Here is a 72,089-nt window from a genome sequence, read left to right on the forward strand (position 1 = left end):
TGAGAGCCAGTATCTCCTGGGAATCCAGCTGTCCCTTCAGTGGTCCACCAGTATGATAAAGCTCAGAGTTCTGAGACTTAGAGAAGCAAGGGGTATCTCTAATCTTCCAGGCAAATTCCTTAATAGGAAAAGAATCTCACTTGAGATAGGGAAAGTGAAGTCACCCTTTTATAAACACTAGGTTGTAGCTGGTACAAATTGGCAGTTTTCCCTTGGGGGCGGTCTCACATAAAGCAAAATGAAGAGCTTTAGAAAAAAAAATATGAGTGTAAATCTAAATGTAAGCACATGTTTTTATTTCTCTTGAGAAAGTATCGAAGATTGGAAATGTTTGGTCATATCTTAAATTTATATTCAACACTCTTAGAAACTGGCCAATATTTTCTAAAATGGTTATACATCATCAATAATGTCTTGGTTCTGTTTCTTATAAATTTTCTCCAACGTTTGTGTTTTTGATCTTTAATTTCAGCCATTCTAATATCTGAAGAAGTGGCTAAGAAGAATGGTAGCTCTTTGTAGTTTCAATTTGCAGTTCTCTGATGAGGAAATTATATGGGACACCTTTCAAGGGCTTAATGGCCATGTGCATGCATTGTTTATGAAACTGTCATATGAATAAGTACTACTTACGTAGCAGCTAGCAGGCCTGTTTCAGCGAGAGCAAGGAAACCGGGGAGTCTTTGGCAGGGCAGGTTTGCTGTGAATATTGGATATGCAAATAAGGGGCCCAGATCCCTTCTTCCCTGATCTTAACTACTTGGGTGCCCTTCCTGCTCTCAAAAATGCAACACTAATCCACTGACACGGCTAGGGCTGGGAAGGGGCCGTAATGCTGTCCACCTGCACTCATGTTGCAGAAGTGGTGGTTTGATAGTCAGGGAGGACTTGGCTAGATCATCAGGGAGAACACCAAAGCAAATCCCAGCCCAGTAAGGCACAGGGAAGTAAAGGGGAGCAAGAAAGACGGTCATTCTGCCCACCAGCAACGGCACATCCCCATAGCCAACACAGGAATAAATGAGAATGACAAGCACTTCTTATCTGTCTCTTACTGACCTTATATACTGTGACTTTGATAAACCCTCATGCATTCTACCAGATATTTGACACATGCTTAATGTTTTCCATGTAAATTTTCATTAATCTGAGATATTTTATCACTTCCTTTCCAATATCTTTGTCTATTCTTATGTTTCTTACACTATTTTACTACATAGAATCTCAAGTACAGTGTTTGTGTTATGTGGCAAGAGCAAATTTCTTTGCGTTATTCTCACCTTCCACTACTTCCACTTAGAAAATATCCTGTTAGAGGTGATATTAACCTTGAATTTTGATGACAAACTTCGTCAGAGTAAAACGGAATCCTGTTCTGTTTGTCTTGATATTTTAAACCATAAAATGCATTAAATTTTGTCAAATGCATACAAAAATTCAGATCGTAAAGTGTTACCCATTTTATAGTAAAATGAAATGTTAACCTAACCTTGTATTCCTTATAATTTTGAATTAAACCACTTGATAATCCTCCATCTTTTGTGACTATTTCTCAATTTGTTAATTTAAAAGGATCATTTTGGTGCATGTTCAAAGATGTTGATATACAACTTATTTTTTTTCCTCATTGAGTTTATTGGTACATTTTAGGTATACAGTACAGTTACATTTATCATTCAGATCTTGTACCTCTACATGACAGGTCTTGGTTCTCATTTTTTCCCCTTATCCCTGCCCTCCCTTCAACCCTCCTCCCTCCCCTATTTACAAAAATTTCATTTCCCTTTTTTGTTTTCTTATTTTTTTCCTTATTTCCTTTCCCCTACTCTTCCCACTTCCTCTACACCTTTAGCCCTTTTCTTCCTATTTCACTTTCAATTATGCAACTTATTTTTTAAAAAATGTTTTTGTTTTTAATTTAGTTTTTGCTGGTTTCATAAGACTCGCTGAGAAATATTCATGTGTCTATTTTCTCAAAGAATCTGTGTAACTTTGACATTGTTTTATTCTTAAATGCTTGAGAGAACTCAACAATGAAAATCTGTTTGAAATTTTCTTTAAATAGGTTTTTAAAGATATTTTTCAATTTTATCTAAGACTACAAAATTACTGCATACTTTTTTCCATAATATTCTTTGTGATAGTTTTAATATCTGATCATTAGCAATATTATCTTTTTTGTACTTACAAAAATTTTGTTTCTGAGGGTCAACAGCTTTTATCAAAATTGGCCAAAATTTGTTACTAATGATCTTTATCACATAAAATATTTTTTGATTTCATTTTTTCTTTAGGAGTTACAGATTGATACAATTTAGTCTGCTTTCCATCTTCCTAAAAGTCATTGAGGCTGTGCTCAATTTCTCTGGTCTTAGATCAGAAACATTTCAGTGACCTACCTTCCAGATCATTTCCTGTTAAGTTTATAAAGTGAAATTTTTAATGTAGGTACTGTTTTTTTCTGTTCTAAAATTTCCATATATTTTTTATAGTTTTCATTTTCCTGATATTCTCTATTAATACACTCATACGATTTACTTTTCTTTTATGTTTTAATCATATTTACATAAGCTGCATTAAAAATATATTCTGCTAATTCGCGCTCATCCTCGTTTCTATTTTCATTCATTGCTTTTTCTTTAAATTTATGGGTAGAGATTGTCTATTTCTTTACTGATTTAGTGATTTGTATTTTACATAGGACATTAAGGATGACATGTTTACAGGCTCTTTTTATTTTATTTTCCTTTAAATTAAACCTGTTTTTATTCTACCTAATGATTTAATTGACTGGGAGGTTTTTTTGTTTGTTTGTTTTTTTAATGCTTTATCCATAGTTACAAAGTAAACGTCATAGTTTTGAAGCTTCATTTATTCTCCTAAATTGGGACCCAGAGAATTTTAGAGGAAATCCAGAGGTTTACCTGGGTCATCCACTTAGGGTGAATCTCAACTTTAAACTTTGTGTTACGTGCTACGAACAGCAGCTGGAATCTCTGCTACACTCTTTCAGCCTTGCTGCCTACTTGTTGGCAACTCCCCACATAGGTACAGCTTGAACCACAGTCAAACTCCACTGACGAATAGTGGATTAGCTTCTTTTCTGTAGCTCTTATCCAGGATTACCCCAATTTCTAGCCCATCCAGCAGCCCAAAAGTCCATTCTCTTTTACCTCCAAAGAATAAAACTGCAGCTTTCCGCTTGAGTTTTAGCCAAGCTGCACTGTACACATGAAAAAGTGCCCTCGAGGGAGAAACTATATGTCTGCACTTTCCTTTCCTCAGAGTCAGATTCCATTTTCTGGCTGCTTTGGTTTGCTTTCCTGTACCTTTGCTTTATTTGTTTTTCAATATCTTGTCTAGATTTATGGCTGTCATCAAAGAGAATGCCCTGTCATTACTTGAAGCAGAATTTTTCCATAATGATTTGTAAAGTACAGCGCACATCCCTCACCTTCACTCCTTAAAACTTACTACTAACATCTCCTTTTACTTGGAATAAAATCTTAGCACACAGTTTACATTAGGGCTTCTTAACCTTGGCAGCACATTGAATTACACCAAGAACCAACTGATTCTCTCCTTTCATGCACCCAACAGATTTTTTTAAAGCATCCCAGTGACTCTGGGAACCATGGTTTAAAAACACTGTCTTCCATAATTTATCACTGTGAAATTCTCCTCCACAGCCTCCATCACTTTCCTTACCCAATACACTCCCTTACACTGACTTTCTTTCTGTTTCTCACAGAATAATGTATGTGAACCTATTCTTTCCTCTTACGGAAATTCTTTGCCTTTTCATTTTTTGTTTTCATTAGTGTTTTCATTCAAATGCTACCTCCTGATAGTTAATTTTATGTGACAATTTTATGTGTTACAGTGCTCAGGTATTTATCTGGTCAAAATTTTTCTTAATATTTCCATAAGGGTGTTTGGAGATGAGTTTAACATTTCAGTTGGTGGCCCCGGATACAAGCACCATACTTTAAGGTGAACAGGGCTCGTCCACTCACAGGAAGGTCTGAGAGGAACAAAAGGCTGAATTCACAGAGCAAGAAGAAATTGTGCATTCGACAGCCACTGATTTTGAACTGAATCAAGTAGTCTCATGTCTGCCAGCACTCAGGATTGAGCCTCAGCATCGTATCTTTATTTCCTAATGGCCTCTGGAGTTGAGTTACAACACGAACTCTTCCCTGGGTCTCCAGCCTGCTGGCATACCCTGAGGATTTTGGATTTGCCAGCCTCTATATTTGCTCAAACCAATATTTCAAACCTGTTGTCTTTTATGCCTATTACATTTAGCAGTTGCATGCAAATAATTGTAAAGTAAAATATAAAATAAAAATGGCTGACAATATGTACTATGAATGAGGACCAGAGAATCATAATAGGGGATCCTATTCTTAAGCCAACTTATCCAGGCCGTAACAAGCCATCCTTGTCAAAGGATCTCTTTGTCATACCTTTACTATTGTCCGTACATATAAATGAAGGTCCTGAAATTGAGTGAAGTTGCTATAACTCTGTATTATGTATTTCACGTTACTAGGTGCTGTGTCGTATTTGAGGTAAATGTTCCACTGGATCATCACAGTGTCAGTGTTTCCAATGGGACTCTGAGAAAATTCTGTGTTTTTAATTCATCCATTTCCCCAAAATCCTTTCTTGAAAGAGACTCGTTTAGATCAACAAGTTTAGATTTCACCTCATGATACCCGATTCAGGCTCCAGCACAAATGGAACAAATCAGATGTCTAAATTCAGAGATGATAGTAAAACGCTGTTTTTCAATGCTGGAAAGTACCAAAGAAATCTTTGAAAGATCTTTGTAAATGAAATAAAGGTCAGTAATTTCATATTCTCAGCAACAGTTATATCTCCAGGCTGCAAGCGATCCCTCTGGCACGTTGATGTAAAAATCACTTCTTCTTAACCTTCACTCATCAGTGAGTATGGGCTGCAAAGATGGAAAATCTTCATGCATGTGTTCATTTCTTAGTAATATGATGCCAACAAACGTGTAGTATGTAAGTGGTTTTCTCTTTCCCTACAGAAACTTTCTCAAGATTATTCAAGAGATCTGAATAATATATAGATTCCAGATTCTTCACATTCATGGCTGCTCCTTCTGCATTCAGTGCGAAGACTGAAACACATATAACATGGCTGCCCCACAACTCTCCCTGAAGCCTGCCCTCAGATCTGAGCACGTGTGTACTCCAGCTGATTGTTAAGGCCACTGCCACCCTCCTTGCTAGAGAATAGTGGCTTTTCTTCACATTCAACACAAATCAGTAACCACATAATTTTACTGTTTAACTCATTAGGCCTGTGCCTTGCAGTCTAACTTGTCCTTCATTTTATAATCCATTAGAAAGCAAATATCCCTAAATAGACAGAACACAAAGCATGAGCTGCCTGTTGCACTGATGGGCCCCTGGTATTCTGTTATCTAAAGGTGAATATTTAAAATGATGGCTAAAAGTAAAGCAACCGTGGTTTTCAAACTGCTTACATAGAAAAAAATGTAGCCATTCCTTAAGGTCTTTTAATGTATATTTATTTTACTATTTTTTTGAATAGGGACTTGGGGACAAATCGATGTTTCCATCAGAAATAAAGTGCCTTTTAAGTGGAAGGCATTTTTTAGAAAGAGATCACCAGAAGAAGGATTGTTTAACCAAAGGGGATCATTATCTGTCATTGGGATTTCTTGTCATTGAACAAGCAATTAGTCTGCCAAGGATGGAATAGTTTTTAAAACGAATGTCTAAAAGATGCTTACAACTTCTCTTGATGTTCCCAACCAACAAAAAGATTGGTTTTTATGTAATAGCAAAGTTTTGGCTGCTTCTTTCCAGGAAGAACAATAACTAGTCTTTAGAGAACCTTTCATATACATTTGATTTATCTTCAGTATGTTTTTTAATATTTAAGCCAAAACTATACATATTTATTTTCCCCAATAACTGATGTTTTGAGGCAGAATTGCAATAGATATACTAATTCCATCTCTGTCTAAGGAGATAACAAATAAATATATAAGGAGACATGACCTACTCTACAATCGAGATTCTGACCATTCTTACCATTAATTTTAAGATCAGTTCCATTAAACTGATTACACTGGCCTCTGAACTTCCAAGGAATGACTGAAGGAAGATAAATTTAAAACAGAGAGGTACAGTTCAGCCTGCTCAGTTAGAAGCAAAGGTTGTCTCCATTAGAATTGAATTGAACTCTGGGTGGAACTAATCAGATTTTTCTCAGATTAACAGTTCACTGGATAAACAGACAAAGGTTTCAGTCAAGACAAATGTTCTTAATATTAACTCTGTAACATGATAAACGTGATCTACTGCATTCACCCTCCCTATGACCACCACAAACTACCCATGGAGTTTTTAAAGGAAAAAATGAGGCATTTACAAGTTTAGTACATGTGAACTTTCCTTTTAAATATTTTGAAAGCACTTTAGATTCATTTTTACTATAATGATGAAAACTGGTGCTGTAATATTATACATGAATACAGCAATTATTTTATATATTTACTTGACTCAGCACAAAATTCAGAAAAATTATAAAGGAGTGTTTCAAATTTTTACTAGAAATAAATATAGAGGGCCGGGGATTTAGCTCAGTGGTTCTAGTGCCTGCTTTGCAAGCACAAGGGCCTGAGTTCAATCCCTGGTACCAAAAAAAAAAAAAAAAAAAAAAAAAAAAAAAAAAAAGAAATAAATATAGAGTTCCAACAGGCAGTTTCATGGGTTTTCCTTTTTTGAAATATTTAAATTAAAATGATAGCTTTACATGTAAGTTTAAATTAGTTTTGATTACTTTGGAATTTTTCAGTTTTTTCTACATTCCTGGTCTTATAAAAACAAACTAGTAAACCTAAGTGTGTGTGAATATATATGAAAGACACATGCACAGATACTATGTGCAGCATTATTAGCGTTATTTGGTCCACTTTTAGACTTTTTTGTGTAAAGAATAAAGCATAGATCCCCTGCAGTAATTTCTTTTTTTCATTTTAATGCATTTTTGAGGTTTCTAAATTTTCATGTCCAAATGTCAAAATAGATAAGATTCCAAGTTGAAACCCAACAAAATTTATCAATCCACTCCCATATTGATACATAGTTTTAAGATTTTTTATTTTATTTTAAATAATTTTCTAGTAATATCCTTATACGTGTTGCACATATGTAGGGCTTTGGATTTTTTGGGGGGCACTATACACCTAACTGATCTGTGGGAATCTGGGGACCTTGAGGTCTGTCAAGAGATCTGCAAGATTAATATCTTTTGGGTGGGAATCCTGCTGTGACTTTATCTCTTCACTTTTATGCCCTTCGATGAACATAATGGGGATTTCTGAAGACTATTGGCATGTTATGACTTTATTAAACCCATGGCTAATAGAATGTGTGTTTGGGTATTGCATTTCCAAGACTTTTCATTTTAATTTTGAATACAGTAATTATCAGTATATAAAGCTAACATATTAAACTGGTGCTCTCAGTGAGTTTCTCAGAGTTCAAAGTCATCCGAGCTGGATGCACTGGGTGAGGGCTGAGGCAGGAAGATTGTCGTGAGTTCTAGGCCAGTCTGAGCTAAATAGTGAGTTCAAGGCCAACCTCAATTAAATAGCAAGACCCTGTTTCAAAAATCAATCAAATAGAAAATAAAATAAAAAACAGAAAATAATATATCGATATATCTATGCCCATAGCTTTCCATAGTTATTTTCTGATAAACTTCAAAACATTTAAAGCAGATAAAAGTAGGTTTTGAAAAAGATTTGCTCTCTTTCCAACCATACTTTTCTTTAACAGTTAAAAAGAATAAATAAAATCTCCTATAAGGTCTGAAATATTCTTGATTGCTTCCTGGTGCCTATATTTGAAGCAGGCATAAGCAATGTGAATTCTTCAGCATGTCTCCTTTCACATCAATTCCTTTTTTTTTTTTTTGTACCAGGGATCGAACTCGGGTCCTTGCGTTTGCAAGGCAGGCGGTAGAACCGCTGAGCTAAATCCCCAGCCCATCATATCAATTCTTAATGGATAAATGCGGGAATTTGAATTCCAATACTATTTCTTCAAAAGACCTCTAGATGTGGGTAGAAATAGGAGGGTTGTTTGTAGCCAACAATAGACAATTGAATATACCAAGCATTTGTCTCCAGGGATGAAATAAATAATAAATGTTCTATAACGAAATTACATACTATAAAATGTACATTTCTCCATTTTTCTGAAGCTGCTATTTCTGCTTTAAATTAAACATGATAATGATACACTAATAATAATAATAAAAGTGATATTTTTAAAATCTACTAACAAAGATTAAAATCAAAATGAATTTAAAAAGAAAAACCTTATACTCCACAAACATTTATTGGATTTCAGTGACAGTTCTGAAAAATGGTGGGTTGTTGAATTTTTATACACTTACAAAGCAAGAATAACTGATGTGTTACAAACATAACTGAAAAGGACATATTCTAGCCTATCAAATTCTCAGACTTATAAAATACCTTTGCCAAACAAATAGAAACAAAAATAAACTTTCTCCAATTTATTATTTTCACTTAATATATGGTCATTCTCTCTCGAATAATTTCTCTGCATGTTCCTCAAATGGTGTTGAACTCCTTTTTTAATATTATCTCCTTTCCTAGTTTCTTTTATTCACTCTTCAACTAGCCCCTACTTATTTTCATGTTTACTACTTTCTGAGTATTTTATTTTCCTAAATGCTGCCTTGAACTTCTCTCTGAGACCTAAAAAAAAAGTATTTCCAGAAAGAATTCAAATTAGAATGCCATCAAATTGACCTCTGTCTTTATTCTTTTGCCAATACACTTAATCAGAGTAACAAAAGTTAAATTCATAAAAGAGACTCTACAGTGTAAGTCTAACACTAAGAAATGGTCCTCTTCAATGAAAAATAAACTTTGTGATCATATTTTTCTAAATGATGGGAGAAATGCCTTTCTGACATATCCTGTCCTATCCACTTCTTCTAAGGGAAAATATAAATCACAATAATTTCACTGAAGCCAGAGCCATTTCCTGGGTAAGAGAGAGAGAATACATTAAAAATTATGTAGCTGGCTAATTTATAGATGAATTAATTTTTTCTATTCTCATTGCATGGGAACTTTAATGAAAAGAGGGGAAAATGCCTCTATTTTCCAACTAGAAGGGTAGCCATCATCTGATGTTTGAAACTTGAGTTTCTTTATATCAGCATCTTTTTAAAGGAATTGAGCTGCAACACACTTCTAAGGTCATGAATGAGGCTTCTGCTCTGTTTAGAAGGGAGAAGTAATGCGATACAGGGAAAGATGACTCTCTAAAGACAAGAAATGTGACATTTTTAAAGCAAGCGATTCCTGAAGTAGAGGATATGTTCACACTGAGAAGAATCAGAAAACTGGAGTTTTAGTGCTGCAAATTAGAAGTCTTGATTAAAACTTTTGGATCCAAAGTTAGCAAAGAAACAATTAAACTAAATTACTTTAATAGACAGTAATGATTTTGAATTAGAAGCAGTAAGAAAAATAATCAAAGAACAAATATCCTTTCCAAAATATTTGGCTTGCTAAATTAAAGATGTATCCAAATGAAATGACTTGATATGTTTTTGTTTTTCTAATATTTCCTTTATCTATTCAGTGAAGAGCAAATACCTATCTTCTCACCTGGCTCTAAAGGATGATGTTGTCAGCTGCTAAGTGAATCAGGAAAGGGCAAATGCAGTCTTATATGAAACTTGGAAGCCATCATTTCCCATGACATGGCCTGAGCGGTACTCTTTAGATAATTATCCTTTCCTCCCTAGCTTGAACTGTGAAAAGCATGACTGGTGGCCAGCTACTGATATATCCTCAGTACAATCCTTCCAAATGCCCTGCTTCCATTTTGTGGATTCATCATGACCAAACTAGTCTTAACATTCCTTTTGGGTTCACCGAACATTAAATAGATTTCTTCTGGACTATAAACCTCTGCACTTCTTTTTCTTAGACTGTGGCTGCAGCAAACCTACAATTGCATATTCTTTCTCTGTATCTTTGTGAAATGTGAAAAACGGGAAACTTCAAAAGGAAGACTCCTGCTGGTTTCAGAACGTCTTTCTCAAGGGCCAAGGAGCATCCATTAAAATTTTTTAATCATTTTAGTCATTATGAAAAAATAGAGTTCCTGTCCGTCAATCTCCCTAGGAGGGAAGGATCCTACCTCTACAAGTGCCATTTAGCAATACAGAAGATCTCATCCCATTGACCAACTTCTCTTCTACCTATTCTCTAGTGTTTTTCTGTTAGCTCACCCCAACACTTACCTCTTTACACACCTTTTATTTCACAAGCGTTGAATTCTACCTCCCTCATGTACTGCAACAGTCTTGAATGAAGTCTTCTTTGTCTGTTGCCACTCGATTTCTCTGAAAATAAGACCTAAATAGAAAATAAACTTCAGCTGTAAGTAATAGCCGTTGTGGTGGCAAAAGATTATACCTCACTGTTCTCTTGCTCAGGGACTTCTCCATTATGGCAGGTAAGGCAAGGATGGGCTGATTGAGGCTGGCATTTTTTAAAATTTCTTGTTAGGTCTTATTTGCGGGGAAGAAAAATGCTCCTAACTTTCAGTTCACACAGCCTGGGTTGAGCTAATTTAAAGGGCACTGAGAAGTGGCAGTACAGATTGCAGGTCCTGGTAATAGTATTGAACCCTTTCCATCAAGCTATGATCAAAGCAAGAATTACTCTTGGACTTCTCATAAGCAAAAAGCAATCCATCTTATCTTTTGTTGAATCCATTTATTGTTAAGGGGTTTTGTATTTTCTTACATCTTGCTTGCTTTTTATTTCACATATGAAACATATGCATCCAAATTGTTATAGTTAGCCAATAAGTAAGGAAAACTGTAGTTCACACTTTTAGAAAGAATAAAAATTAAAATGTGTTCAAGGGGAGTCCATATGTTACCGATCATTCACAGTTCTTTCGCTTAAGTCAGACAGAAATCATGAATTGGCAAAGTGTAGTACTGCCAAGAGGCCTGATGCTATCACATTGCACCAGATAATTAGGATAATAACAGTCTACACACCCAGCTTCTGATCATTGTTGCTACCAGCTGCTTCCATCCAGTGGTGACTTGAGCCAGACACCATGTCAGTTCTGTTGGGTGTTAGTCACTGTTGCTGATAATTGTTAACTACCAATCCATCTCTGGAACTCTTCAGCAGATAGCCCCTGGAGTTCATTGTTCCTTCTTTTGAGAAAACCACTCCATATACACTACTCAGGATAGGTATTCTGACAAGATTTACAGGACTTTTAGAGTCCACACTATGAGAGAGATCAATCTGGAGCAGCTTTACAGAACTACCAAAGCAAGTCTTTATTTTAACAGGGCCTGAGTTGTAGATCAGTACACTGGAGGGCATCCTCTAAGACTAATCCAAGAAGTAAGTGGGGAGTGCTGCTTTTATAGAAGCTGCAGGCCTCTGACTGGCTCAAACATAGGTCTGTGTTTGGCTCCAATGGTACAGCCTCAGTTTTTGGGGCAACAACTTAGTAAGGGGCAGGGCTAAAACCAAGGAATCTTCTAGAAGACAAACTATGAGGAGCAAAGGATGTTGACTATGGGCCCAGATCCCCGCCTCCCTGGTATTAGCCAAGCCAGAGTGTCTCCTTTCCCCTTCTTCAAAGGGGCAGCAGCTGAGCCTGACGTGAGGAAGGGGAACTTGGGTGAGCCCAGCTGCACACAATTTGGAGAGGAGCGCAGGAGAGTGGGCCCTAGGAAATTAGGGAGAACACTAAAGAAGTTATCCCACTCCACTGGGGAAAGCAGGGAGCACAGAGAGGAGAAGGCAGGGGCCCAATAGCTAAGTCCCTCTCTGGCAACAATGGACCAACAGGGCCCAGGTTTATGTGTGCATGCGCACGCAGCCTGTTCTCGGCCATTTCCCAGCAGAATCCTCTGCAGTTTACTAGAAGAACAAGCAAAAAGGAACTTTAACTCTATCTGAATGATGCTCAGACATTTCTCGAGCCCAATCTTGAAGGAATTCAGAGTGAAAACAATTCCCAAGGTAAGGGAAAGAATTTTACACAGAGAGGGACTGATTTTTAGGCTATGAGCCTTGAAGAACAGTGTGCTTAAAAGAGATGGGTAGCTAATTAGATGGGTCAAAGGCCTTCCAAAAGGTCCCTCTCTTAGTGTCTTCATACTTTAGATGTCTCGTCATGTACATTCAAGAAAAAGGTCATATTCTCCTTTTATGTGATATCCCTAAATCTCTCATAAGAAATCTGCACAATTTTTATGGCTTGCACAATTTTGCATGTTGATTTCTAGAAAAAAGGGAGAAAAGGTGGGCCATCTGTCTGATATCATGGCCCCATGATGGTAAAAGGAGGCTAGATAAAGGAGTCTAGAGCTCATAGTACTGAAAGAATAACACAATTCTTTATGATAGGGAAGCCCATAAGAATTCAGAAAATATCCAAAGGTTTATGAACGTACAGCAGGGCCCTGGGGAGAAGATCAATGTGACAACAGAATCAAGTCTTCTGATATTTCTGAGTTAAGAAATGGCTGATTTGGAGAGGGGCCTGCCCTTGCTCCTGGATTGTATCTATATGAGTTTTAAGACCAGCACAAACAAAGACAGTGTGAAATTATCTTAACTATGCAATTTGGGCCTGATACATATGTTGAATACAATATCCAGAGAAAAATGAAATATTTTTATAATCTTCATAAAATGAATTATTTTGTTTCACATTGTCTCATCCAAATAATATGCCTTGAAAATGGAGAATTTATAGAGGAATTTTGTGTGAGATTTCCTAGCATTCTAGTTAGACTGTGATTTACAAGGCTAGCTATACACCAGTTTCTTGCACCCTATAAAAACAAATTTAGCATAATCTAATGTAATTGCCTGTGTGTCTGCTGATTCTCTCTTAGCCCTTAAATGCAATGTAGGCTTTTGAAGGGAGAAAGAAAAAAAATTGGTATAAAAAAGACTAAAGACATAAAGGCCATCTACTACTCTACCTTCTTCAAAAAGCTCCTCCTACAACTTTTTAAAACATAGCTTTAATTTAGCAAACAGCAAAACATGTCACTGACGTTGAAACTAAAATTTTAAAAAGCAGTCCAAAGAATGTTCGTATTTAATTATGGCTCCATGTAATTAAGTGTGGCAATCTGGTGATAAAACCTTTAAGTAATGACTCATAAGGAGATAAAAATGGAGCATGTGTTTAATCAGTTCACAGCCTTTCTCAGAAGCTGGCACCGCTCAGGTGCTAATGAGACACCTGTTGCTGGGGACACCAGAGAGAGCATGCAAATCAGCCAGGGGACAGAGGAGAGGAGCACTCACTGCTGGCACAGGCAGGTGGCTGCGCCAAGATGACTGTCAGGAGGCCTGAGCGCCGATAAGACATTTGAATAAAAGCATACCAGCTATTCATTATTTTTGTGAGGGGGAAAATTAGAGAGAAGAAATCTATATCTTCCTCCATTTTACTTATTCACTGTGGAACAAGCTTTTTTTCTTTTTTTTGTACTGGGGATCAAACTCAGGACCAAGACACGCATGGCACCACAGAGTTAAATCCCTGGCCCAATCCTTTAATTTTTAAATCATAAGAGAAACTCATGTCCTCAATTGCCGACATATGCAATGTATTCTTCTCTTCATAGTTTTTCAAGCAACTGTGTTATGTGCATTGAAATATATTATTTTATAATGTACATTTTTATTTTACTTTTTTCTGCAATGTTAAGTTATTTGTCTGTAGTCTTCAAAAATGAGTATTGAATTATTAGGATGTGGTACGATGAAAGAAAACAAAACTTGCCTTCATGTGAGTGTTGTGCACCCCTTACAGACCAAGTCATCTGTTATCTAGAGTGTTAGACATGAGATTGTATATTTCTCCCATTCCAGCGGGAGAAAGGCAATGCTATTGTCTGGTTTCCTATGGAAACGACAGTGTCTTACAGTTTTACAAACCTAATGGCTAATGGTGAAAATGTGGACAGGACCCACACCTACCCACAGGCGAAAGCTCTATTTGCTAGCACTTCCTTCTCTGGAGGATCTGGTCACAGAGCAAACTCCTCCACTCTTAGAAATACTCTCTATGGCCTATTTAACCTTCCCCTATGAGCAGAAACCACCACCAGGGAGCTGTTTGGCACTGAGTTTAAATAAATACATGCTATATTAAAACAGTCTTTAATATCTCAGAAGTCTGACTAGCTATTTCTGAAAATATTTCTTGGTTCATCACACTTTTAGTACTTCAAGCTTTTGGAAGTTTCAAGTTAAAGTTAAATATACAGACTTGTATTAAACATAGGCAGAGGCCAAACTAAATAACAAGCCAAAAAAATATGAATGATGCTTTTTGAGACAAGACATATACTAATATATTTTGAAGGTCGAATAGTGATTGAAAGGTTAGACTAGCTAAATGCTAACTGGAGTAGTGACAATACTGATAATAATTCCATTCTGACCTTTTGCCATGCAAACTTGGCTAGCACAAACAGGCTTGTGTCACGTCCAAGCATGGGAACTCCAGCAGTTTCAACAAAGAGCACTTGTTCTCAAAGCAGCAAATCTGTGGCCAAAATAAATGCAGATCTCAAATGCCACGTCTGACACCCAACACTTCAAAAAGCCAGGACAGAGCATTCAGGCAATGAGGTGAATTATTGTCTTATAAGTGACATATGATTGATAAATCCACCAGATAATTATTCAAGCTTCCATTTAATTTTGACTTTTTGGGTGTGTTGTTTTATTTGAAAATATTTTGATTGCTACATTTTGGATTATTAAATGAATAATGTTTTTAATATTTGCATAAGCAATGAAGAGCCTTAAATTCAGAAAATATTTTCATATACAAAACAATTTAATTTCATACTTCATGTGAGAAATAATTTATGCTTATGTAAAATGTTTATGTATTTGTGAAATTTACACTGAACAGTTTACTTAAAAATTTTCAAGAAAATATTAATTCTATAAAATAATATTGACTTTACTAGGCATTATAAATGATATATATATATATTTACATTTATATATATATCTAACGTTTGTCTGTGAATTTTATGGTTTGCATTAATTATTGTCCCATTATTTTAATGTTTCAATTTCTACAGAAGAATCCAATAACATGCTTTTAGCAGCTGTTTTCTGGCAATTTCACTTTCTTTTAATTGAAATGACAGTATATAAACCGTAACTATTAGCAGACCTTTGCGGAAAGGCTGGAGGAAAGAAAGTGAAAACACGAAACTGATGTTAGAGGGAGAGGAAGGTGGAGCACTTAATCTATTTTCTAGAAACCAATTTTGCAGCTTGCAGGGGATTTACATGTACATTTGTCAGAGTTGAGAATTCTGGAAGGAAAGAAAAAAAACAAAACCAATATTTTCATTTTTAAAAATATAAACTAAACAGTGTGTGTGTTTCAAATTGGAATCACATCTCCGGGGTAACTGAGCAAACGGCCTTGCCTTCATTAGGGGCCACAGACTTGCTTTGCCAGCGGTTGGTCTACACAGGGAGAAGAGTTAGCCTTTCTGTGGGCCCTTCCACGCCTTGCTAACTCTGCTGGACCGATTGCCACCTCTGGTAAAAAGAGCACCTGCGGAGAGAAGACATGCTCTTCTTTGGGTTTGTTGGGCAAACAGGAGGTTGGTTGTTGAAAGGTCTGCTTTCACTGAATTTCTTTTTTTGATTACATTTCAGATTTTTACCATCTAAACTGTGATTTGTACCTTTCCAAAGGTGGATTACATAATCACTCATTTTTCTGTTGCAGTTGTAGATTCTTGCTCAGGCTCTCTCTCTCTCCCTCTCTCTCCTCTCTCTCTCTCTCTCTCTCTCTCTCTCTCTCTCTCTCTCTCTCTTCCTCCCCCTCTCTCCATAGGGTGAATTTATATTTTAATTATCTTTTAAACAACACTTAAACGATAACCATTCGTACTTTCTCAATAAAAAGTAAGCGCTGTTAACTAATATCACATTTTCTTCACATTCATTGTATTGTGTTGTGTATTCTTGCTTCACAGTAGGTGACATTAAGTAATGAATTTCTAAGTATACTGTAAGCATGAACTATAACCAAAAGCTATTGTCTCTCAACATTAATTTTACTCTTCCTATTAAAGGTATTTGCTCAGTTTTCTCCTTTTTCCATCTATTCTCAAGAAAGCTATACCATTTTTTCTGAACCTTCATAGTTTATGTAGATATAGGAAAAATTCTGCTTCTTTTTGAAATCAAAACATAACAAAGCAAAATAACCACTCATCAATGTAAGTGTAAAGAGAAAATTAAAAGTGGAGAATACTCTCTGAAATTTTAGAAAAACTTTCAAATATTACCTCTGATACATGCTAGGAAGCAAAATGACATTTTAAAATAAGTACCCACTTTAAAAGCTGAATTTTTTCTAGGAATTAACCCTCCAATGATTATTGCAGTACATTATGTTGGACAGAATGCTGAAGTGTTTATAATTTTTAATTCATCTATTTCATTTGATACTTAGGAAACCAAATAATTGTCAAAATGCACTTCATTGGAGTTTTTAGTTATTCCTTTGGGGTCACCCATATATATAGTTATAGGAAGACGCTATCCATATTTTGTAAATATTCCTAGAGCTTGTGGAAATAGAGCCATGGCAGTGAACCCTGAGTTATTTCTATTATTGTTTTTTTGTTTGTTTGTTTGTTTCTCTCTTTCCTTTGTCTTTACTAAAGTCACATTGACCAAATATGTGATTGAGAATACACTTTCAATACTTTATTGAATTCTTTTATAATTCAAAAAAGTGTTTTATTCATGCCTACTCTGTGAATAGCTTTTGTATTTTTTTTAGTATACTCTATAAATGAAAATCATTGTTTAGTATTGTAATGCTGATATAATTAAGTGTCTCTTCTTCAAGAATCCTGCTTCACAAAATTAAGTGCTTAATCAACTACTATTTTGACTACATTTAAGCAGCAAACTGAAGAAATGATTTAGAACTTCATTTGCCACATGAATGGGTTTCCTTTCTGTAGTAACAATCACTTCTCTGCAATCATTCCCCTGAGCTTGCACAAGCTTCAATCTAGGTCAATCTGCCACATAGTCAGATTTGTTAACTTATGTGTTTAATTTGCCATACGACTGAATTGCCTGTGTGTTTATATCAAAGATAGTCACTGCTTTATAGTCCTTTACAACATCTTTAGATGACTACAGTAGCACTCAACTGAAAAGCCCATTTTCTTTCTTAATAATTTTATAATTCTGTTACAGTCTTTACATTCTATAAATACTTAAATTACTTCTAAATAAGGATGTATGAGAATATTTTTTAATCCGTGTGTACTCACACATATCAATGACAATACCTTGTAGATTTACTGGAATTCCAAAACTATTAGTGAACTAATTCATTTTGAATGATGAGATACAGCATGATATTTTGAATTTTCTGGTGACAGAGTTGTTCACTTTCCAGGACAAGACTAGGATCCTTTTTGTGTGGTGATAGATAATGATTTTTGAACCACAGAAATTTGCTGTCTTAATTTAAGTGCAGGATAGGAGAAAGAATATGAAATTGTATCTTTGTCATTTCTGGATCTGTGCTTTTTATGTGAAGGCACAGAAAGACAGGAGGGTTAAGGAAATCACTGTAAGATTGAATATTTATATAACTTTGAAAAGTAGGACATAACTAAAATTATGCTCATTTGCTTCCAAAAGCAATTTGGAGAGACTGAGTATTTGTTCTCAATGAACATGAATATTACCCTATCTGGAACCACTTATACATTGAGTGTACAAAACAACTTCCTGCTTAAATCTTTAATGAGCAAGGAAGAGAAAACCACTTCTAGATAAGAAAATAAGAAAGTGAGAGAAAATAAGGAAAGGCTTGGGTGTTACGGAACAGTGACTAATTCTACTTGATTCATCTATGGAAAGAGAAGGCAGTGAGTGCGGAATGGTAAAACACCTAGAGCAGTAAGTATGTGCAGTCCAGACCCTGAGCAGCTCTTTCTGCAAGCTAAGCAGATACAGCTAACATACCAAGAAAAAAAAAATGACTCCTTCCAAATTTAAGAAAGGAACAAAACAAAGTTTGAAAAAAAAATAGGAAATTAAACTCTTAACTGTACATATGAATTTTTTCTGCTTTATTTTAAACTCCTTTCCTCTACATGTCTTTTTCCTTCATTTTTATTTTGTCCTTTTACCTCTCTTCTTTCCAAATGAATTTTTTAAAAATGTCTTGCACTTGCATACTTTGGAATCACTGCCCCAGGCAGTTGAATCTTTGCATGAAACATTGACTAAAGAAAACTGAAAGGGAAGGAGGGAAGAATTCCAGTCACATCCCTCACTTCCAGCGCACGTCTCTTCAGTCTCTTTCTCTCTTCCCCAAAGCTCATTCTTCTCTCCACCAACCACTCGTCCTTTACTACGCTCTTCACAGTTACTCACCCAACAGCCTCAGCTGAAAACTCAATGCCTGGCCTCCCTCCCCAGGCTTCTACTACTTATGCCAACATAAGCAATACCTTGCTAAGCCCTTCAACTGCCCCTCTAGTGACTCTGTTCCTTCTATGGCCATCTCTATTTCTCCATCATAAAAATCCAGAAACTACTCTGGCAAGGATCAGATGATGCTTCATGCCTGGGGAAATTGACAAGAAAGAACATTCTCAATGTATGGGTTTTGGAGGTGGAGAGCTGAGAATATTTATACAAAATTAGGTTTGAGGTCATTGTGGTTTAGTTAAAAAATAAATTTCTTAATTCTCCTAAGACTTACTTGTATATTTACAGCTCATTTTTTTCTGGCTTATATAATACCAGTCTGGAAAATACTGATATTTGCTTTTTTGCCAAGATATGGAAGAGTTAGGATACAATTATGTTTTTTTTAAAAAAAAAAAAACTTAATCTGAGTGACTATTTGTATTATTGCTCAATTAGGTACATTTAATGTGTAGAAAGATTATTTGGTGACTGTATATGAAATTGAAGAGCTCAAAATGGTGTTAATATGAACATCCATACCCATTAGTTTGATTTTCTTAGAGAGCTGAGAGAAGTTGAGCCTTATGAGTAATTGAATGAGACTCCAGAGACTTCTACAGAAGATGGCTTCATCAAATAGTTCGGATGATGGCTCAGGTGGAAGCCCGCCTTCAATTTCAGGCCTATTATGGCACCAGGGCAATGATAATGTGCACATAAAAACCACAGATTGGTCCAGAATGGGTACTATAAAGGAAACCTTTTCCTAATCATCTCACCATTTTGTGTCTGCTGGCTTGGATTACAGCCTGGATGTTCAACGGCAAGACTGTAAATGGAAAAAACATCAAAAAGTATGTCACCATAAGCCAGAGAGATCTATTAAAAATGGTAATCAGATCACCTCTCTCCCCAGTGTAAAGACTTTCAATGGCTTCCTAGGTGTTAAAGAAAATACCTTTCAAACTGAATTAAAAGGGCGTACATGACTTGGTTCCTGTCTGCTTCTACAGAACTATCTTCTACAGGACCCTGTGGGCACCCACCAGAGCCTCATGGTCTTTTCTCTGACTAATAACTGTCAGATTCCTTCCTGTTGCATGACCTTGCAAGGCATTTCTTCTGTGTGGAATATTTTCCACAATGGTCCCCCACTGGGGAAGGGGTATCATTAACAACTCTACTATTCCTACTACCTTCTTAGCCATTAAAATTGTAAAGCATTTTCTTCTCTTTTACTCTCTGTGTCTGGCTGTCTCTCTGCTTCCCTCTCTCCTATTCCCACAACTCATCTCCATAGCCCCCGATCCATGAACCTGTCTCTCCTTCCATCCCTCAAACTATCTTATTCAAAAAGTATCAAAAAACAAAAAATAGTAACAGTCTTCCAGGAATAGATGGCCTTTTCCTTCATTGTATGAGAGTGAAAGCTTAAAAACTGATCAAACAAGGCATTTTAATGTTTTAATATGCTCTCAACTCTAAGTAGGATTTCTGAGTAGTACACTTTTGTTCTCCCCGGAGAAGTACAACAAAGTTGTGCCAACAATGAATTCCCTGGACTGACCCTGACATTTCCTCCTAAACCTCTGTTTTGTCAATGTGTCAAAGGCACTCTGCACAGGAGCCCTGACCAGAGACATCCCTGCAAAGCCTTGGTCCTGCCTCAGGAACCTGTCCAGGAATGGATTAATTCTTACATGCCCCTGCAGGTGTTTTGTTTTTCACATCTCTGTGATGACTACGGCAGCTTGTTTTCCCCACTGAGGAAGCATCTGGCTATTTTGTCTAAGAGAAGATGCTAAAGAAATTGTTGTCAAATCTTCCTTCATCTGAATTTGAAGGGAAATCATGCCTATGAGCAGAGTGAAAACAGTGAGAATCAAACTCATCAAACTCAGGATAAAATCATGAATATTTCAGGGTAAGAGTCAGTTTGATGTTATGGTTGCTCCTCGTTTTGCTCTGTTAATTAATATGTGTTTTGTATTATGCAATAAATTTGGCATAGGATGTAACACACACATACACACACACACACACACACACACAAAAAAATAAATTTGGCATAGGATGTAATACACACATACACACACACACACACACACACACACATACAAACACATTTTAATTGATAGAATTATAACACAGAAGGTCATTCCATTCTTAGCATTTTTTTTAGCCTGTGTATTTTTTCAGTGCTGAAGGTCAAACCCAGGGCCACGCTCCTGCTAAGCATGCACTTTAACACGAGCAACACCCACCTCTGCCACTAGTATTTTCATCTCTGCATGCACCTGTGTGTGTGTGCGTGTATTTCTATGCTAAGTCATTTTAAGAAAATAACTGCCTTCATACTTCAAATATCTTTTAGCATTTTGGATTTTCATTTGCTATCAGATATTTTTATCTTATAATTTGTGTAAGAGTTTTGCTTACTGTCATTTTTAAGGACTTCAGGATTTCATCAAGGGAGTAAGTGAAATTTGCTTAATCACCCCTCTATTAATGTTGTTGATCCACATTTCAATTCTCAATGTATCTACTAGACAGCTTTTTTTCCAACCTGCATAACTAATTACATTTAAATATATTGGAAATATTAGCTCATAAAACATATACATGTGTGGAACAGAAATTAAATTATGAAATTTTAGGAAATGCAATGGTGAATTCATTTTGAGTAGTGACAATTTTATTATCAAGTTATAGAGAATTATTTTGATATCAAAAAGCTATATGCAGACCTAGATACAGATGAAAAGGGACTAATTTTCAAAAAATATTATTATTCCTACCTTTTTGGAAAAAGAACATGTTTCACATTAAATGTCTTTTCTTATGTTTAAGAAATCTTGAGGAATTTAATGAATCATAATATCAAAATCAGTTTTGGTTAAGAAAGACAGAATCACCAACAGCAGTGAAATGATTTAGCTTAATGGTAAACTTGAAGCAAGAGCACTCTGGAGTTCACACCCCACCACCATGTGCTTAGATGCCAGAAACACAGCCACAGGGCCTAATGCTTGCCCTCCTGGGTTTTGACCTTACTTTGGACTTATTCTTTTCTACTCCTTCAAATGGCTATGTTTATCCTGTGCCATTGTGTCTTGAAATTAAAGCAATATTTTCTTTTTTTACAGACTTCACAGACAAGAGTTTGCTGTAAATCTCAGAGGAGACTTGGACTTGGACATGTCGGCATTGCTGGGCCTGTGGAGATTGGGAAAGGGCTTATTGGTTTTCGGTTGTGCATGAAATAATTGTATCAAGTTAGACAAAATTGTTATCAAGTTTTCATTTTAGATTAAGTATGGCCTAAGGAGATGTGTTTGGGTTTCAAGTTGACAAGGGGTGAGATGTGACAGTTAAGTTAGTTGTCAAATTGATTGGCTTCAGAGTCACCCAAGGGATCAGTAAAGCACACTTGTTTTGTCGGCGTGTGAGGGTAGGTCATGGAAGTGTGCTCTTGCGTTGTATATCTGATTCCTCACCCACTTCTTCTCAGTCACTGTTTTCCTAATCTGTTTCCTGTTCCACCATTAACAAAGCATCTTTGTTCCCCCAGACCATTTTCTCCCCTCTCTCTCCTTGACATATGTGCTTTGGAGCCAGCCAACCATGGACTGAATTTCCTGAAGCCATGAGCCAAATTAAACCTCTCCTCCTTGAAATTGTAGGTGTCAGGTATGTTTCCGTATTGGGAGAACTAACTAATACAGGTAGAATATTGCTAGTATTAACCCAGCCTAAAGAATTTTTTAAAATGTGAAACCCCATATCATTTCTAATGGTACTTAGAATTTCTTAATTGAATTCACTGTGAACTTTTCTTGTGGGTTTTAATGAAAAAAATCTACTGTTTCAGTTTTCTAGAAATACTACAGCCTGAAGTAGTGTTGGCTGTGTATTTTCTTTATAATAGATTCCTTGTGCTGAGTGGCACTACGTGGAGTCTCCCTCCAGACTTCCTATTTGTTATAATCCACACGTTCCACATATTTTTCTCGTTTACCTTTGAGCTTTATAATTAATAAATTACCATAGCTTCTATAATGTAGAACACTGAAACACAGAACAATTAATGATTTGACTGCTCAAAACTTTAGCCCCTGTCTGACCCAAACTAAATTTTAAACTCAAGAATCCCCTGCTTTAAATATCTATACAATTAAAACGTTATTGTTCCTATATAAAATCCCTTATTTTAAATGAGCGCTTTTTGAGAATGTATTATGGATCAGAATCTGTTTTGGGTGTGCAATGGACAACGGTAATCGAGACAATAATCCCTGCTTTTTTGCAGCTTATAAGGCCTAATGTACGAGTGTCAAATAATACACATGCCAGTGCTTCAGGGCAATGGGGAATTGATGCCTACTCCACCTCAAAAAGGTGAATGTGCTGAAAGAGGAGGGTAAAACATGCCTTAGACGTGATGCTGGGAGTGAGAGTGATAACGTACAGAGGCAGGAAAGTCCAAAACTTTTCTTCACTACTCAGGAGTCATCAGCAGCGTTCTTAACCAAAGTCAGGTTAATAAAGGAGAAAGCACAACAGCTTTATTTAAAGGTTCACATGACATGGGCACCTTCAGAAAGGAAGCTCCAAAGACCTGGAGAAAAAACTCCATTTTAGTGCTTAGCTTTGATGTAATATGCAGTCGATAGAAATGTGGTTGGATAAAAAGGGTCAAATTGTTGTTAATTAAGTAAAAGGGGAAACTCAACAAAGCCTGTCTGCTGGGATTCTACTTGGCCTCTCTGTGTCACTTTTGTCCCTTCTGGCTACAGAACAGGACTTCTAGAATGAGGATCTTATGATATGCTGCCAGACAAGGTGTGTCATAGAACTTCTGTATTGTGAGCTCCTCCATGGATGCGAATGGGAGCTGCTGGAGTAATATTTACAGATTTTATGGCTGGTTCTATCACCCATTTTGGTATAAGAAAGGCTAGTTTCTATGGGGAAAATGGAGGACAGGAAAAAGAAACACAAGTGAGTACCATGGGCCTTTGCTTCTGAGCCCTTTCTTATGGACTCTAGTTCAAAGTACTCAGGATTTCAGGAGCCACACTTCGGAGCATTGTTTTCTGGCCACAATAGAAAAAAGACAGGTGGTAAGATGACAGATTTTTCTTGAGCCAGTTGCTTCAAAGGAAGACCAGTGAGTAAGATAGGTGTCAAAGAGCAAGGAATTTAAGGGCAAGATACCTAGAAGCCTGTTGCTTCTCAGTTTGCATAGCACCTTTGTTTTTCTTTTGTTATCTTGTTTGGATGTTGTTAATAAAACTGTGCATTTCTTTTCCACTTTGTGATCTTGAATGACAAACCTTTCATAAGCTCACAAGTCACAGTGCTATTGGTAGTGATATTTCAACACCACTGTTGCTATTAATGATATTTCAGCAACCAAATGAAGGGATCAATAAAACAGATTCTGCTTCCAAATAATATAATTGGATGAAGTGAGAACAAATAGCGTATTATAGATAAGAGCCGTCAAAACTAATACATGCTGATAGAAATAAAGATAGTTATTTCATTTACTCAAGGATGGGTGGTAACTGTGACACCATGGGAGTGCTTCTAGGTGCTGCTGATGTTTTGTTCTTGAAATGGGTGCTATTTTCGTGGTTGTGCTTGGTTTATACAAGATTGTTCATGCTATACATTTGGGCTATTTGTGCTTTTTCAGTAAGTAAGCCTAAACTACAAATAAAATTAAAACTGAGAATAAACTACAAAGACGTTAGTGGTACTAAAAAAAAAAGCAGTCTTCAAAGAAAAAGGAGGTTTTTCAATATTTTAATGAGGTAATAAAAGAATGGGCCCATTTGCCATAAATGGAGAGGCAGAATCGCAGCCAGTGGGAGGCTTAAGACATTGAGGAGAAGCACAGTACAGATGGATGGCTCCAGGAAGAGCCAGGGTTAGCGACTCGGGTGAGCTGGTCATCTTGGGACCTGGTAGTCCAGAACCTGCAAAGACACTCAACTGCAATTTAAATCCTGAATGAGCCAAATTCTCTTAATCACCACTGAATTTTAGTTTTTCATTTTCTTTTTGTTGTTTTCTTAACCCATTATATCCTCCTGTCCTAGAACAAGGGTTCTCAAACTTCAGCATGACTTAAGATCACCAGGAGGATTTATCTGATTTATTTTTTAAAATACGTTTTTATTAGCAACTACTAATTTTAGAAAATATTGGATTTCAATGTGTATAATCTATTTTGATCACACTCATCTTTTTACTATCCTCATTTATTTACTTCTTCTGGCCTGGGAACAGCCTCCCTTCTACTTTTGTGGCCTCTGTTTCTCATTCTACCCATTAGTGAGTACTTACAACACTTGTCCTTCTGAATGTAAATTATTTAGCTGATGTCTCAGTCCTGTTCCTCAACACTGGGACACAATACTTCATACCTGCAACTTAAAGGAGAAAAGATCTATTTTGGCTCACTTTTTGCAGACACTTCATTCAGTTGGCTGGCTTCCTGTCAGGGTGGCATGGTAGAGGGGCATAACAGAGAGAAAGCTACTAGTGGCATGGAAGGCAGGAGGGAGAGAAAGAGGAAAGGAGAAACCAGGGAGGGAGATATGCCCTTCCAGGCCACATCCCCAGCAACCCACCTCCTTAGTTTCCAACATCAAATCTAGCTCTGAATTCGTCAGTTGACTAATAGACCTCTATGATCCAATCACCTCCTAAAGCCCTATCTATGAGCAAATATGTTATTGGGCAGAACATCTAAATATAAAGCATAATAACTGAAGATGGTGATCCAGGAAGCCTCAATAAGACATCAATTCCTGGGCCCATGCACAAAGGATGGGGTCGGGGAGTTTATATTTGTACCAAGATTCCAGGTGGTATTGATGCTGTAGCTTTGGAGAGCATATTCATTGAACTAACCTCTGGAATATTCTTGGTCTATTCTACTTTATATAGCAGTATTTTATTTTATTACTCAAAAGAAAATTTATGAATTTCCAGTTCACAAGAGACCTTAAAGATTATTTAATCCAGTCACTACAAAGTTTTGATCATCATCTACAATGATATAGCTCCCATCTGTTTCCTGATTATTTCATTCCTAATAATCTCTGAAGGCCTATTTCAAATTTATAGATTGGGACAGACTTTCTTTTTTTGGTACTGGGGATTGAGCTTAGGTCCTTGAGTTTGCATGGCAGATGGTGGAACAACTAAGCTAAATCCCTTGCCCAAGGAACAGACTTTCTGATCTTCCTTTGAGTGTCTGGGACACTTATAGATCCCCAAATAACACTATAACACTGGACATCTAACCTTTGGGTTATTTGTCTAATATCATTCCTCTCCACAATTATATTTTAATCTAATCTGCAAATCCACCACACACACCTCCAATTTGGAAGTTTGTAATGATCTTTTCTTGTATGTCTACTGAGTGCCAATCATATATTTAGTCATGTAGTTTATAACTATTTAATTTTTCACACTAGTCTTTGATAATACTTCACTACTCCCCAAGCACAAAGCAGAGCAATTTGTAGCTAGTGAGTGATGAATACCTGAGGGCAGAGATTGATTTGATATTTATGTGGATTCCCCAGAAATTATTATGAAATCTAGCAAACATATTTTATGCTTGAAAACTGTTTACTGAATAACTGAATGAAGAAGAGTTCATTTTTGTCAGAGAAGTAGTGACTTTTTTATATACCTCTAAACATATAACCTGCAGGTAATATTCTACACTAGTGTTATTGTAAATAAGAATTTAAAGTGAATTTTTTATTTAAATCAAATCATATAGTGAATGGCATTGAGGCTGTACCTGTTCAGCCAAGCATTATCCTTCAATTTTCCAAAATTCAACCACAACTTTGATGTTAAGGGCCACATTCTATCCTTATATAAGTTTCTGGTTTGAATCATATAATTCTCCCACCTATCCTCCTCCAGACGTTTATCCTTTAGAATTGTATCTTTGAGTGCTTCCCATGAGAGAAAAAGTAAAAATGAACTATTTTGCCTTGGTTTATAAATGCTTCACTTTCAATAGAAGTAGCACCAGCCTGTTGAAAATAGAACTAGGAAGAGCAGAGCTTCCAAATGCCATCTGATGAAACAACACACAAGGCTACTCAGTGCCCTTTTAGATCTTTGGCTGTTATTTTTCACATATTCTTTTTTCATTATCTGTAACACCTACCCTATTATTTAGCTCTAATATCAAATCCAGTGGTTTAAATATCAAGCTACTCTCATCAGGCAGCATTAGTTCATTTTATTAACAAACCATTTATTCCATGTATTAGGTAGTCAGGCATAATTCTATATACAAGAAGTATATTTCAAAATGTAGACAAGATCCTGCCATCAACTATTATCTACTCTACTGAAGAGGCGAATAACTAAATGTATATACATATAAATAAATGCAAAAGGAATAATTTCAGGTAATGACATACATGAAGGAGGGAAAAAAGATCCATGTGAGAGAATATTGCAATGAGCTACTTAGATTGTATCTTAATCACTTTTTGTTTCTGGGACAAAATGTTCAACACCCACATGTTAAAGGAGGAAAAGTTTATTTTAATTCACGCTTTGTAGAGATTTCAGTCCATAGTCAGCTGATTCTAAGGCAAAACAGCATGACAGAGGAGCATGGTAGATGAGAAACAGTCCATGGCATGGAGGACAGGAAGAAGTACTATTCCTTCTTCTCTCTCTCTCTCTCTCTCTCTCTCTCTCTCTCTCTCTACTTTCTTTTCTCCTTTTATTCCTTCTAGGACACATGCCTAATGGTTGGTACCACACATACCCAGGTAGGTCTTCCCACCTCGGTTTGTCCATCATCCAACTCAGTTATGCTAAACTAATCAGTAACATAATTTAGCATCAAACACCCATGAGCCAGTATCACACTCTCATGATGCAGTCATTCCCAAAAGCCAAAAGCCCCATCTATGAGCACATGAGGCTTTGGGGAGAGATCTAGATATAATCCGTAATGCATTGCATGGACAAAGATAGTCTCTTACTAAAGGTAATCTCTTAGATGCAAACATCAAGCAGATACCTACAATCTATGATATAGGAATGAACATCTAGGCAAATGAAAGAGCAAAAGGGAAATCATCCAGGAAATCTTGAGAGTTTACAGTGCATTGTACTCTAACATTACTGAATTTCTAAGAAACTATGCGTTAAAAAAAAAGCAAATCAAAATAAGAAGTACTCAACAGGGAGAAAAGAAATGAGGGGCTGAACATTTTGGACCTGCTGCAATAGTTATTTTTCTTGAAAGAATTCCAATAATGAAGGTGTTTCTTAATCTCCAAGTAGCCTGGCATTCAAAATATTTAACATCCCAACAGAATTGACACTGGCAGACATGTTACTGAGAAGTCAGCTCTAGGAATATTGCTGTAAACATAACATCAATAAGTATTACAGCATGGGCTGGAAATTGTTCTGCAAAAGAATAATGGCATTGTATAGGATTATTAGCATCAGAGTTCATACCCTGAGCTCCATGATTTTTAATGTTTTTTGTCACTTCCTTCATCTATTGTTATAAAACAAAAAGCCACCAAGAGAGAACTTAGTTTAAAAGTTGTCAATTCTTTATCCATAATAGAAGGTCTAACTCCTTGGGAGTTCTACATTGGGTATTCTAATATTAGTCTGGATATGGCAAATTGTATTCTGTAATCGATTATGTAATTGCCAATTTTGTTAACAAGTCTCACTACGTTTATAGAGTCTATAGTATGGGACAAGCTCTGTTTTAAAATTAAGGTTTTCATAGTAAACCAAGGGTACTAAAACTGCTGTCCTTATATCGCTTATAATAATAGAGACCAAGAATAAATAAGATACGTGAAGGAGGTGAAAAGAAGTAAACAAAAGAAGTAAATCAAGAACTGAGGTTATGAAATAGTAAGGAGAGAAGAAAAGTTCAGGTAGGCTGTCTTTGCTGAAAGGGTGAGTTCAGAAGCAAGAATCACAAGGGATAAGGAATCCAGTTTACATTTGTTTGTGAGGGGAACAGTCCAATCAGAGGGACTGGCAAGTGCTGTGGTACTGGAACAAGGAAAAGACAAATGTGCCAGGATGATTTTATCACTAGTGAAAACATGAGTGAAATCATCCACAGGAAATGATTCAACAGAACACAGTTGAAACAATTTATCCATTCCTTGGAGGGGCACAAAGCCCTTAGCTGTAACTCTGAAGAGAACAGGAAACTAATGGAGATCCTGAGTAGAGTAATAAGGTTACTTTGTAAGATCGTATCTGTGGATAGAGTTCTGTGGATTTGGGAACCATAAGTGTGTCTCCATCTTCCCTTTCTTTTTTTTGAAGGAATCTGTGTCATCATGACAAAAGTAATAATCCTTCATGAGTCTTTCTACATTCCCCAAATACGGTACTCAGTGTGGTGTGTTGTTTCCATGGCATTTATCTAAAATATATTATTTGAATTCTTTCATCATCCAATCTCATTTCCTTTTTAATTTGAGCAGTTCTTATTCACTAGACATAATTGGAAGCTATTGACATAGGCCAACTACATACATGTACTGCAAACATTTACAAAAAAGGGGGCACCAAAAGCTGGGTAGAGAGGAGAGGAAGGGAAGGGAAAAGGAATGAACAAAGTAATTAAGATGTGTTATGTAAATGTGCCAACTTCCCACAAGGAAGGTAAACATTATGCACTACACAAAGGTACTAATAAACTAATCTTTTAAAAATAGAGAAATATTTGATCCAGGCAAGATTTCCAAGTAAAACAAAAATTCTAACTCAAATTTTAATGCTCATTCTTTTCAGGTTTCCTTCAAGATACCGAATCTTTGTTTTAATTGGAAAAGGAGGAAGAAGAGAAGAAGGACTAGGGGAAAGAGGAGGAGGAAAGGGAGACAAGAAAGGAGGAAAAGCAAGAGGTATAGGAGAAAAAAGAGGAAAGAGGAAAAAGGAAGGGAGAAGGAGAGGAGAAAGAAGAAAGGAAAAAGGGAAGAAATTAGGTACAAAAGTTCAAAAGATAAAAAATTAGAACTGGGTGGGGGATTTAGCTCAGTGGCACCGAGCCTACTTCACAAGCACAAAGTCTGGAGTTCAATCCCCAGTACTGGGGCAGGGGGAGAAGAGAGAACTAATTACAGTTTATATAATTGTATACGAAGACCAAAAAAGTAATCAGTAAAATTCGTGTAATATTTAGGCAGATAGGAAGTTATAAGTAAACATTTTTAGAAGTCAGCATCTTGTGTGAACTATTAAAAATTTTTAAAGCTTAATGCAAACTGAATTCCCTTGTCAAAATTAACTAAATTATGAAATGTTTATGAGTAATCTTCAGTAAAATCTTTAGGAAACTTGAGAAACTCTACAAAGAAAACAAGGAATATAATAAAAATCTTAATAAACAAACAATTATGAAGATACCCTGAAGGAAAGAGTCGAATTGAGAATTTAATTTAGAAGTCAAAAGAGGAGGATATGATGATTTCTAAGTCTAACCTGAATAACTAGATAAGTGAATACGTTTTAGAAAATTTGGAAAAACAAGAATTAAGGAACTTAGAGTATTTGATAACAATCTCTAAAAACAAAAAGTAACAGTGGTAATACAATAGAAAAATGAAATTATTGTAATCAAAGGCTTGTCTGGTATTAATATACAAGAAGGAAGAAAAGTAAGATTTGTTTTGTTTTGTTTTTGGTACCGGAGATCTAACTCAGGTCCTTGTGCTTGCGAGGCAGCAGCAGAACCACTGAGCTAAATCCCTGGCCCATTAGAAAAATAAGATATTTTAAACTCAGGATTTAGATGTTACAAAAAGTAGTGAAAGAAGAGAAATATGTAAATTGATAGAAAATATTATTCAAACTAGAAATGATTTATTTTTTACTCCTGTAATAGACTTCAGAATTCCATAGACACACTTTCTGATAATTGAAATCTCTCCTATTCTAAAGAAGTAATAGAAAATAACTCCACAAATTTCTATTGTAATTATTCCTGTAATGGAAGGTTTTATTCTGCATGTTGAACATAATTCTTTAATGTGGAAATCTTGGTTTCCTGGTTTTCTACTGGAAAACATAACATGAGTGCTGAGGGATTTCTAAAACCTGAGATCAAATCCTGAACACAACACTTGTTGTACATGTAATCTTGGAAAAATTAACATTTTATACCTCCAACTTCCTTGTCAATATAATCATGCTACTTTTGAATATATAGAACATGACATTCATTTAAAAACTAAAACAAAAAAAGCAAGCAAGCTTTTTCAATTTACTTCTAGTGCCTTGTGATTTCTAATCCAGGTGTTAATACCTCCATTTATTTAAGTGTTTTTCTAATTATGATAGGTGTTGATGCCAAATATTCTTTTTGGATGATCAGTATTATCTCTGCTCATTGTTTCTAATTTATAGGGCTAAATTTTTCAAAGCCATATAGCAGATTTCCTTGTTAGTAGAATCATATTTAAACCCTCCAGGAGGAGGGATTCCATTAAATTCTGTGAAGGTGGAAATAAAGAAACCATCCACAGCAATAGGTAGACTCATGGTCAGGGCATCTTGAAGCTGACCTTGACTTCCAGTTAGGACAAGTCTATGACTTTCAGTATTATGGGTAACTGAGAATCAACCTAAGTAGTTTGCGATGGGTCTGTTAAATCCCATTTCTTTAAAATTAAAAACAATTTTTTCATGGCTTTTAGTAAATCAAACACATAGGGTTTTGGGTGAGTTCCTAGTAGTATCACTTAACTCTGTTAAAACCCTATTTTCATAATTGCTCATCATTGCAGAAAACCTGTTTCTAAAATTTACTAACCAATATCATTTGGTAATACTTAATGACTTTGCAATTGAGGATGACAGCTCTCTACTTTCTGATCCCTTAATTTCTCTAAGATCAAGATGCTGAAACACTTTCAGCTTTTCTGGTTGTAATTTTCTCATTATCTCCCCTAGTTTCTTTGTCCTTTTCGAAAGGTATCATACACATTTCATCCTCTCTAGCTTCCTACCGAAACAGCATTTGTACTCAACTTGAATGGCAGCCAAGTCTAGTCAAGTCTCCCAACTTGCTGATTTTAAGCAATTAAGGAGAGATGTAAATATTCACATCTGCCAATCAATTGATTTTTCTACATGCTGGTATATTTTGTAGATTTAATGGGTGCAGTTTTTCTCTCCCCACAGACTGCAGCTGCGAATTTGCAACTTTTGAATTTCTGTTCATTTGCCATTTGAAAAATTTGGAAAAATTAAAACTTTTTGTGCTGGCGAAAAAAAAAATCAGTCAGCATTCTCCACAAGTACTATACAAGGCAAGGATATAGCAGCAGAAAGATCGGTCAATATGAACAGCCAGACTTTAAACTTCTTCTGCCCAACTATTTCTCTACTCTGATACTTGCATGAATGAGCTTAGTTGCGGAACTGGAATTCCTTCAAAGCACTGAAATTGAAATATATTAAAGAAAGCCTTCTTTATGCTTAATCTTATATTTAGAATTTATACTCATGCCTATATGCGAATGTTTTATTTATTAATATTTAGCAGTACTTCAGTGTTGTTTCTTAATTCTATTAAAAATTGTAGATCTTAGCCAGGACTTGATCATGTACATACCTTTCCCACTGCAAAGGTATTACTCCAGTAAACATGTTTTTGTTTGTGGGTTTCACATATCAGTGTTCCAGTGTAGTAAACAAGATATAGGGCCTGACTTTTATTACTATTACTATTTTATTACTATTTTTATTTCATCCTTAAACCTTTTATCTAACAAATGCTTTCTTTTTTCACCACTGTGTGGTTCACTACCACCTTTTTCTACTCTCAAAGGTCATATTTTGTGGTTGCTATCATAGCACCTTAAAATGGAGGAGGGGGTTGAAAGATCATAGTTCCTTTATACTCTTTATGATGAAATGAAGCCTAAAGAGCAGGGATCCCAGGTAAGAAGAGGAAAAGACAAAGCTATTAGCAAAGCAAGTAGTTTAGAATCTTTAAATATTGTTGGGCAGCTAATAAGTACAGCTATAAAAGAGATCCCATGGTATAAATCACCTCAAAAATCAGTAATTAGATCTAATCCACTAGCAGAAATTCATACACAAAGTGTGTCTAATTCTAAAGGGCAGCCTTTTCATTTTATTCAACTATAATGTCCCATTGCAGAAAATACTATCCCAATAAAAGCAACCTAGTTCACATCTTTCAGGACCTCCTTACTGAGTATGAGGAAGGAGAGACACCTAGGGTTTGACCAGGGGTACATGCTCATTGGTTGCCTAGCTCATAATCAAAATGCTATGAGAACAAGTTGGTTTTGAACACTGACTACCTGTGGATAGAGATCCAAGAGACTCAAGGAATGCAATCAGCAGAAAAAAGCATACAAGCAGCAATCCTGATATATAGCAACTGGCAATAATCAGGTAAAACAACACATTTCTAAGAAATAGAAAAAGACAGAGTAATGAATATCAGGAGGGGAAATGAGGCCGCCCTGATAACTCTACCCAGAGTGGAAGCAATATCAGGGAGTGCAAAAGGAGCTAGTAACCTTGATGACAGTGGAAAGAAAGTAATGGGCTTGGAAGTTTGGACTCAGAACTAGACTCCTGATCCACAGGAGGAATAAATTCTTTCCAGCATAGAATTTCCTGTCTGATTTGTTTTTGTAGCCTGCAAATAAAACATTCCATATGTTTTTGATTGTGAGTGAAATGGAGGAGAAAATAAAACATTCTACTTTCAAAGTCATATCCAAATGTTCTCAAATGTCTCCTTCCGTGGAAGGGAATTCTATTATGGTCTTGAGAAATATTTGGATGGACAGGAAGTCCATGAAGAATTTGTACAGGTGTTTGAACAATGTGATTCGTTTTTGAAGAATATCTCTAAACTCTTCTATTTTTCACCTAAAGAAGCATACTTTAAAAATATTTAGACATAAATGGACAGCATATAATGTTAAATGTAAGAATTGTGATGACTAAAACCTAATATCATTATGCAAAAAGTCAAATTTCACCTAGTACCTTATGCTTAAGGAATGAGATAGAAAAATACAGAAAAATGCTGAAATACCAGAAAGTGTCTGATGTAGCCGATAACTATATTTTACCTTCAACTATATTTTAAATTTGATTTTTTAAATTATGACTGGAAACTGTATGGGGAAGGCTTAATTAATTTTCATATGTATAGTTCATAAAATTTCTATTGTAGCTGAAAATATTACAAAGAACTTTCTATTCCAAGATTATTTAAGTATTAACCCACAATTTCTTTTTTTGTGGATTATATTCTCATATAATAACTCGTCTTAAAAATATTCTGTTGAATGAAATGTGGGGACCTGCTAAATTTTCTTCTACTTGGCAAAATTGTCCAATGCAATTTAATGATTTCCCGTGGTTGTAAAATCATATAGGATGTTAATTAATATATTTCAGGGACAAATTCCAAGCTGCTACTCAGTACAATAATCAGGCTGCTGGTTCTCGGGTCTTCAGTGTACTCTATGTGGTGTCATTTTAAAGTGTTTCTTAATATCTCAATGAAGAAGTCTCACTGCATTATCTTTTTCAATTATGTGTTTCCTATCAGACATATTCTTTTCCAAATTTATATTAGGATGAAGTTAAATTAAATTCTATAAATTGGCTAAAAAATAGCAGTAAAGTTAAATGCTACCACCAGGTTGCTATGCAGGGAGTGTTCAACATCAAGTTCCTTCTGCTTGAAACTCTCTTCCCCCAGCAAGTGCAAAGCTTGTCCTTTCAATACTACAGGTTTCTAATCCAGTGTCTTCTTTTCATAAAAAACTTTCTTGGCTATATATTGTCAAATATCACCATACTCTCAATGTTCATCCTATTTAGTTTACTTTTATTCAGGACTATGATAGCTACCTGACATTTCTTTTACAGACATAACTAATTGCTGTTTTTTTCCACAAGAATTCAACCTCCATGAGAAGGGGAATTTTGCCTGCTTACAGCTATTTTCTCAGCTTTTAGAACAATACCTGAATCATGGAAAATTCTTAGCAAGAATCTTTCTAAAGAATAAATGATTAAATTTAAATGCCCCCCGCATTCTCCAGCTTGGCCCTTGTAATCATCACCTCCACAATCATTCACTTTTCTAATAACAATTCTGCAAATCTTTTCTTGAATTATTTTCTCTGTGGGGTATATGTAGTGTGAAGTAATAGGGTTTCTCTAAATCTTCTCCTGAATCATTTCTTTGTGTGGTGTATGAAATGAGGACTTGTTTCAGATTTATTCACTGCTTACAATTCACGCATCTTCTACTCCACCTAATTCTTTTACTATTCTTAAGCATGGGTAGCGGGGATGTGGGGGAAAGGAAGGAAGGGAAAATTTAAAAAATGAGAAAAGAAGGAAAAAATGGAAACAAAGCTTTTGTAAACAAAGGGGTGAAGAGGGGCTGAAGGGAGGGGGAGGGAGATGGAAAAAAGAGGACTCAAGATCTATCACGTACTAGTACAAATCTCCTATGATGAATACTATCATTATGTTTATCTAAATGGTACCATTAAAATTATTTTTTTTAAAAAAGAGTCTGTGTCTGGGGTGACGACACTGATGTAGGAGTATTTTCCTTTAATTGCTTGCACAGCCCTTTGTGAATTTCAAAACAATAAATTAATGTTTATGAAGCACTTACCAGGGGTTACATATCAAACTGAGACATATTGTAAATAGTTTCCCTTTGTTTTTCACAGTAATCCTGCCAGATAGATTGTATCAATTCCCATAGCATTGAATAAAACATTGGAGAGTTGAAATCAGTTGTCCAAGGTGACATAATTGTTAGGGGAAGATCCAAGAGTTGGACTCCATAAGCTTCAAAGTCAGCTCTCTCTCTCTCTTTCCCTCTCTCTCTCTCTCTCTCTCTCTCTCTCTCTCTTTCTCTCTCCCTCTCTCTCCTCTGTCTCTTCTCTCCTTTTTAACTCTTTTGGCAAAATAATGGTGTACTTATAAACCTTAAGTTCAGGGACTCCACAGAATGAAAATCACTTTAAATAATTTACTATAAGAACTCAGAGTTAACTGAAAGCTATTATACTCATATTTACCATTTATTGCAGGGAAAGTATTTAGATGAAAATCAGCCAGAGAAACATACAGGACAGACTGAACTGAGAGGGTTTGAAACATGAATATTCCATTGTCTCCTCTGGGAAGTGAGGAGTCATTATTCCCTCCCATTGTTGTGACACCATACAGAAAATACAACCACGAGGGAAATTCATATAAATTCCATGGCCAGAGTTTTCATTGGAGATTCATGACCAAGACCCGATGGACTAATTGATTGTCCATGAGGTCATAGTCAGCCTTGAGGTTCCTTGAGTTGCTATGATCTAAACCCGTTTCCTTAAATCCCATGGCTAATTTTTCTAGTGTGGTCAGACCCTACCCTAACATTGTCCCATATGACTGGCCCCATCCTGTGATCCTATGTACAAGTCCTTGCCCTAAACAAAACACTCTTACAGGGTATGAAACTACCTCTTTGAACTGAGGTCAAAAGCCAGACTTCTTTGGGAACAATATCAAATTGTTTACTACACAGAATCTGAATCACTCACGCAGCCTTCATGTGAAGACAGTCTGGCCCATTATCATGGCCAGAGTGCTTAGCCAAGTTACACAAACAAACTTCAACTTGTGGACCCAGAGAAGTTCTGCAGCAGACTGGAGATGGGCTGACACACACACAGCACAGATCCGAGCACCAAGTCAGCTGTTGTCCACCTGCTCTGATGCACCTTTCTAAGCCTGTTACAGACCTGGCAGGTTTTTATAGTACTATGCTGAGAAAAAGTTCAAATGGGATGTCAGAACTGTAAACTGCAATTGCCAATTCTGGATGTTTGCAAGGCAAATAACAGCAAGGAATATCAGTGGCAAGAACTTGCTAAAGTTTGTACTTATATAACTAGTAGAAAAATAGAATGATATAAAATTGTCTCTCTCACTGATTCTGTCCCAGTTCCCAAATCAAGGATCTTTAAATAAACAGTAAGGACCCCTGATTTTGAATCCTAACACTTCTATGTATTTTGTTTGCTTTTTTTTTTTTTTGGTACTGGGGATCAAACTCGGGTCCTTGCGCTTACAAGGCAGGCCACGGAACTGCTGAGCTAAATCCCAGGCTTGTTTGCACTTTTATGAAGCCTATTTAACCTTGTGTCTATGCTTTGGGAAGTGATGATCAAGGTAATGTTATATATTATAAAATAACTAGAATCCAAATTCATATTGCCTGGCATTCAATTTCAAGTTCTGATCTTGTCCCTAGGCATAATGTTCCATCTTTCTAATGCTTTCTATAAAACATTTGTCATACAAATTCTTAAGAAATCTGTCACTGAATAAGTGATCAATGTATGTTATTACTATTATCCTTACTAAAGCATTGAGATGATATGAAATCCAGTTAGTTAAAATCTTTCTGGTATTAAAGCTAACTAATGCAAAATACTTTACTTTCAAATAATTTTAAATCAGCCAAGATTACCATGATCAGTTAGGCTTTTCTTCAATTTAGTGGTATCTGTTATTTTGAAGGTACTTTGAGAATTTCTGGTAACAATATTTGCTTTTTGACCAAATTTTCCTCAGGTTCCTCTAAGTTCTGCTTTTAAATAGAGCAGTACTTGGACTCTCTGTCCTACTTTAAATCTAGTTCTAGCAGGATTTCTATAAATCAATTTATCCAGAACCTCATGACCACATTGGAGATCAGATTACCCTTGACATGAGCCTCCTCATCCTCCACAAGGCCCCACTGACTTCCGATCACCCTGACTTGTCTTCAGCAAGTTTCCGGCTAGATCAGGGTAGGCAGAAGCCATCACCCCCAATCCCCATGATCCTTCTTAGTAATTTGCCATCCACCCAAGCCTTCTACCCTGCTCCCTGGCTATCGATTCCCACTCTTCGTTTTGCAGGTTGTATTCAGAATGGAGCCCAGTTATATACTGAGATTTCCTGCTCCCCATTGAAATAGTTTTGAGGAGCAGAATCTGTCCTTACCACTCACTGTCCAACCCTGTTTTTCCTTTAACACAAACTAAGGCAATAGATGTAAAAATGTCTACCACTCTGACAGATCAGTGACCAAAAATAAACAAGCTTTAGTTCTCTAGTTAATAAGCCCTGATCTTATTGCTGCTTCACGTACATATGACTCACTGAGTCTTATGATACATGAGTCAAGATACATGATTTCTCTGTACTTGGGATTCATCGTCATAAATGAAGTAAATTAAACTTGCATTACCGTACATCTGTAAATAACATTAAATATATTGTAATGCTGGGAACCTTAGGCATATTTGTTCAACAGATGCCATTATTACTCCAATGCCTTCCTTTCAAAAGAGTACTGTATTATCACACAGCAAGCAGCACATCATCTAGAAGACAGCCAAAAAGAGCCAGAACCTAATATCTGCCCTGACCTCATTTCTTGCAAAATTTCATTTACTCGTATTTGAGCATGTAATTTGGTCCTCCGCAAAGGCCTTATTAACATTGATTTCTTATCGATCTGTCACATGCCAATGTTCACTTTTAATGTACTTGACATTTGGCTGTCATAAAAAAAAGGGGGAATTGGCAGATATGTGTCAGCTTAACTTTTGACCAAAACGCTATGTAATTGAAGGAGAAAGTGATGTTAACATTGTGCATTTGATTCCAATTCAATGTGCTCAATGGACTAACATTTTAGAGCACCGACCCTTAAAATTCTAATGCATGTCAAATCAGGATGTAAATATCAGCAATCCTGGAGAGATTTGCAATGTAGAGACTTATGCTAATGAGCAATATTCCAAGGAGAAGGTTTTCCTTTCCTTCTAAAATTTGAACCAGAAAATTAGAAAGCAGGTCAACTCACAAAATAGCTTGGTGACTACCAGTTAATAGACATACAGTGCCTAGACCAGAGCCCAGAATCATATTCCACTCAAAATCGATAACACAGCCCCAAGCTTCTCTTTACTGATGACAGAACAGAAACAAAAGCATTGATTCCCAGACAATGATGACAACAATAAAAAACTAGATTCAGAGGTGACTAAGAGAAACAGAAAATATGCGAATTGTATATTTAAATGCAGACAAAGTGTTCTTCTTCAGCCTACTTTGGGAAGTTCCAAGTTTAGAGACGAAAATGTCCTCAACACATTTTCCAAAGCCCTGGCTTAGTATTTGCCCTTGATCTTTGAATAAGCAAAGGTGGGTAGCATCTTTGATTAGCACACCATTTAAAGTCTGCTTTCTTATTCATATCCTATATTCAAAATAATTTCTTTTTAGAGTAGCTGATTGCTGGCTGCTATTCTTACTAACGTACTTTGGAGAGGCCTTAGAGTAGCAGAAAGACCTATCGTGGTCTAACCTCTCCTAATAAGCTCTAGTCCTGCTACTATTTATTATTTATTTACTACATAAAGTTTCTTAGACTCTATGTACTATAAAAACGAAATAGGACAATACTCATTCTTCTACACATTATCACAAGAACTAAACATAAAATGTTTCAGCAGCAGCCAAGCACTGTGTAGACAGAGGTAATGCTGTCAACAGCATCATTCATCTTTTGCTACAGAATAAACAACCCTGTGTCTGCTGCAAATGTTGAAAGGCAACTTGCGTTCAGTCAATCGGAATATTCTGTAAAATGATTCAAGCAGCCTATTAAAAAGTGCCTTTGAAAAGTTTACATTGCAGTTTCCTTTGCATGTATAGATCTTTACCTTTTGTAAAATCCCCGGACATTTCAAATATAAGGAAAGGTCATGTAGCTCATCTGTTCCATTATAGCTGTGATCCATTTCCCCAACGAGAAGCAAGTGAAGTGTTTCTCAATGTGTATCAGGAAAAACGAAACCTTTTAAACCATAAGGACTAAAGCATTGCATATGCCACAAGCACTAAGCATCTAATTTCATCACGGATGATTGATGACTCTGCCATCCAGGCTGAATCAGGCCCAGGACACTGGGACTCAGGGCTTCAGTAGGGTGGCAGTTCACTGCAGCTTTCATCTAGTTTAAAAAAAATTTTTTTTATCGACACATACAGCATTCAGAGTCATAGAAATATATCATGTTTATCACTGCTTTTATGGTATGCATAGATATGACACAGGGGCATTGAGCCATATAGCATTAGACAAGCATTTATTTCACCCTGAGCTGCTACAAAGAATGCATAGCTCAGCTTCTGTTCTCTGTGCTGAACCAACAGGACAGATCTCATCTGAAATAAGTGTTTAAGAAAAACACAAAAATCAATGGAGATGCATATATTACCTAAATGTCCTGATTAGGCTTTTCTACGTGCTAAACAAGCTTGTTAGTAATAATAATACACCAGTGCGGTTTTCTGCCAAAGGCATCAGATTACTATACCGGAGAATTTGCAAAATGATCATCTTTCATGGAAATGGGAATGCAGCCAGCAAGTTTACCTTTAAGCACTTTCACTTAATCCCACAGTTTATGATTACATTATCACCCAGACTCTGCTACACATTCTTATGGAGAGCTGTTCCCTCAAGAATTATGATCCCAGACATTTGGTTTTTAAGTTACTGAGTGGACAAACAGCTAAGTATGGATTTAGATTTAGCAAAAGCCCAATCTCCCTATTATTGGAAGCCAGATTGGGGCAAGTTTGAGAGGCAAAGGACAGGTCAGAGAGGAGAATGATAATTTCATATAAATGGCAGATTTAAGTAAGTGGAAAGGAAGCATTATGAAATTTGCATCTAATTTAAGCTTTGTCCTTATTCAGCAGAATGCACTTGTCACAATTTATTGGGCTGTGATAGAAAGGTAGTCAGAAATGAAGACAATGCTGGAAGAGATGGAAGGAAATGAAGTCTTTATAAGCATGGCCATACATATCCCTCAAGTGCTCAAAGAAGGGTTTAAGACCTTCCCATGGAATGCTACGTCCCTCACCTGGCTAGATGCCTAGCTCATCAGGGGACTTAACTTTACTTCCCTCTCATTTTTATCTGCCTCCTAAAATGATACCGTTTTTCTTAGGAAACTCTACTTTGGTTTTCTTTGTTTCTATGCCATGTAGATGACATTTTTATCCAGTGGTTTTAAACTCCCTCTGGGAAAGGCCCCCGTGTGAACGTGTATATGTCCTGTAATTTTCACAATCCTGTGACAGTGCAGTAAGTAGCCTGGATTAGGCCCCAAAGAAATGCATGGGCCACAGATGAATGAAGAGAGGAGAGCTGCAGCGCAGAATGTTATCACTGCAATATTCTGACTTGCTCCTATCGGTAAGAATGAATAAATTTAAAAAATAATCATTTAAGTGCGAATAATGGGAGATAACAAGGTTTCCTTAAGAAGATAAAAAGTAAGTATTATGTTTATTGGAAAACTGCCTATTCTTTATCCCAAGTTGATCAGATTCTGCATTTGATATCCTTTGGGGCAGGACAAGCCTATGAGAGCTGATGTAATCTCAATCTGAGATGCCTAACAGCAGTAGACATGCCCGCATCTTAATACCAAAGAAAAAAGGAAGAAAAGATTTTTTGTCGCTAATCATAAAGATGAATATTCTTTCATTTCATGATACGTAAACTCTGGTGTCAGATGCTGTATAATGAGCTAGACGGCAGCTGATCAGCTGGAAAAGCATATTGAGCTCTCTTCTGTATTCCAAAGAAGACTCGTGTAGAAGGAGCAGCTGGGCTCCTTCACATCATTACGGAGTCATCTATCAGTTCAGGATGGCTTGCTGGAGGCTTGTGAAGAATTGCAGAAGGGCACTTGCCCCTTGGTGGAGCCATTGCTTATACAGAGTTTAACTTATTTCAGTAGCTTGTCAGATACTTCTGAAGTGTGCTGTTTAGTGGAGAAAAATATATTGTTTTCAACAAAGAGGTACAAGAAAAGGAAGGGAAAATGATGCATGCCTCACCCCACCTAATTTTCCCTCTTTAAAGCAGCAATATTTAAAGAGGAGTGTCCTGGCCATCCATCCCCTGTCCCCTCAGTGATAGTATGCAGGGTGGCGCCCAGGAAGAAGCCCTGCCATTCACTGGCTGGGAGATATTGATTGGACTACTTCTCTATTGTCTCAAATTCTTCAACAATAAAGGAGACACGAAAAAGTGTATTCCTGAAAAATGAGTTGACCCATGTAAAGTTCTTCCTGCAGTGTTTTCTCATGGTACGTGCTCTATGTGCTAAGGACTACTCGTGGGAACAAAAAGGAGGTTTAGGAATCTTGGGTTAAATTTTCTTTCTCTGCCTCTTTTACACCCAGTTCATTTAGTCTCTTCTCTTAACCCAACGACTGCCATTCTTATTCAATTTATAATTCCTTTACTCTGACCTTGGTTCCTCTTAAATAAAGAGCATTTATTATCTAATAATTAATGACATTTACTTAGCCTTCACCTACGCAATGTGCTAAAACACATTCCATGGGATTTCACTGCTTCCTTTAGCTTGTCCTCTGGTGTAATCCTTCCCTTTCCCACATTATCTCCTGCTGCCTCCAGCCACTTCCTATAAGCTTTAGTCAATACTAACTATTTAACATTCTCTAAAAATACTCTGTATGGGCTGCCCTCTGTGCCTTGCCCACAGTATGTCTCCATCTGCAGTTACATTGGTCCAAGTAAGTATATGTTACTTTCTTTGAGAGTTTGTCCCTAACTCAACCAACTAGAAAGAATCACTTTCCTTCCAGATTTGGATGTCACTTTTTCATAACTTCTGAATGAAGTTTACCCTCACTTATTTGCACAAGCTTTCTTAGAACCAAAACTGAAATAAATAAATCTTTGCCCATAACAGAAAATTGATAAACATATGATAATTTTTAAAAATCTGCCTGCCTGCAATACAGAGACATGGATTTAACAAAACTGCCCATTGTAATGTAAGAAGTAAAGATGTATCATGACATTCATTCATTGATTTGTTTATATATCAAATATTATCAGGATTTGAGACCAAAAACCCCTAAATTTAAAGGCTTTGCAGCACTGGAAGCCTCTCTTGAAGACTATATTTAAATAGATAAATTATAGCTCAGTATTACCTTGGATCTTCATAACTACGCCTAAAAAGCATGTAGGCATGCTTAAGAGGAAAAATTGGATTTAGATTAAATTTTAGAGAAATTTGCTAGATGCAGTGACTAAAGAATAGTAGGAAGGAATAATAATGAAGGAATAAGCATGATCAAATATGCCAGGTTATGAAAAAATTGGTAAATAGTAATTACAAGAATAATTGGGGTTGGATACTTTTTTATGTGTCAAGTATTAAAGTAGGCTCTTTAATCATCACCAAAAACCAAACAAAAATATTTTCTTATTTTAACTAAAGAAAAAACTGTCTTATGTTAATTAGAATTCTATAAAGAAATGGAATCCATAATATATATGATTTATAAGATATATATAAGAAATATAACATATATATATATATATATATATATTCATGTGAGGAGGAAGACGGTGAGCAAAAGAGAGATTAAGATTTAAGAAATTGGCTCAAGTGATTGTGAATTTGGCTGGCAAGTCCTAACTTCACAGCATAGGCTGGCAGAATAGAGATGCATGGAAAAGTTTCAATTCCAGCTTGAAGGCAGTGTGCTGGCTGAAATTCCTCTTCTTTAGGGAGATCTGTCTTTTCTCCTAAGGCCTTCAGCTGATTGGACTGGTCTTACCCACATTTGGAGGGAAGTCTTCCAATTTAATTCTTAATCAGATCAAAAATGACCTTCACAGAAACATCTATAATAGTGCTTGAGTAAGTATCTTGGTACCGTGTCCTAGCCAAGTACACAAAATTAAACTTTACATTTGCCTGGGAGAGATCACATCATCTAATGAAGTTTGTGTCGCGAGCCTGGAAGAGCCGGTATTCAAACTTCAACTTTATCTCGCTTCATTTGCAGATGCAGGAAGAAGCTAAATTTCTTAGAAAGAACTGGTGAGTCACATTCAAGCCAGGTTCCTCAAGGCAAAACGGAGAATGGGGAAATGAAAGATTAGTTACAAATGTCAAGTTGTTAGGCCAAAAGTTGATAGCCAAGCAGAAACAGAATCAATGTGGGAACAGGTGTTGAACAAGTATAACCTGTGCAGTGCTTAATCACCTTCTTGGGCACTTGGGTGCATGGATGCAAAGATTTATTAACTTGGATTACAGGAAAAATAGGCTTAAGACAGGTTGACTGAAGCCTGTCAGTCAAAAAGATTATTGTGATAATGCAGGTCTAAAATGATAGGATCTCAGCTTCGGATTCTCGCAAAATAGGTAAGTAGATTTGGAAGAAGTCAAATTAAAGTTCACGCAGCTCACAAATGATAAAAATGTTGCTCTTATATCTAATTAGTTAACAGTTGCCAGTTTCTAAGGGTCACAAGGCATATGACATAAGGGCAAGGCTACCAAAATGCATGAGAAAGATTCAGAAAAAAAAATTAAAGGAAGATATTCAGTAAAATATGTTAGATAATAGCAACGGTGTCATGCAAATAAATTTGTAGGTATTTGAAGCCTTGGAAATATACATGAGGAAAACTACTGGTTACACATGAAAAGTATCCCATTGAGTGCTGGAGGAAGAAAAATTACATAGATAGTATAAATAATCAATACCATAAAGATGAAAGCAACTTCATTGACTAGCAAGACATGGTACTATGCTCCTTGGATAAGTAACTAAATTTAATCCATCAGATATTACATAAAATAGAAGCTTCCATCGTTGGTACTTTAGAAAGATTAATTAGTTTGCCTAAGGGTCCATAGCTGACAATAATAGATATGGTGCGTGAGCCTTTGAATGTTTGTTACCATGCTACTTTCATTTCATTAGGGCCATCCTCTGACAGAAAAACATGCAGACATACCCTTATCAGAGGTGAGAAGATGTCTCCTCTGTAGACATAGACTGCTTCCATAATAAAGTCTGCATTAGGGCTCAGGGAACTTTGGAAAACATCAAGGTCGCTTGTGTCTAGAACATTAATTCTACAGAGATAAAATATCACAAATGTGTCGCATCTCCAGAACACATATCCACACTTTAAAATACCTGGCATCATCTGTGTCTTCTCCTCCTACCAGTGGAGAAATTGAGAGCTACCCCCAAGAATCTTACCCCATTTTTTACACTCTTGTTTCCTTTCACAGATAGTTCTCCCGGTAGAGATTTGATTGGAAGTCTTGCTTATTGTAGGCTCGATGTTTCATATGTAGGGGCTACAAATGACAGCATCAGATTGATGAGTTACCACTGCCCTTCCAGCTCCTGATGAACTAGGGTGAGTCAGAGAACAACTTCTCACTGCCTTCTATTTCATCAGACAACAAAATACTGTTATACACAGTCTGCTGTGTAGATCATTCACATCCAAAGCCAACCTTAAAAGCCCAGGAAAACACTTCAATAAATTTAAGGAAATTGCAATTGCTCATAAGCTATAAATACTTCAACTGCCTCTATATTTTGCTATCAGAATATAAACACCTTGATGAAAGCAGTAAAACTGATTATTTTATAAACTGTAATATGATAATACAGTTAGTAAATTTCTCAAAACTAAACTTCTAAGGTTACTGATAGGGAACTACTAAAGAAAATCAAGTATTTACACATTCTTAAAATTTTTATATTCATACTTAATATCATTTTCCACATTAAAATATCTTTTTTAAGTGTCTTTGCATTGTTTATTTGTGTCATGAAAAATTCTGTGTATCTGTGAGATACCAGGAAAGTTAAAACAACCTTCCTCTTTTTGTATCTTCAGGATAAAATAAGAGAAATATAGGGCTGGGGATTTAGCTCAGTGGTGCGGCCACCTGCCTCACAAGCACAAAGACTCAAGTTGAATCCCCAATAGTGCACCCGCGAGAGAGAGAGAGAGAGAGAGAGAGAAATACATGTGATATTTACACAGTCAACATGTCCAGAGAATAGCAGCTGAAGCATTTTCTAGCAAATAATACAGAACATGTAATAAGCATTGGATTGGAAGTGCTGAGGGTATATATTATCTATGACAGAAGACAAAATAGGTAAGTAAAGAATCAAGAGGTCAGTTTTATGCATAGAACAAGAATGATTAAAACAAAAGAAAATAACTGGAAGAATGGATGAATACCTAAATGGGTGGATGAGTGGATGCTAGTTGGTGTTACATACTGAATTCTACCCTTCCAAGATACAAATCTTGAAGCCCTGACTCTTAATGAGACTATATCTAAAGACAGGACCTTGTAAGAGGTAATTAAGATAAAATTAAAATGAGGGTGGGGTCCTAGCTCCGTAGGATTAAGGTACTTAGGGTACTTATAAAAATAGGGAGAGACAGCAAGCAGTATGCAAAGCTCTCTCTCTTGTGTGAATGTGTGTACATCTGCGCGAAAGAAAGAAAGAAAGAAAGACAGAAAGAAAGAAAGAAAGAAAGAAAGAAAGAAAGAAAGAAAGAAAGAAAGAAAGAAAGAAAGAAAGGCAATATCAGGATAAGAGAGAGAGAGAGAGAGAGATCATTAACCATCTATAGGCCAGGAAGAGAGGCCTTGTCAGAGACTAACATCAAGGAAGACGACCTTGGTCTTAAACTTTTGGCCTCTTTCTTGGAGTTGTGAGGAAAAAGCCTGTTGGTGAAGCCACCCAGGCTCTGGTGCCTGGTTATGGAGGCCTGAGCTGACTAATGCAGATGGAAAGAGAGCATCTGGCTTTCAAGCATCAGTTATCTCTGTTCATACAAAAAGGAAGGCTCTAAAAGGAGAGTCAAATTTTTTTCCCTTCTGATTTGTTTATTTTAAATTATAAGTGCAGTACATCCTCATATATGAACAATAACATAGAGGATATATAAAACTTTAAAACATGAAAGTGCTATACTTGTTTCCATCTCTCCCAAAGAAGGCATTCTTAAAGAGCTCAGTGTGAATATTTCCAGACCATTTTAAAGCAGCTGATCTGCAAGGGAGAAAGGGTCTTCTCTATGGGAAGAAGGTAGAGCAGATAGAGCAAAACAGAGGGCTGTGCAAACCTGAGAGGGAAAAGCACAGAAGAGAGAAGCAGAACCTTTCGCTCAGAACTCAGTGCAGGTTTGTGGGCTACGCTTAGTGTGCACCAGACCACCAGTTTATACAACTGACATATATCACATTGTGAAGGCCTCATATAGAAAACTGAGAGACACAGTCCAGTCCATTGAAAAACAGCTCATAAATATAGGAACAGATCCTGAGCTTCACTCAAAATTAGAAAAATGCAAATGAAAGCTGCACTAAGATACCATTTCTCATCTCTCTGGTTGGCAATGATCCAACATTTTACAAAATACTCTCTTGATGAGACTGTGTGAATTAGCACTGTTAGACACTGCTGGAGGGAATGAAAAATAGTGTAATCTTATAAAAGGAACTGACAGTATGGAATAAAATTATGTAGGCAGTTAGCCTTTGACTTAGCATTTCTACCTGTTGGAAAATATCACAGAAATCTTCTGTAAAAATATGAGGAGATATTTAAATATTTTAAATATTGCTGCTTTAAAGAGGAAAAATTAGATGGGGTGAGGCACACATCATTTTCCCTTTAAAATGTGTGGAGGGGATGTGTATACGATTTTATCGGGCCTGTTGAGGGACTACCAATTCCTCATTATTCCTGGTTTCAGCATAAAGCATTTAGGCCTAGAGCTGCTCAACCAAAAAAAAAGAGAGAGACTAAGAATGAAGCCAACATGGAATAAAACAGTACAACTGCTTCAAAGGATGGGTTTCCTAGAGAAATAAATATTTACTAAAATCTAAAAATCTCCAAAACTCATTCTTATGCTCCAGTTTTTGTTTCCACCTCTAGTCTTTTCTTCCATGCAAGGCAGCAAATTCCCTCTTTTTAAAACAGTTTGGGTTTGGTTTATTTCATTTGCTACAAAAATATAAATTCCTGTTTGATACAGTAGGCTATCACTAAACATCAGAGGAGTAAGTGAAATAATAACGCCTAGAGGATGCTGTGATCAATTTCTAAAAATGGGCAAAACTCGCTTTTCCTATATTTAGATATGATCAAAAAGAGAAAATTACTATTTGATAAAAAATTTCAGCCTTCACATTTATTTCAAATCATTCCAAAGATTTAGCTATTTGGAGAAAGGAAAGAATTAGTATTTTGGAGATCATTTCTGAGGTGAGCAAGAGGTCTGACTTTTTTCTAAGAAAGGTGTCCTGAGGGAAAGTGATTATTTGGTATTTTTGAAGCATTCTCTTGAAGGTGTGACACTTGTTTGAAACAAAGCAAAGCAAAACAAAACAGAACAGAACAGAACAAAAAAAAAAAAAAAAAAAGGAGGGAAGGAAGCCAAAGCCAGACTTTTCAGGGACAAAATGCTGGTATAGCAGGGCAAGTAGCTACTGCTAGTCAGCCCCTGAGCCACACAGCACATAGAGTAAAATTGCCTTTTAGAGTGCTGTTTCTAGCTATCTGTGAAGTGATGCTTATTCTTGTTCATTTAGGGATGTTTTTCGTATCTCAAAAGTGGTCTCTTTTCCCTTTTTGTTCTTCCCCTACGTATCACACCTTCCCTACATCTTTAGCTCCTTTCCTCCCATTTCTAAATGTCAGTAATCTTATTAGAATCTTATGCATTGTTGCAGAATATTCACACCAGGGAAACTATTCGGTATTTACACATGTGGGACTTATTTATTTCACTTAGGAGTATATCTTCAATATGTATCCATTTTCCTATGAATGAATCTATTCTCTCGCTCTTTATGGCTGAGTAATATTCCATTTTATAGAAAAACCACAACTTCTTTATCCAGTTTCCAACGGATGGGCAAATAGGTTGTTTCCAAGATTTAGCTATTACAAACTGTGCCGCTATAAACATGGGTGCACATACTTCTCTGTGATATGATTCTTTCAGTTCTCTTGGAAAGATACCCAACAGAGGGATGGCTGGGTCAAATGGAACCTCCAGTCCAAGCTCTTTGAGGTATCTCCATATTGATTTCCATAGTGGTTGCACTAGTCTGCACTCCCACCAACAATGGAGGAGGGTTCCTTTCTCCCCACAACCCCGCCAACATTTGTTATTGTGTGATTTCTTGATAGCAGCCATTCTTTGTGGGGTGAGGTGGAATCTTAGTGTTGTTTTCATCTGCATCTCTCGAATGACCAGTGATGTGGAACATTTTTTCATATATTTTCTTGCTGCTTTCACTTCTTTGTATGAGAAAAAATGTGAGAGAATGAAAAGATGAAAATAAAGTGTTTGTAGATGGGGAGGGGAGGAGGGGGTGAAGGGAGGGCAGAGGTAAGGGGAAAAAATGAGAATCAAGACTTGTCATGTAGAGGTACAAGATCCCAACAATGAATGTAACTGTACTGTATCCCTAAATGTACCAATAAACTCAATAAAAAAAAAAAAAGTGGTCTCACAATAAAAGTCACTGTTACAATAGGAGAGCTAATAGCCATGAGAAAATAAACACTGTTTACACATTATTTATCAACATAAATGATCTCACATATTTGACACATTTTATGCAGAAAAATATAATCATAGAGTCATATTTTAAAATACAATGCCCTGTAACTCATGACTTTTTTCCAAAACAATTTTGCACGCCTAACAATTTTATGAGGAAACTAATGCTTTCAGTGATGAATGGTTATTCAAAAAGTAAATGCATAAAGAGAAAACTGACTTTTTGTGGTTAATGGTTTCTCAAAGTTAATGAGCAAACACCACTCCTACAATTTTAAAGAGGCTTGTTCTCTGAATGGTAATGGATCCTCTTACCCTTTAATCGATGATGTATGTCTAAGATGTATTTCCCAGTACTTTTGCATTATTTTGTTAAATATGTACATATGATTTCTTTAAATACTGACAAACTCAAAGAGGAATTTAAATGGATCACTCTAAGTTGAATAAGTTCATTACTCTTTGCTCTTTAAATATCTTAAATATTACAACTTCAAAGCAGAAAAAAAAATAGCAACTGAAGCAAATAGTATTGTTTTTGCCTAGGGTATTTCTTCTCAAATTGGGGCTATTCCCTTCCACACCCCAAATAACCTTGGCGATGTTTGAAGACATTTGTAGCTGTCACGAGGGCTAGAGGTGGTACTGGCCTCTAGCAGGTAAAGGCCAGAGATGCTACCAAATATCTGAAATGTGTGGGACAATCCCCACCACAATTGATATAGTCTAAAATGTCTTCATTGCTCACCAAGTGTTGCAAAAAGGGGAATTTAAGAGCTCAACTTAATAAAAACTGCTGATTTAATTTTCGTAGCTTTACTCAGCCCGATTCTTGATTCTTTACTAAAACACGAGCAATCCTGACCACAATGCTAACAGAATGTGTGTCCCTACCCCAGTCCTCAGCTTCAGTTGCCATGCAATTCTCCTTTGCTTCTCAGTTAGTAGGCTGCTCACTTAGTGGTTTCTGTCCCTGTGATTGTGGAATATTTATGAGCGCACCAGATATGTTCATGGAATTGGCCGCATTATTCCAACACCTGGACTGCCCCTTGGGATTTGGGCAATGCAGGTGATACAGGAGAATTTCATAAGGTTCCTTCTCATCTACCCAAGGTATGAAAAGGATGATTCATGAGCTGGAACAGAGAATGAGAGCTACAAAAGATTACAATTTAAAATTCACTCCGTGGTTTTAAAAGCACTATTTTCTGTGCTGCAATAATTATTATACAGGAAGAGGCAATTTCCCAATTGTTTCCAAAGTATGTTGGTTCTTTCTGAATAGAAGAAAGAATATTTTATGGAATGTAATAACAAAATAGCAGTCACTTTAAGCTCTGAAGTACGACTTCAGTGCTTGGCTCAAAGAATAGGTGCCATTTTACATTGGCTGGCACCTCTGTGCAGAGTTCCAGAGCAGTGCCATTTGGTAACAGCTTTGGCAGATTGCTGTCACCCAGAAAACTTTTTATAAGACTGAAGTTGGGCAAGCAGTGTGAAATCCACCCCGTTATTGGATCACATAGATGTACCCAGTGGTCTGAAGCATTATGAGGTAAGATCTACTTCCAAGTTTAAATTGCTGCCACCCTGAGATGAATGGAAAAATACCAATAACTTCTTCCAATCTTGGGATGACCTATTCTCATGGCAGAAAAAAATTGTATGTAAAGTATTGCTCTGATCCCCAAACAGGTCACTTAAGAAGGGGTTATCCTTTTGAGGAGTGAAATGAGTTACTCTAATAGCCCTAGAAATGTACATATTAATAGATATCACCCTCAGGAAAAGTTAATGCATGAAAAGGAAAGTTAATGGGTAGGGATACGCTATTATTTTAAAGAGATTTTTTTGGTCTACAAACATTTTTGGAGACCACATTTTAAGTAATACCATTGGAATAAAACCTGAAAATGTTTAGCTCTACGGTGAGTTAAGTAGCTGATGTGAACTACTCAATTATTTAGAATGCTATGGTTTAATTTTAGGGGAATAGCAAACATTTTTAAATACTTGTTTTCCATGAGATATTTTTGTTTTAAGTACAGATCCAATATGTAAGCACTTTTTTCTTCTCTTCTGAGACTTAAATAATTTGAACTTTTAACAAAAATAAAAAATGTGAAATGTAAGAAAACTAAAATACTGTTATGAGTGATAAATGTGAGAAGTAATTCATTTGAGTCATCTTGTGATGATATTTTATGCCTAAAATGACTCAGATAAAACTAAAATATCATTCCATTTTAGTCTCTTTTTTTATAAATTATAGTAGCAGTTATGGGCAGCACTATATGATACAAACATTTTTAGACCATTTCTACAAGATGAAGCATATTTCTCTTTACAACTATCTATAGGATTAACAGCTCTCTGAAATTACATTTTCTATCAAGGGCTGTATTTTACCTTTACTTTTTCTAAAAATATAAAATATTAGTTGTCTTCATTGAAATTGTCCTTATTCATTTATTAAAAATCTTGTACTTGGTGCTTCTTAAGTGAAGGATATCCTGCCAAATATAATTCATAATACAGTAGCTCCTATACCTGTTTTTAGCCTGAGATTATAGCAACTAAGGAAGGAGAAGTTTTTCAAAGGGGAAAAATTCAAGAGAAAAATAAGTTTCATGTTGGATTCTATTTCACATTCAACCTGCAAGTTACTTTGTTTCGTGACAAATGACCTTGAGACCTTGACTTAGTCCTTGCTGTTTAAAATCTTATATGAAAATGAAAATGAGAGGAAAAGATTTCATTTATTTCTGCTAAAACTTTCTTAGTATTTGAAACATTAATATATTGAAATACATCTGAGGAATAATTGTAAGTAGCAACAAGCACAGGTATTTGAAATGGAAAATGTTATTTAAAACCCATTGAAACATTCTGAATAGGCATTTTTTAAAAGAGGACATACTATCTAAATAAAATCAAAGGAAAAAACAAAAATGAGTGATTATGACAGAAAAAGAAGATGCAGAAACTAATAGTGCCACAGACAAAATAACAATGTATATTTTATTAACAGATTTGTAACGTATCTTATTCTTATTATTATGAAGATTAAATCAAGGATCCCATGCATGCTAATTATGTATTCTACAACAACACCCTAAAATATTATTTTTATTTAAATATTCCAATTGTAAACCTATCCATCTGAAGACTATTATCTACAAAATCATGGAATCAAATATCTTAGAAATAGAATTGTGAGCTCATCCAAATATCTTGATACTTTACTTTATATGAAAAAATGAACCAGGAGTTTGGTTAATCATGTCTTTACTACCACCAGGATTTGAAGCAATTCAACCTAAATTAGAATTGAATCCCCCAAACACCACCCCAGTAAGACCTGATATATAGAAATCACATGAAATGTAAAGCAACAAGGTAATGAAACAATCTACTGATGTTTGGGGCAAAATAGTGCTAAAAACATTTGATATATTGGGCACCTAAGAATATATCCTTCATTGTAGTACTAAGCTGACATTATTTTGAAGTGTAAAAGCTAGTTTAGCCTGTATCCATATATTAATAAGTGATCTAGGCATTGATATCCTAACTTGAATGACTTTTGAGTACTTTTCCAGGGTTGGGAGTTTGATGTGGTTGAGAGGAAATTCACTGAGATAAAACTGGATTTCAATGATAGTCAGGGGAGGCCCTCTTTGCCATTATATAAATGAACCAAACACTAGAAAATAGCTCCAGTACATCTGTTTATAATGGCATTTGGCATTTGAAACAAGATTATTCGGATGATCTGCTATGTCTTAACACTGATCTAGTTCCCAGCTTGCTAATAATTCATGAACTTCAGAATAGAAAAAATACAACTTTTCTGTGTGCAGAAGTAAATAAGTTGTAAGTTTTATTTTACTCTGGGATGAATATTGTGGTAAATAAACCTACATGAAGTTTTGCTTTGTTTCCTACTAATATGCCCTGAATTTTCTGGGTAGTTTAAGTAGGGATTTTAGTAGGATGCAAGCCCTACGGCAAAGCCAACATTTTGTATATTTTGTAAAAACCATGTGATTAAGGCTAAAAACCATGTGATTAAAGATTGAGATGAGGAAACCTGAACCTTCACCTGATTCGAAAGTTAACAAGATTCAAACAAAAAGAGCTCAGAAACAAAGGCAATCAGCAGTTTGTAAGTGATCTCAGTTTAAGGCCTGTCTTTGACTCTAATCTTGGGCAACTCCTTCTGGTTAATAATCCACAGTGGCAAGCTCGAATCTGGCTCATGAAGGGAAATACCTAGGCCCCACCAGACCTGCTAAACATGGATGTCTGGGAAAGATTTCAAAATCTGTGTGTTTTTTCAAAAGCTCTCTAAAGGCACTTGATGGTCCTTCAGGTTTGGAAAGTACTACTCAGGATGAATCTTTTAAGAAAACAAATTTGCAGAACTAAGATGCAAATCCACTTTTTGTAAAATTTTGTAAAATACAGTACCTAAAATTTTAGAGATAATGTGATCTCAGCATAAAAATGAACTACCATATATAAAGGTAAATTAGTAGATAGGTTATTTTCTACTGTAATCTACTGGATTGATAAGCTTGGGGATTTGTTTAGGATAAATGCTTTTCTTTTTTTTCTTTTTTTGGTTCAGAGGATCAAACTCAGGACTTTGTGCTTGAGAGGGAGGCAGGCACAGTGCCACTGACCAAAAGCTTTTCTTAAAACAGAGACTGTTTATACAGGATCCTAAAATCTAATGAAGAATCTCTCACTTTTCAGTGAAAAATTTATTATGTTAAATTAAATCATCTAGACCTCCAATTTATGACCATGAGAGTTGACTTGGTTTGTATTTGTTTGGCATTCCCTGAACTTTGACCCCTGGTAAGATACTAAATCTTTTCTCTCTGTTTATTTGATTTGTTTATATACAGGAATTTGACAAACCAATAATAATTGCTCAAGATTCAAGGTGACTTTGAAATGATTTCATTCAATAAACATTTATTAATAGAGTATTTTGTGCCAGGACCGGATTTGTCTGATAAGGTAAAACTCTTTTATTAGTTTAACATCCATTGAAGGCATAACAAATCATCTATTGATTTTCTTATAGGCATAGAAGAAGTAGCAGGTATCAAAAATGTGAGAAATGGAGTGATTCAATTATCATGTATGAAATATCAGTAATGCACTGCTGCCTTTTCACTCTAAATTTTGTTTCATTCAAAGTCATTTGTTGCACTACTGTGATGTTCTAGGTATTGGTTAAGGGTTAGAGGTACAAAGGAGATGCTGCCATCTGTTAGCTCACCACTATAAAGTGAAAATATCAATAGCCTAAAGAGCTGGCATTTATTTATGTCTCTTCAATATATCACAAGCTATCTTTTCATTTAAAAAATAAAAGGGACTATCTAACAATAGAAATTTTTTCAGTGGAAAATACAAAGATCATATGTGAAAATGAAGTATGTATTGCTTAATAACATTTTACTCAATATATTTACATTCCCTTTCAAGACAGTATTGAGTTTAGTCAGAAGTGATGGCTACATTTAAGAACTTAACTTGCACATTTACATATATATTGAGGTCAGAGCTTGTGGCCTGCCTGCATCCCACTGATGATAGCAGCTTTTAATAATGATTTTCTTTACCTTGTTAAGTAATTATTCTTGATGGATATTCAGTTTGACTAAACCCATTTTAATTTTACAGCTATTGTTTCATAGCTGTAAAAGATTCAAACATTATGTAATATATACTTTCTTACTATATTTGGACCCAATTTAAATTTTTTATGATTTTAAATGTCAACGGAAAAAAAACCACCTGGCATATATATTTAGCTCCTCAGACGGGTTTTACTTACTTAAAAATAAAAACATATTTCCAGCTGGATTCCCATTCTTCATATCTTCATTGATCTTGGTATGGTCAAAAGCACAAGTGAACTTGCATTTCAGCCAGAGATCCTGTCTTTTAACAGCCAGATCGTCACATGGCAACTAGAAATTCAGAACCCTCCCCAAAATTTGCTGGAAATCCTCAAGGGATTACCAGCTAGACAAACAACTGGATAAAATGTGTCCAAGGTGATAAGAACCCAGAGGACATGCGCAGAACTCAGAACCCAAAAAGACTTCACCGCTCCTGAGCACTGTTGGTGGAACCAATCAGAAAGGGATATTTTCAGTCCTTCATTTGAATCTGGTGCTGTTCTTAGAACCAATCAGAAAAGTGCTCTTTTCAGTCCTTCATTTATAACTGGTAGGAAGCCACCCAAGTCTTTCGATAAGATTTAAAAAGACTTAAATATGGCATATCAAGTGAACTTTTGGTAGAACAAATGACCCAGTGCCTTATTTGCGTGAAGGGAAGCCAATCTAGGAAATTTGGACACAAAAGAAGGTTTTTCTCTTATCCCGCAGGTGTTGTGAGACGGTCTACCAGCGCCTGCTCTCACCTTGACGAAAGTACTTCTTTTCTACCTTCATTGAATGAACACCGGATCTGGAATTTAGTTCAGTGGTGCTGCCGCCTGCCTCACAAGCTCAAGGACCCAAGTTTCATCCCCCGTAACAAACAAACAAAAAAAAGCAAAACAAACAAAAACAAAAACAAAAACAAAAAAACAAATGAAAAGATAAATAAATAAATAGATAAATGAACACCTCCACTGCCTTTTCCGCATGTTTCGTCCAATTCTTTGTTTGAGACACCAAAAACCATGGGACCTTCCATCCAGTATTGGCCCCACAGTTTTAGCTGGCATCCATATGGCTCTGCCCTCTTGTGTGCAGTCTCTTCTCTGTGCCACATTGCTGTAGATTGGAAAAAGGAAACCAACACAGGAAAAGATTGAGGAAATACTTCCTACTCAGTTTAAACAAAGTCAGCCATTCTGCTTCATGTTTTGCAATTTTGTGAGGCAGTCCATTTCACTTTCCATCTTTTAGTTTATTTTTCCATTTGCATTGAAATGACTCCTACTGATACCAAACCTGAAGCCATTGTCAACTCTATGACCCATTAATATGAAAAAAATTTTTAATTCACAAGCTGGGGGAAATTGGTTATTGCCTGTTAATTAAGGAAACTTGGAGGGCAGGGATAAGGGGAAAAAATGAGAACCAAGACCTGTCATGTAAAGGTACAAGATCCCAATGATGAATGTAACTATACTGTATACCTGATATGTACCAATAAACTCGATGAGAAAAAAATTAAGGAAACTTGGGGCCAAGGATTTAGCTCAGTGCTTCCTCCGCCTTCCTCACAAGCACAAGGTCCCCAGTTTGATCCCTTTGCTGTGACACAAATATAAGTCTTTTAAAAAGTGGTATATGATAACAGCAGGCTAAAATTTAAAGGAAACTAAAACTAGGCAATATACCATATTTCACTTTTATCTTGGTTACCATAATTAAAGCAATAACTTAATTCTGGGTTCCAGTGCAATAAACATTTGCCTAGGTTGGAGTACAGTCGTTTATACACAATCTGATTTCCTCTCCCATTACATTTTGTCTTTAATATTTTATTTTAATTTTGTTCCCATTGTGCAATATTTTTCATGGAAAACCACTTTAGTGGCAAATTTTTAATAATTCAAAATAAAGAGAAATACTCTAGAATTTTCCATTATTAGATTAGGAAATCTTCCTTTAGAAGTACAATTCTCAATACTATTGAAACTTTACACTAAATAATGAACATATTGATTTTAAAAAGTAATACTAGTTTTACAGGTAAACCAGATTATTAAAAATATCCGGGAAATTATTCAGAATCATGAGGATGGTACCAAAAGATAACCTTACAAACTTAGTCCATGCGTTTCAGTGGATAATTTCATTAAAGAAAACAGGTTTTCTGAATTAGTGATTGATTACTATAGTGTAATAGAGAACCACTCACTGATCAATAGTGATGCAGTCATATACACATTTGTATTCATATTTTTATATTTAAACATGATGTACCGCTATATAAACAAATGGATTTTATTTTTCAAACCAATGGAAAAATAGGAACATGCCTCCAGGAAAAAAATGTAAAAGAAGGATTGAGTGCACTTCTGGCCTCTCCTTTAACTATATTTACTCAGGAGGCAGATCACAGGAGAAGCACTTTTAAAATAGCTGTATCAGTTGCAGATTTACTTCCTGGAGGATAGAATAATTTGCTCTTACTGTGTTGATAGATTAAACTCTGATGGTGAGAACAGTGCCTAAAATTCTAAAATGAAGGGTAATGATACAATTTAAGCAATAGAAACACAATATAGAGAAACTCAGCACAATGATTTTATTGAAAAGAAAGAGGATACTAAAAAAAAAAATCAAAAGATGTATAGAATTAGAATGTCAACAAAACTAGGGCTGTTCAGAGGACCGGTGTGATAAGAATAAATAGCCAACCTCTTCCTTTAAGAATGTGCAGGAATGAAGGAGTGAGGAGTGGTCGGCCACTTAACTGCGGACTCACAATTCCAGAACAGAGTCTGATGGTTGATCTTTACTCACTTGCTGACCTTCGGTTATGTGAGCTCAGGAATCTGCTTGGTGACCTTTCCAAGAGCACATACACTGACAGAGACTCGGTGTCCCAAGGGAGTATCAGGTGCTGCTTTCAAAAGCAACAGAAAGGACATTGATTAGGACAGCACAAGAAGTCAGGCAGCAATCCAAAACTGTCCTGAGAAACAAAGGTAGGAAAGACTGACTGGCAGGAGAAAGAGGCAAAAGCCATCAACTCAAGTAAAATATTCAGAGCAAAAGCTTTAAATACATTTTTTTCCGAAAACAGGTCATAAATTATAGTTTATGAGCCTATATTTGTGGATAGTCAATTCTACGGGGAGAACAAATCAATTGTTTTTCCTTTCCCAGGAAGGAAGCAAACAAATTACTCTAAAACATGCAAGCCTAAAACAATGTTGCTTTCTTCTGGCCCAGTTAGTAATACCACTTCTAATGCTATTTTCTATTTATGTAATTTCTTAAGCCTTTGTCTTTTTTTCCTAACAGTATATAAGATAGTCTCATTGCCCTGTGAGCATTACACCCGGGTGTGGTTTTCTTACACTTGAGTTATACTAACATAGGTCTTTGAAGTTGTAATATTTTGTGATTTTTAGATGATGGGCTGCAAGTCCATTATACATTTTTCCTTTGAAGAGTGGGTGCCCATTCTGACATGTATCTCTTGATTTGAAGCTTAAAAAATTTAGCAGAATTCTATTCATATAACAAGGCATTATATCTTGGTGACCTGATCTTTTATGACAATGTGTATCATAGTTTCATCAGAAATGTATTAGTTTTATGAGCTAATCATTCTGTGATTGATTTTTTCTTTCATTAAGAGTAGACATAATATTTTTATATTGAATACATGAAGTCCATTGCTTTTATTTATGATCTGTGAGTGGTTTTAATAGATTCAAAAAGTTACCCAACCACATGCCTAATTTCAGAAGATTACCAATATCCCACATAGAAACTCAAATATATGAGTAGTTATTCTTAGTACCAATTCTTCTGACTGTATCTGGTTCCTGGTAATCAGTAATCAAATTTCTGACTATAATAATATGCCTTTTCTAAATGTTGAAAATTTTTCATAATTATTAATGAAATCGTATAATATTTGTCCTTTTTTCTCAAGATGAATTCTAATAGTACTGGCTTGAAGGTTTTCAATTTGGGAAAATATATCCACATTGAATTTGTGGCCATTTTATACATAATTTAATTTTCTTTCAATACGTAAATAATAAAGTATTATACTCTGAAAAAGGGAAATCTCTTAAATATGACTTTAGGAGGTTTTCGTAAGACAAGGTCAAGCAGAGTTTTGAGCTGTTTTTATTGATTTATTTAAATTTTAACATGTTTTAAATTCTCTTTCAGATGTAATTATTATAGACCAAAAATTTTCATTTTTCATAGTCATGGGGAAAATTCATAAACAATCACAGTCAGGAATTTAAAATCAAATTCTTCACTACCGATGTTCTGTTCATTTTATACATAGTATCAGGATAACTAGAACTTTACTAAGTAAGTCAAGCAGCATCAGACACACTTTTGACCATGTTATGTAACCATTTACTCAATTTAACATGCTAATATCTACTAGTTGTGCCTCAAAAGGATGTGCATTGAGCAATCTACTCTGATGAATGTTGCAAGAAGAGAGGGTTACAGATTTTTATGGATGTAAATATATGTTCAAAATGATTTTCAAAAGAGTTCATTTTTTTGTAAATAAATACAAAATGAATATTTGTTATAAATGTTTCCAGAGTGGATAAAAACGTTTCAGGAAGTTTGCTAATGTTACTAATGTCAGACACAACCATCAGTGTTCACAAAGTATTCTAAGCTATTCCAGTTACCATTTTAGAAAATGATTTTCTCCAATAGTATGAAAAAAAAACCACTTTATTGGGCTGGCGATTTAGCTCAGTGGTTCAGTGGCCTGCCTTGCAAGCTCAAGGACCCGAGTTCAATCCCTGATACCAAACAAACAAACAAAAAAAAAACACTTTATTTTAAGTCAATGACAAAGAAATAGACATTTATAGGATTTTGGATTCAACTGAAGTCTAACCTCGTATGATACCTCTCAGAACGATTATGAATGTAATAATTATTAAGGACTACAAAGTGATAATAGAAGTTTATTTTAACTGCATTCTTGGCTTCTTGATGTGGTGCTCTTTCCATCGTCCATGAACTTTTTACAGAAAAAAAGATATGATGGTATTGCCTAAACTAAATGATAACAAAATGTTTTAGATGTTCTAGAAATGGATGCAGTTATAAAGATCCCACGGTGAACCAAAAGAAAACTTTTCTTTTGCTAAGAAAAGATGTGTTCTATTATCTACGTCATATAACTTGTATGTTACAAAGGTTAGGAGAATTGTTATATGAGAATAAGAGCTCACATCTATATTAGGGTTGAGGACTAGTGTGGCATTGAATTATCTGAAGTTCCGCACTCTGCTCTTGCCTGCTGTGAGCCTTGGTAAATTTTTAACCCCCACATATATAGTTTTCTCACCTATAAAGTAATAAGAGTATTATCCACATGGCAGAATGCTACGTAAAATAGGTGCTCTACATATAAGAGGTAATATTTGAAAGAGGAAAAATAGTTTCTGGTGGAGTAGAAGACTGAGTTATTTTGAAGGCTCTAAGGTTAATGTCAAGTCCCTGACCTGGGAGGTCAATAAGCAGGGAAAAATATTCTTCAGGGAAGGTTAGTGAAAAGTTCAGGATTTTAAAAATGGTGTTGGAGGGATTGAATTTTCCCTCACATCCAAGGCACAGTCTTCAGGTGATCTGTACTACTCCCAATAGGTTTGTAGGAGAAATCTATTAGCAAAAATATAGCACCTTCTGAGATCTCTGCTCTTGAGTAGACTTCCTTGAAGCCCCGATATCCCACAGAAAAGTAGTCTCCAACCAACAGAGGGGAGTGATAAGCAGCAGACTATCCCACCCTCATGCATAGCTCTCAAAGGAAGGTTTGCAAGAAGATCCTGTACGCTGACATATACATCATCCATAGAGAAACCTTACAACTGTTGAAAAAACAGTATAATAAGAGTGAGTGGTCAAGATTCACAATGAGGTGAGAATTCCTCTCCAACTTACTGGCTATATAATTTTGGCTGTGCCCCAAGTTTTCTTCTATATAAAATGCAGTTATTGTAATCAAATCATAAGGATCACTGTGAGCCTTCCATGATATTATGCAAAGAAATTACTTGGTCCAGTGATGGGTACATTAGACACACATGCACTGTATATTGAAATAGTAATAAACTATAGTAGTAAAGATTATTACATAAACTAAGATTGTTAACAATGTATGTGCAGGAAATGCCCTCACTGAGATATACCATAAAATTGTGGTGAAATATTTGCATGAGGAGGTTAATTAAACATTTGTTGCAAATATTTCTGATGCCAAACGTTTTCTGGTTGTGATCCATAAGTATTCATAACTGCAATATAAAATATGCCAAGTGCATAATTCTGGAAGTGAAATATTCTAAACCATGTAGAAAAAATAACATTTAGGAAGAAAGTGAAACTTCTACCAATATCATTTTCAAAAATGTGAATCTCAGGCTGGGGATTTAGCTCAGTGGCATCACGTTTGCCAAGCAAGCACAAGGTCCTGAGTTCAATCCCCAATACCAAAAAAAAAAAGTGAATCTCATTATGCAAGTGGCAAGTAGATTGTCATAAAAAATAAAAAAAGCCAATATTACTGATCAGCTTTTCCATCACTAGGCCAAAATACTCAAGGCAAACAACTTAGAGAAGGAGAGGTCTAATTTGCCTCAGAGTTTGGGGGGATTTGTGTGATAATAGGCTGGCTTTGAGGCAGAAATTACATGCTGAAAGTGCATGGCAAAGAAAGTTGTTCAACCCCATGGCAACCCAGAAGCAGATGAAGGGAGGAAGCAGGGACAAAAACACACCCTTTTAGGTCATCATCCTAGTGACCTTCCTCCTCTAATCTGGCCCCACCTCCTAACAGAACGTTTGGGCATAAACTCAGCAATGGATGAATCTACTGATGAATACAGCACCTCCCATGATCCAGTCACCTTCCAAACAGATGAGAATTTTGAGGGACACTTCAGATCTAAACCATCACACTGCACCTTGTACTGCCCTAAATTTATTGCTTAACAGTTCCAGCATTGCTGAAAAATCCACATCTAAAGTTTCCTATGAGCCTCAAAGGCAACTTGTGGCTGTAGCCCGGGTGAAAATTAAAAAACAAATTAAATATTTCATCCCAAAATAACACCGGATAAGTATTTCCATTCTGAGAGTGCAGAACAGGATAGAAAGGAATCTGACCAAAGAACGAACAAAACACAGCAGAGCACACATTAGATCTGGTAACCGCTTTGTGCAGCACCTAGGGAAGTCCGTGGTGAGGTGGGTGCATGAAAGGGCCCGGGCAGCCTTGCACCAGTAGGTGCTGCTTTTGCAGCTCTCCCGGGCCTCTCCTTTGAAGTGTCTCCACTCTCTGCCTGGATATTTCCTTAGCAAATATTTCACAACACTGGCATTTGCATATTTGGGGGGTTGTCACTGTGCTTTTGTCTTCCCTCTCACAGCTTTACTGCCAGGACTTCCAGGTTTTCCTTTGAAATCTGGGTGGAGGCCTCCCTGACCTATAATTCTTAGATTTTAAGTGCCTGGAAAACCAGCATAATGTGGACGATGACAAAATCTTCCACTAGTTCATAGCAACAGCCAGGCCTCCTGCATCTATGACTGAAGAGGCCTCTGCAGGTCTGGGTGGCTGAGCATTGTGAAGTGAATTCTGAGAAACTAAGGCAGTCCTTGGGGAGCAACAGCAGAGGAAATCTTTTACCAAATGAAAGCTTTACAACTTTGCATACTTGAGCCTGAAGAATGTGAGCTCTTACTGATTTCTGAGAGGCTCTCAAGCCATTTTTGCAATTGTCCCCATGTAAAATACTCGGCTATATTTTAGTGGTGCTCATCTTTTCCGTAATCATATCTACATTTGCTCCAATATACATATGGTCTTATCGTGGCTAAAATTTAAATTCTTCAATTTTTTTCTGCTCTACTTTTACCTTTTGTTCTGCGTATAAAACTGACTAAAAGTACACAGCAGTGTCTATGCCATGGCCTGCATTGGAGGCTGTCTTGAACTTCCTCCTCCAGATTAATTTCTCTATTGCCCTAATCTTAGTCTCCTATAAATCCTCAGGACATAATCAAAATGTGGACAAAATTTGCCATAGTGTATACGCAAGGCCCTAGTTTGACTCCTAAGAGAGTCTATTATGGCTTGCACTTTGATGTACCCCAAAAGCCTCATGTGATCATAAATAGGTCTTTTTGGATGTGGCTGGATCTAGCGTGTGTAAGGATGTGATGCTGGGATTAAGGGTGCAAGGCTGTGAGTGCTACCATCCCAAAGGGGCAGGTAGCCTGGATGGAATATGAGGGACAAAAAGAAGGTTTGCTGCTGCTGCTGCTTGTCTGCTTCTGGCTGCCCTGCTTTGCCATGGTCTGTTTCTCCTATATGATGGCCCTCTGCTATGCCACCCTGCCTTGCAGCCTGCTGACGATAGACCCAAATGTGTATAAAGTGTGAGCCAATAGTTTCTCCTTTAACCTGGGGTGTTGGATATTTTGTCTTATCAATGAGAAAAGCAACTAAGACAGATTTTGGTACTGGATGGGGCTACTGCTATGACTACACCTGACCATGTGGTTCAAGGGCCTTTGGAACTGGCTCGTTGGAAGAATTTGGAAAGGTTTAGCGATGACAGCTGGAGAAGCAGCCCTGGAATGATTTAAACTGTACTTGATGGGAGATTCTGCTTAGAACTCAGAAGGCCAGAATTTTGATAGAAATTTTGCTGGTAATGACCAGGTTCAGGAAGTTTCTGCTAGGAAAAGGGATTGAATAGGCTGTTGGACTCCAGACCATGTGTGCTACACTTTGGTGGAAAATTTGTCTGCATTTTGATCTTGTCTAGAGACTTTTTCAGAGACTGAGAATAAAGGTAGAGGGCTAATTAGTAGGTAAGAGGAAATTTTGAGGCAGTCTAACATTGAAGCTGTGGCATGGCAAATGTTGAAGGTCTCTATCTTAAAAATCAAGATCAAAGAGCCCAATAGAATGATTTAAAACAGTTTTAGTTTGGCCAGAAAGGAAGCTCCAGTATAGTTCCAGCCTGCCAAGATGAAGCAGAGGAGGGACTGGTTGCAGAAAAGTCTTGCCATAAAAAGTCAAGTATTACAGAAGACAATTGAAAAGATGGCTTGAAGATGTCACAAGAACCAGCAGGACTCCAGTTTTTGCAGCCTCAAAATTGCAAAGATGAAAGGCTCCGCTTTGAGAAAAGATCCCCTGAACACCATGTTCCAAAATGGCAAGATTAGAAAATTTGTTCCTGGGGATTAGGTTCACAGCATGCAGCAATCATGGCACTCAAACCTTACAGCTAAGAGAGAAGGAAGACTGGCTACTGCTTCAGCTGGTGGCAGAACCTGGTGCCTTCCATATGGTGCTGATTTTATGTGCATGCAGAGTGCAAGAGTTGTGAGATCAGGAAGGCTTCCAACCAAATTTCAGAAGAAGGCCCAGGAGGGCAGGCAGTGTACTTCAGAGAGGGCAGTTTTTGAAGCTGTGAGTGAGTATCTAAAGGTACAGTGGCGATCCCAGAAAATTGGAGAAGCCAGGAACGTGGATCACTTATGGAAAGCCCCAAGCAGTGAGCAACACTGGTCAAACATAGGAGCCATAGGAGCTAAAACTACCCACATGCCATGGAGAGGGAGCTACCCAAGCCCTTTGGAGTTCACATCTTGCCACAGACTACCTCAGAAGTGGGGCATGTAATTACAGGACGTATTGTTTGCTCTGATGGACTTTAGTCTTGCTTTGTTCCCATTCCTTTCTATTCCACTCTTTGTACCTTTTGGAATGGAAGTGTCTACCTTGTGGTATTTCATGTTAAAAGTGTTTAACTTTTTTATCATTTGTACAAGGGCTCACATCTAAGAGTTTGCCTTAAATCTCAGAAGAGACTTTTGACTTAGATTTTTTAGCAATGTTGAAACTGTTAGGACTTTGGCAGTTCTTACAGATAGACTAAATGCCTTTTGTATAAAGGGATGTGCGACTCCTAGGAGGAGTTGGGGGTGGGATGTTATGGCTTGTACCTAGATTGTTGCCCCCAAAGCCTCATGCAGCCATTGGTTGGGTTTTTTGGAGGTGGCTGGACTTAGGGAGTGTGATGCTGTGACTAGGCACGCAATGGTGGGACGAAGGGTGCCCCACTCTGGATGTGAGCTCTATCAGCCAAAGGAGTAGGTAGCCTGGATAGAATATAAGGGACAGAATGGGGCTTGCTGTTGCTGATGCTGCTCTTGCTTCCGCTGCTTCTCTGCTTTGCTGTCTTTGCCAGCCCTGCTTTGCAATGTCCTGTTTCTCTTCTGTGATGCCTCTCTGCCATGCCACCCTTCCTTGGAGCCAGCCTACTATGGACTGAAACCTCTACAAACTGTGAGCCCCAAAAAACCTTTCCTCCTTTGGCTTTGAGTGCTGAGCATTTTGTCTCAACAGCAAGAAAAGTAACAAAGACAGAGTCCTTGTTCCCAACAGGAACCCCCTGATCCCAATCTTTTTTTTAAGTGGTTCTTTTTATTGCACACTTGAAATAGCTCTTGTATTTATCTCTAAGAGTTGTATTTTTGTCACAGAAATATGGTTCTTATACAACATGAAGTGACAGTAAATATTTTTTCTCTGGCCTCATCATTCTTGTATGTATTCCTATCAGAATTCTATTAGTCTGAGCACCAAACAGTATCGCCAGGGCTGCTTTGTTTATTCATTTCTCAGGATTGCCTAGGCAATAACAGCAAACCCTTCCAAACTCCTCTGAACAAATTCCAAAGACTTCTAAACCACATGGTCAGGTACAGACTGCTATATTTAATTGTGGTGTAAATTTGAACAAGAAATACCTAGGGGATTAGACTGGCACAGTCCTGGAGATGTCTGGACGACTGGCTTATGGAGGAGGGAAGGCCCACCCTGGAAAGAGGGACAGATTTAAAGCCTGGATGGAATAAAAAGGGAAAGAAGAAACTCTTGCTTTTTGGTTCTTTGGATGAGTCTTTGTCCTCTTGGTTGTACATCTCCAGGCTGCTAGAGCAGATGCCTCAGCCTTCCAACTCAGATCATTCATCTTCTTGATACAAATTCACAAAGGATTCTGCAGGCTTTTGATTTCTGAGTGGATCTTCTAAATTTTAAGGATGAAGATTCTCCATTGGCATTCTTCTACCCCCCAATTCTAGGTGGCCATTGTTAGCTTAACTGTTAAATCCTCTCTCTCTCTCTCTCTCTCTCTCTCTCCAGTATTTCCCCTGTGAACCTTATCAACACAATCACCCAATAATCCCACTTCACTGATGCCAATTCTCTATATTTGTCAGCTTTCCTGTCAATGGGACAATGCCTGACACCAACAACCTGAAGCATTGGAGATTTAATTTGTTTATTTGTTTTGTGTTTTTGGTTGATTCAGTTGTCAGTTGCCTGTAAGGCATAAATAGCACAGTAGAAGCACATGATGGAGGAAAACTGCTCAAACCCTGGCAGCTAGGAAGTAGAGAAAGAAAAAGAAATTGTGGGGACAAGAATTGTCCTTTACAGTTCATGCTTCTAGTGACCTGCATCCCCTGCAGAAGCTCCACATCCTAACAGGACATTCACCTATAAATTATTCAACGGAAGAACCTACTGATGGATACGGTACTCTGATAACTGTCACCTTCTGAACACATGAGAATTTGGAGCCATCTTGTATTTAAATCATAAACCATAACATAAGCCCTATTTCAAAGAAATTGCTTCAGAAACAGGCATGCTTAAGGAACAGCATGGCTGAAGAGAAGTTTAACATGCACACGTGTTCAATGGGTGATAGCTGAAGCAGACAAACCCAGAATGAGAAGGATCTAAGAGTGTGTCCCACACTGAGCTTGGGGTAGCTCAACCAGTGTTGAGTAGTGATATTAAGAGTTGTCCTGAGAATGTAGAGATCAACCACTTTTCTTAAAGACAAAAGAACCATAAAGTTTGGGAGTCTTATTTAATGAAGCAGTTCACTATAGTTTTGATATGATGTTCGAGAAGTGCTACAAATGTGTTTCTGAGTACAGCAATATTAAGAGGTTGGGAATCTTTAAGAGCTGGAGTTTAAAGGGAAGTGATTAGGTCATGGAAACAGCTTAGAAGGGGTTCATAGTTTTCTCGCCGAGTGGATTTACTCCTGTGAATGTGCTTTGTTATAAACCAAGCCTATTCCATAAACATAGCCCTTTTACATGTGGCTGGTTCTATTCTGCTTTGCTATATGTTATGAAGAATTTAGTGGGGCCCTTTCCAGAACACTGGCACAATGCCCGCAGACCTGCAGAGCTTTGAGCTAAATATACCTGTTGTCTTTATAAAGTGCTCAGCTTCAGATATTGTACAGCAACATAGAATAGACAAAGAAATCAATACATCTGGGGTAATTTTGATTTCAGACATGCATGAAATGAGGATGTGATGGCCAGATAAAATCAAAGATGCTCAGTTAAATTTTAATTATGTATAAATACATAACTTTATATGTTGTATTCAACGTTTGGGACATGCTTATATACATTAAATAAAATTGATCAATTCATATTTGAAAGTCGATTTTAATTGAGCATCCTTTATATAAATCTGGCTACTCAAATGTGGACAATTATGAATTGTAATGATTAAACAGATAAACACATATTAAATATTTAGAACTATATCCAACATAAGGAAATAATTTTTACCTTTTATTTGCAATCACTAATTTTATTATACTAATGCAAATATAAAATATTGTTTCATAAACTGAGATATGACTTTTTTTCTCACATACAATTATTTGGTTATTCATAAATTCAAAGTTAAAACCACTCTTGGCACATAATTTTCCAGTCAAATTTCATGCTATTTGGGCTGTCTTGCATAAATGGACATGTGATGTTTATCTCCTTTATAGCTCTTTGTTTACCAAGGAAACCCTTTAAGAATTGATGGCTTCCACTTAGGGTGTCTATTCCACAATTTAGTTTCCAGTCCACTAGAAGAAAACAAAAATGTGATACCTACCCTTCACATAAGTGAGTCAACTTACTGAATTCTTGCCAGACACTGATAGTGGAACAAAGCTGACCTAATTCAAGATCTATTTCACTTATTTGTTAATGAAAGAGATACAAACAGCTAATACTTCTAAGTTTTTGTCCACATATATTGTGCTCTCTGCCCACAATTCCTTTCACTGTGCTATAACATCTCTATTTTGTCCAAGAAGATTATGCTTTAAAGGAAACTTGTTCAGACAAAATCATTATCAGCATCAGTTTTTTTGTGTGTGTTTATTTGGGTAACATCTACTGTATAAAACCATTTAAAGAACTTTTAAAGAATTCGTGACTTAATTATCGCATCACTTTCAGTCTAGATACACATCTTTTAACTAAAGAAAGATTGAGAAGATGGAGAAGGGACTCAAAAGAATTAGATGCTAGTGAAATTAGAGCTAGTCTCTGTCACTAGATGAAGGGCTAGAGGCCCATATCTCAAAAAACTAGGATTATAAGTCCCATTTGACCCAGCTATTCCCCTGTGGGATGTCTTCACAAAAGAATTAAAAGAATCATATCTCAGCTGTATATTCTCACCCATGTTTATAGTGGCACAGTTTTTTATAGCTGAAACTTGCAAGCAGCCCAGTTACACAGCAACTGGAGACTGGATAAAGAAGATTTTAAAAAATAAAATAAAATGCAGTACTGCTCAGCCATAAAGAATAAGAAATTAGAGTCATTTATAGCTAAATGGATGCACATTGAGGCCATGGTCTTAAGTGAAATAAATAGGACACACATGAATAAATACCAATTAGTTTTTCTGGTGTCAGAAACCAAAAGTGTAAATAAGAATCAAGATGTATAATAGATAACATGAAATAGGAAGAAAAAGTCAAAAGGGGAGGAGGAAGTGGGAAGAGTGGGGGAAAGGAAGGAAAAAAAAATATGAGAAAAGGAAAAAATGGAAACAAATTCTTTGAAAATAGGGAGGGGTAGAAGGGTTGAAGGGAGGGCAGGGGAATGAGGAAAAACTAAGAACCAGGATATATCCTTTCAAAGTACAAATTCCCAATGATGAATGTCAGCATATTGTATACCTGAAATGTACCAATAAAGAAGAAGAAGAAGAAGAAGAAGAAGAAGAAGAAGAAGAAGAAGAAGAAGAAGAAGAAGAAGAAGAAGAAGAAGAAGAAGAAGAAGAAGAAGAAGAAGAAGAAGAAGAAGGAAGAAGAGGGGGAAGAAGAGGAAGAAGAAGGAGAAGAGAAAGAAAAAAGAGTGCACCCCTTTGTGTCTGACTCCCTTAGGATTGAGCATGCTCAGAGTTCTTTAGTCCATTATGGCACTGATTTTTGAAATGTAGATGGCAGCATCTCAACAGATGCAGAAAAAGCATTTGACAAAAGTCTACACCCATTCATGATAAAAACCTTGCAAAAAAATTTGAATAGATGGTGTTTATCTCATCTTGATAAAGGCTATCTATGAAAAACCAATAGCCAACATCATACTAAATGGCCAAAAACTGAAAACCTTCATGCTAAAATCAGGAACAAAACAAGGATGTCCACTGTCACCACTCCTGTTCAATATAGTTCTGGAAACATTAGCCACAGAAATTGACAAGAGAAAGGAAAAAAGAATAAAGATAGGAACAGAAGAATTTAAACTCATTATTTGCTAATGATATGATACTCTACATAGAAGACCCAAAAACCTGTGTCAAAAGACTTCTAGACTTAATTAACATTTTCAGCAGAGTAGCTGGATACAACAAGGTCAACACTAAAAAATCAATAGCTTTCTCATACACAAATAACAGTCTTGCTGAAAGAGAAATTAGGAAAACAATTCCTTTCACAATAGTATCCAAAGAAATGAAATATCTAGGAATCAATCTAATGAAGGGAGTAAAAGACCTCTACACTGAAAACTATAGCACTCTGAAGAAAAGAGATTGAAGAAGATATCAGAAAATGGAAAGACATCCCTTGCTCTTGGGTAGGAATAATCAACATGAAATGTTGAAAATGGTCATACTTCCAAAATCCCTATAAAGATTCAGTGCAATCCTGATTGAAATCCCAACTTCATATTTCACAGAACTAGACAAAATAATCCAAAAATTCATTTGGAATAAGAGACCTACAATAGCAAAAGCAATTCTAGGCAACAGAGACATGACAGGGGTATCACAATTCCCAACTTGAAACTATACTATAAAGCCACTGTGATAAAAACAGCATGGTACTGGCAAAGAAACAGACCTGAGGATGAGTGGAATAGATTAGAAGACGCAGAAACAACTCCAGACATACTCAGCTACCTCATCTTTGACAAAAGAGCCAACCATCCTCAATGGAGGAAAGTTAGCCCCTTCAATAAATTGTGTTGGCACATATGTAAATACCAAAGTTTCCCTGGTGTGAAAAACTAAAAGTGTCAATAAGGTTTGAGTTGTATAATTGATAATAGGAAATAGGAAGAAAAGGGCTAAAGGAGTAGAGGAAGTGGGAAGGGTAAGGGAAAGGAAATAAGGGAAAAGAATAAATGAGAGAAAAGGAAAAATATGGAAATAAAGTCCTTTTAAATAGGGAAGGGTGGAAGGGGTGAAGGGAGGGCAGGTACGGGGAAAAAATAAGAACCAAGATACATCATGTAAAGGTACAAGTTCCCAATGATAAAAAAGTAACAATAAACTTAATGAAAAAGAAAGAAAGAAAAAGAAAGGAAGGAAGGAAGATGAAAGAAAGAAAGAAAGAAAGAAAGAAAGAAAGAAAGAAAGAAAGAAAGAAAGAAAGAAAAAGAAAGAAAGAAAGAAAGAAAGAAAGGTAGATAACAGCATGGTGAACCCAGGGACATAATTTGGGAAAACCCAAGTCAAGTTCTCAAACACATAAATGGGAATAATTTGCCACCCTGTTCTTCTTTGGTGACCACAATGCTACAGAAAGGATACCATGAGCTTAGAGAACTAGAATGGTCTTAACCACTAATGATAGGATTACATAATCAAAGATGAAGTAACAAACTGAGCATTTCTACTGATATTGTCATAAAGAACTTCAAGCCAATGGCCTGGTGTGATCCTATTTGTCCTTCTCCACCTCAAACTGAATGCCTCTCCAGTAAGAAGAGGGAGGAAAAATCACTTTCATTGCTTGATTTTCTTCTTGAGTCAAGACAGACAGAGGAGCAGCTGAGTTATCATGATGGAGTAAAAGTTTAGGTGGAGGGGAAATGTATTCATTGTAGACAAATAAAATTATGGTTTTCATTGATTCTTCACAAGTGTGGTGTCGAAGCATTGAAGATGTTTGCCTTTAACAAATGAAACTATTGGTATTCTAAATACTGCCAATATAGAACAAATGCTTGGCAAATTTACAAGAAGTTGTAAATGAATGACTGTGTATACAGCAGCATTCATTCAGAAGTTAATAGGAACAGTGGTTGTGTGCCTACTATGTGCCACGCACTGTATTTGGCATCTCATAAGTAAATGTAATTTGCTCTAAGCCATAACATTAAGAGATTGACTTTTTTATACCTATTATATCTGAAGTGAAAAGGCACAAAGTAATCTGAAAAAGATCTCAGATGATGTGTAAGTGACAGGGATGTGACTCTTGGAGATCTTTTTCTCAGTATTAAGTTCAAGGGATGTTCTTTGGGACACTCTGGTTGTCATTTAATTCATTCTTGACCATGTCCTTTTCAGGAGCTCTCAACCCTAGGCCATGACTGTAGAAACTTATATAAAACATTTAACAATAACAACATGTACTTTATTATTGTTCTGAAGCTTGAATGTAGAGTTTTTTTTTTCATATACATGTCAGTAAGAAACATTGAAGGAAATGTCTCTGACATTTTAAGTCACTTCGTTTTTTTCATGAAGTTCTGCAGCAATTAATTTGTAATCTATAGTATCTGTTTTGCTACAAGTGCATTTCCTTAATTAGGCTATGAGAGCAGACATTCATTTAAAAAAATTGCTTTGAGAACCCTATTTCAGGCTCACCACTGCCTAGGAAAATAAACAGCTCCCAATAGAATAGAGAGAAAAGAATCTCAGGGGGTATTATTTCAATATTAAGCACAGTTTGACAAAACAGATTAAATTAAATTGCTCACCTTAAAGTAGCTCTCCTTTTGC

The 72,089-nt window shown here is 36.3% G+C and overlaps 1 long non-coding RNA gene across 1 annotated transcript; it reads right to left on the minus strand.

Annotated features, from left to right (window-relative positions):
* Positions 1-24,414: 24,414 nt before the first annotated feature.
* On the minus strand, positions 24,415-55,317 carry LOC104856773. The gene is made up of 4 exons (XR_778709.1): positions 55,084-55,317; positions 44,867-44,967; positions 24,968-25,053; positions 24,415-24,597 (listed from the first exon to the last, which is right to left on the minus strand). It is a non-coding gene; the product is annotated as an uncharacterized LOC104856773 (long non-coding RNA).
* Positions 55,318-72,089: the final 16,772 nt, after the last annotated feature.

The sequence above is a fragment of the Fukomys damarensis genome, unplaced genomic scaffold (genome assembly GCF_012274545.1).
Source record: "Fukomys damarensis isolate Sample0158 unplaced genomic scaffold, DMR_v1.0_HiC HiC_scaffold_21, whole genome shotgun sequence".
Taxonomy (NCBI): Eukaryota; Metazoa; Chordata; class Mammalia; order Rodentia; family Bathyergidae; genus Fukomys; species Fukomys damarensis.